The sequence below is a fragment of the Astatotilapia calliptera genome, chromosome 5 (genome assembly GCF_964374335.1).
Source record: "Astatotilapia calliptera chromosome 5, fAstCal68.1, whole genome shotgun sequence".
NCBI classification, from domain to species: domain Eukaryota; kingdom Metazoa; phylum Chordata; class Actinopteri; order Cichliformes; family Cichlidae; genus Astatotilapia; species Astatotilapia calliptera.
Window position 1 is genome coordinate 3,650,791 of NC_137426.1, and position 71,599 is coordinate 3,722,389.

At 40.0% G+C, this 71,599-nt stretch overlaps 4 protein-coding genes across 6 annotated transcripts; 2 read left to right on the forward strand and 2 right to left on the reverse strand.

Moving 5' to 3' along the window:
- Window positions 1-5,853: 5,853 nt before the first annotated feature.
- On the reverse strand, window positions 5,854-23,395 carry cand2 (cullin-associated and neddylation-dissociated 2 (putative)). The gene is made up of 24 exons (XM_026166685.2): window positions 22,955-23,395; window positions 21,867-22,010; window positions 20,032-20,186; window positions 19,456-19,579; window positions 19,198-19,255; window positions 18,655-18,853; window positions 18,113-18,218; window positions 16,687-16,829; window positions 15,678-15,988; window positions 15,088-15,229; window positions 14,403-14,521; window positions 14,105-14,251; window positions 13,452-13,673; window positions 13,155-13,361; window positions 12,434-12,621; window positions 10,865-11,030; window positions 10,501-10,641; window positions 9,861-10,000; window positions 9,398-9,573; window positions 9,108-9,203; window positions 7,240-7,409; window positions 6,998-7,162; window positions 6,740-6,847; window positions 5,854-6,467 (listed from the first exon to the last, which is right to left on the reverse strand). The coding sequence occupies exons 1-24, from the start codon at window positions 23,020-23,022 to the stop codon at window positions 6,237-6,239; spliced, it is 3,726 nt and encodes a 1,241-aa protein (XP_026022470.1). The 5' UTR covers window positions 23,023-23,395; the 3' UTR covers window positions 5,854-6,236.
- A 485-nt stretch (window positions 23,396-23,880) lies between these two features.
- sec13 (SEC13 homolog, nuclear pore and COPII coat complex component) lies at window positions 23,881-33,951 on the forward strand. The gene is made up of 9 exons (XM_026166686.2): window positions 23,881-24,027; window positions 24,227-24,271; window positions 28,347-28,462; window positions 29,575-29,726; window positions 31,028-31,161; window positions 31,252-31,385; window positions 32,156-32,276; window positions 32,624-32,770; window positions 33,073-33,951. The coding sequence occupies exons 1-9, from the start codon at window positions 24,025-24,027 to the stop codon at window positions 33,181-33,183; spliced, it is 963 nt and encodes a 320-aa protein (XP_026022471.1). The 5' UTR covers window positions 23,881-24,024; the 3' UTR covers window positions 33,184-33,951.
- A 977-nt stretch (window positions 33,952-34,928) lies between these two features.
- On the forward strand, window positions 34,929-52,260 carry LOC113021872 (deoxyribonuclease-1-like). 3 transcript variants are annotated; one of them, XM_026166691.2, is made up of 10 exons: window positions 34,929-35,067; window positions 41,141-41,233; window positions 41,323-41,417; window positions 41,516-41,602; window positions 41,719-41,831; window positions 45,656-45,768; window positions 46,711-46,865; window positions 47,391-47,487; window positions 47,579-47,663; window positions 51,548-52,260. In XM_026166691.2, exons 2-10 carry the CDS (start codon window positions 41,153-41,155, stop codon window positions 51,619-51,621), a joined length of 900 nt encoding a protein of 299 aa, XP_026022476.1. In that variant the 5' UTR covers window positions 34,929-35,067; window positions 41,141-41,152; the 3' UTR covers window positions 51,622-52,260. The 3 variants fall into 3 exon arrangements, with proteins under 3 accessions (XP_026022476.1, XP_026022478.1, XP_026022475.1); XM_026166693.2 differs by lacking the exon at window positions 34,929-35,067 and adding an exon at window positions 35,222-35,387; XM_026166690.2 differs by lacking the exon at window positions 34,929-35,067 and adding an exon at window positions 39,651-39,808.
- Window positions 52,261-66,237: 13,977 nt separating this feature from the next.
- Window positions 66,238-68,267, reverse strand: LOC113021880 (duodenase-1-like). Its single transcript, XM_026166702.2, has 5 exons — window positions 68,128-68,267; window positions 67,893-68,040; window positions 67,199-67,331; window positions 66,735-66,989; window positions 66,238-66,620 (listed from the first exon to the last, which is right to left on the reverse strand). The coding sequence occupies exons 1-5, from the start codon at window positions 68,183-68,185 to the stop codon at window positions 66,441-66,443; spliced, it is 774 nt and encodes a 257-aa protein (XP_026022487.2). The 5' UTR covers window positions 68,186-68,267; the 3' UTR covers window positions 66,238-66,440.
- Between the last annotated feature and the right edge of the window lie 3,332 nt (window positions 68,268-71,599).

A 71,599-nucleotide genomic window follows, 5' to 3' on the forward strand; every position in this document is an offset into this window, starting at 1 on the left:
ACTGGCTGCATGTGGATTTATAAAAAAGTGTGCGTGTGTGTGTGTGTGTGTGTGTGTGTGTGTGTGTGTGTGTGTGTGTGTGTGTGTGTGTGTGTGTGTGACTGCTCTAAAATGTACAGCATATGCAGCCTTTTGTTACCATCTCTCGCTGCATTCAGAATAAATGTTCTAAACAAGTAAATGCATTTGTTTAAAAATTCTGTATCTGTCCTCTTGAATTTTGATTTTTCTTTCTATCACATGCTTGTGTCTGTAATTATGGAATAATTTAAGGTATTTGCAGTTCATCTTTTAGTTCGAAATGAAGTCATCGTTGTTGCAGCTACCTCTCCAACACTGCCTTCTTCCAGAGTTAGACCACATTCTACTTTAACCCTCTGTTCATCTAACCTCAAAGCAAAGAACCAGGCACAGTTAGAGTGTTTTCAGAAGAAACTGCAACACAGTGGGATGTTGTGAAAAAAGATTGCATAACCAGTGTGTCATAGACTTCCTGTTATTTTCTTTCTCTCATACACCACATCATGTATACAATGAGAGGATGCAAAGTATGATGAGAAAAGAGTTGCGTTCAAAAGAAAATTAAGAACAATTGAGAGAAATTTACGAAACAACACTGGCGAGCGACAGACTGAAGAGACAAAGTGACCGAAGGAAACTAACTGCAGACTTCCAAAACCAACACGATGAAGTTCCTGCGACTCGTCGTCTCTCTGATGACAGGATCACTAAAGATCCTGTATATGCATATATATGTTTACTATATTTCAGTGTCTGAACTCTACAAGTCCTATCTGTATAAGAAGGACGTCTACAACCAACTGAAGTTCTCAGACACACAAATTCAATAACTGTACATCACATTTCTCTTTGCTCTGCAGGTTATGAGGCCTTCTTTGAAGTGGCTGCATATGCAGCATCATGGGTTCAATTCAGCTGCAGATAACCAAAAACAAATAAAAAAATATGATTATATTGATACATTTATTCCCAGCAGAACAACCTTAGCAAGCTCACAGAAGGATGTGTCAGAAAATACAGGCTGATTTTCTCTGTAACATGAAAAAAAAATAAAAATCTCAAGGTGGTCATTAAACATCTTGAACAGGCAGGTCGTGGGTACTACAAATGTATTTTATCAAAGATCAAACTTATGTCCTGTCATTAAGAACATGTTATTGGAACCTGGTAAGAAATGTGTGGATGTTGTTAAGACGGAGTAGTAGTAGTGATAGTAGCAGTACATGTGGTGTTTAACTATTCTTTAGTAGCTAAAAAGAACAATAAACAGTTCCAATATAATGAAAACCTTTCGCTTAGTGTAATCAGTCAGAGCTCGCTGAAAGAATTCGGATCATCCTTTCTGGAACTAAAAACTGAAACTCAGAGTTACCATCTTTTGACTTCCTCAAGTTTAAATTTACACTTACAATTTGTTGAAGCTGCTTTCTGGAACACAGCCCCGGTCTTCAGCTCTCAGAAATCTCTATTACAAACATTTCATCAGGTTTACCAGCTAAAGTGGATCTGTTATATGTTTTTGTGACTTTTTTCACATACATGTAAACATGTATGCTCTTGAATACCATTCTGGTCGTTTAGTTTTGGAGTAACCAACCAAATCAACAGTTCACTGCACAACCTCATCAGCTGGCACAGAGTCAACTGTTGGTTGTTTTTGAGGCCTAAAGACTAATATTGCATTAGATATATGACCAAAGTTTAAACAATAGTATGAATCTACTTTTAAACTGGTGCATGTTCATAATAAACACTGCCAGCGTTTTAAATAATGAGAAGGTTCAGGTCTCAGACTGTTCTACAAACTGTTTTAGGAGGGTTTATTTTCTAATATTGGAGCAGCATGTCACAGAGTTTTCATTCCTAATGTAGTAAAGTGTGAGTGGAAGTGTAGAAGGCATGCTTTTGTTTACCCAGTTAGTCCAAAAGGGAACAGAAATCTGAAAAACATGATCTGTCTCGCCTCTGATGCACAGAAGCCCCACCCACTAACAGTTCAAGACTTCCTTAAAAGGAAAGCTGTCTTAAAGGGGGAGGAGCTAAATAGTTTCTTTCAGATAGAGCATAAACTAAATCAAGTCTCCATAAGCAGCACTGTAAACAGACTGATTACATTCATCCATTCAGTTTCTAAAACTACGTATTCAGGGTCTCAGAAGGCCGGGGCCTCTACCCAAGCTGAGGGTATTTGAATTTGATCTGTAAAACATGCTCTACTAGAATATATCTGCATAATTTTTAAAATATGGAGCAAAATGCATCTCCTTCAAAGCAGAGTATTGATGATAGATTGATTAAATATGGATTGATTTCTATTTCTGGTTTTGTCCACAGACCCGGGGTCTGTGATTTCAGTTGTGGTTCACTGTCTGCATGTGCTGATGTTGCTGCTTATAGTCATCACATGGTTTGTCTTCAGATATCTCTGACATTTTTTCAATTTCGGAAAATCATTTATAATAAGATCTTTCTCATTTTATTTTACATACAATCACAAAATCAAAAACATAAAATGCAGAAATTATTGCATGGTTCATGCTAAATAGAAATGAGGATTTGTGGCCAAAATCATTAAAATACAATGATAAAACCTTTCTTTTTTTAATGTGTCTGAAGCACAAAGGAAAATAAATGAGCTAGTGTGTAGCATAAAATTGTACTACATAATATCTACACAAAAAAGCACAGCACAGTACCACACTCAGTGAAAATTCACCATCCAAGGCTGAAAAGTTAAGCCAACACAAGTACCAAAAGCTGCAGCTCCTCTAATGACTAATTCAGGTTTTCTCCAAATAGACTCCTGTGTTAAACCTCTCAACTTTATGGCAGAAGATGGAGACCATGGTCATGGTCTCCACAGCTTAATGTTACCTTTAACACATTTTTTTCTATTCCCTTTTTACTTGTACGTTGCCTTTAAGCATGTTCAGTATGTGTTTATGTATTGCTCTGGCCCTGATTATATGAAACTAGCATTTACATAAATCATTTCATTAGTTAAAAAGCAGAGAGATGCCAGTTAACACAACTTTCATCTGAGAGAAAGATGTCGCTGCTACTAGTACTGTTCAAAGAGGCAGACGAACATCTTAGATCCAACATTTAACTGCTGAAGATTAATAACATTTAAATTAGAAATATGTTTGACAAGTATTTCTGTGGATAGTTAGCGAGGCCTGCAGCACAGGTGGTCCTTCTGTTGTCTCGAAAACTTGCTAAACAGTTTTTACATTTAATTGACAAGTTTTATTTAAAACCTGTAATTTACTTCAGAGCAACACACTTTACACCTTAATAAGAAGTGAAAAGCCAACAGATCTAAAACATGTAGTAAATATAGGCTTTTGTCAGCAACACTTGCTGTTTTAAAAAAATGAATATTATAAAATGTGAACACACATTTATTTTAGTCTGTGAGTCACTGGCTTTAGTTTCTTCTTAAATATTGTTTTTCTGTGTGACATTATTTCACACATCATGGAGCAATTCATTTGTGCGTCCTTTCATAATGTACAAAATGGATTTTTATTAATAAATTAACTCCTCTTTTTTTCATTACATTGGAGCTTTTATTTGTGTGTGTGTTTGGGGTTTTTTAGGGCCTCATTTAACCATCTGAGGTGGGATTACATCAGATTGACTTCAGTTTGTGGAGAGCTCAAAGTGGCTAACACTTCACTTTTCTGAGTGAAATTCTAGCAGTCGTAGCGTACAGCCTGGACAAACTTCTACAAGTCTCAAAGTACACAAGCTTTTTTGCGCCACAGACCGGAATTTACAGAGAATTACTGGCAGCTGTGGTTGCCAGAATTTCACGGTGAAAGATGAACTGTAAATGTAGAACACAAAACGGTATCCTATTTTGGTAAAAATTAAAAGCACGGTATGTTTCGAGTAATTAACATACAGTTGTAACTTGTAAATTCAAATGAAAAAAGCAGCAAAGATTGTCATTCATACAGAGTTATTATGTAAATTGTAGGGTGATTAATTGTAGATAATGTTACAGATTTTTCCTGTTGTTTTCTAAGACAGTGTGCCATATTACTGTAAATTAATATATTTTCAACATATTAGTAGTGTAAAAATAAAAGCAAATCACCGTTTGTCAATCATCATCATTTACTCTTCTTGATTTAATGGTAATTTACCGTTGCCATTTTACAGTTTTCTAGGGTAATTTTTACATACATTTCTTACAGTGCAGTTGCAAAAAAAAAGAAATTTAGAAAACCATAAATTTCACACCCAAGGCTCAACTCTCACGGCCTGGTAGCAAATGACTCACAGACGGGTCCGTGGCCTGGTGGTTGAGGACCGCTGCCTTATAGGACAATTAATTACTAGTTCTTTTCTAATAATGTGTCACTGAAGTATAGATCATGAATGTTGCTGGTTATTTCCTGTCATGTTTAAAAGCTGAGGCTCACATTACTCTGTTGAACCATTCAGTCCTCAGCTCCATTGAAAACAAATCCTTCATGTTTTTTTCACAATTTTATTGTCCTATAACGTAAAAAATACAAAAAAAAAAAGATTCTATATATTTCTACACTTTTCCATTGATATTACATTAATCCAGACAATGTTATAACAATGCAAAATGCAAACAATGCATTAGTTGTATGACGTCCTTATACGCTCTGTTGTTTGTGCTACGTGTTACCCCAGAACTCTAAATACAAACATAATATAAATATAATAAAAACATAATACAAATTTGATTTGTCACAGTTGTTTATTTATGTGAAAAATACAAATTTTGTTTATAAACATCTAAAAGAACCAGCTCGAATAACCTGTAAAGGATGTAATCATGCTCAGTTTTACTTTAATATACCAATTTATTTACCGTAAATGTTGGGCTATAAGCCGCTACTTTTTGCACAAGCTTTGAACCCTGCGGCTTTTAGTCAGGTGCGGCTTTTCTATGGATTGTCCGTGATTTTTGTCATATCGTAAGACGATTTGTTTTGTGTGTTCCGCTGTTGTACGGCACTACGTTGCCTGGCGGAAGGATCGGGGTTCAAGAGTGGTATGTTAGTCACATGTCCGTCCGCCAGGCAACGTAGTGCCGTACGAAGTAGCGCGAAAAACAAACTTCAAAGTAGCGCTACGCGTTCAGCGGGAGGCGTGGATGATGAGCGGCGATAAACTTGCAAGTTATGCCCAAAAAGCAAGTTATGCCCAACTCCACCGGTGGATTCTGACAGCGTGGAAAAGTGTGAAAACATCCACGATCACCAACGGATTTTGAAGGGCTGGACTGCTGCATGATGGAGAGGAGGACACCGCCACGGCCCTTCTGAGGGTGTTCGACTCTGACTCTGACACTGACAATGAGGATTTCTTTGGTTTTGAAAGTGACAACGAAGGAGAGAAGAAGAGTGGATGACGAAGCCATCCTGAGCCTGTTTGTATCCGACACTGGAGAAGAGGACTTTGGTGGTTTTAGTGCGCAGGAAGAAGAGAAAGATGGTGGTGAATGACTGACTTTTCTTCTTGTTAAAGCTGTGTTACTGCACCTGAGCCTAAAAGGTAGGCCGAATCTATTGTTCTGGTGTGCTGTAGGCTACTGTTATGTACTACATGTGCAAATATGTACCCATAACTTGTTTTTCAAAATATTAATAAAAGTGATGTCTCCAAACAGCCATCTCTTTCCTGACAATTCCCTTTGTGCATATTCTCTTACATATGATAAGTCAACATTGAAACACCTGCGGCTTTTGGTCAGGTGCGGCTAATGTATGTACAAAACAGGATTTTCCCCTGATTTTAGCTTGTGCGGCTAATATTTAGGTGCGCTTTGTAGTCCGGGAAATACGGTATAAATCTTACAAAACTAGGGAAAAGTCTGCACTTCACACAGACAGCTGACTGAAAAGCACGTCACACTCAGTGAACAAATTTCCTTCGTGAGTGAAACACAGATGTCTGCTGTGGTGTTGTGATGTCCCATTTTCATATAGCATAAAACCAAATGTATGTTTTTTTAGATCCATGAGAAAATCTGAAAGACCCAGGAGGCTGCTGCTACAACTTTAATTCATGTGAACTAATTTAAACCGAACTCCTGCTGGAAGGAACAAAATATGAAGAACAAAATAACTGAAAATGAAACCTGACACTGTACAAACACAGATCAGTTTAATGTGCTGTGCCTAAAGCTCATCGATAAAAACATTCTCATGAACATCTCCAGCATGTTTCTAGCTCATATCCATGCTCTCTGTGGCTCCTATACCCCCACCCTCCCCTCCCTTGATGCTCTGGTAGATAGACGCCATGTCAGTGCTGGTTTTGATTTGATTGGCAAATTCGGCCATGCTGGGGCTTCTTTCCACCTCAGGTACAGCCAGCAGGGCGGCGACAGCACGCATGGCCGAGCGCCGCAGCTCCTCCTGCTTTTCAAACTCCTGCTTCACAGAACCGGCCTTCACCTGCAGGTGGAGGAAGGAGACGGAGACTTCATTTCAAGGCAGAGGGAAACTCAAGGTTACAACTCCAGGTTTGTAAAGATCTCTGTGTATTTTACCTTTAAACTATAAAAAAAAAGGTTCATAGAGAGTAAGGATGCGGTTTTTATAAATAATTTCTGGTAAGTTGTGTTTAAGAGACCATCAACTCCAATCCATGCAGTTTTTTTTTATTTTCTGAATCATAATGTTTTAATGAAGTGTTGATTTCTAAGACTGTGTGTCTGTTTGAGTACTTTGGTGGTGACGGTCGCTTTAAGTGGTTCCACCAGCCTGTCCAGTCTCTGGAGAACAGCAGCAGGACACAGAGAGACCAGTCTGGCCAGCATCAGGAAGGTCAACATCTGCACAGTGATATTAAAAACAAGGAGAAAATGATCAAAAATAAATCATTATTTTCTGATTGCTGGTGCTACTGAACACCCCAGAAATCATTCCACAGGACAGAAGGTAAAGAGGTGGATTATTTTTACTTTAACTATTTTTCCACCCACTCTGATATCATAGTGGTCTTTGAGTCCTTCCTCTACATGATCCAGGAACTGCAGGATGTCCAGCCCCTCCAGGCAGCTGTCCAGAAGACTGTACATACACTCAAATGCAGCTTTACGCACATCCAACCCATCATCAACAGTGTGCTTGAACGGACCCATCTCCACCTGCAGCACACAAACAGTAAAACGTCTGCACAGAGCATGAACAGAAACGCCTGCTGCTTCTAAATCAGCTAACTCACTTCTCTGATGAGGTCCTTCCTGATCTGGGTCTCTTTGTAGAGGTGAGGCAGCACTCTTCCCAGGAGACCGCGGATCAGAGACGGTTTGTTATGAGCTGCTGAGTTAAACATTACCAAGGCGATACGTCGCACATTGATGTCCTCATCCTGCAGGGTCTTCAGGAAGTCACCTGTCACACAGAGATGACATCACAGCTTTTTATTTTTCAGAGCCTCATCTGGGTTTTTATATTTGAGTCAGCATTAGACTTCAGTTTATATTTAAGATTAAATGAACATTTGTTTTGGTTTTTAAGTGGGATCATATGAGGAACTTATCTGTAGTCAGTGTATCACTTATCTGTCAACACATCCAAGCATCAATCTGTGGGGCTGAAAAATGCTACCAACAAAGAAGGGGGAAAACTGCAGTTCCTATAATGGCCACACAGGTTTGAGACAAATGAGAAGACTCCACTCAGGCAAGTCTGCTGGACCAGACAGGGTGAGTCCTCGTGTTCTCAAGGCCTGTGTATAAACTGTTCCTGATGAGTTTGAGTTTGCAGACAGTCCTGGTGCTGTGGAAGACATCTGTCCCAGTGGCCCCCAGGACTACAGACCCTTGGAAAGTCTCATCCTTGACCTGCTATGAGCTACAGTCAGGCCACATCAGGATCCCCTACATTTCGCTTACCAGCCCTGCGTCGGAGCAGAGGACCCTATTCATCTACCTGCTCAATTGTGCAGAATCCTCTGCAGCTCAACGTGACAAAAACCAAAGAATTGATTGTGGACTTTATGGGGATCAGGAAACCTGTTTCAATCCAGGAGGACAAAGTGGAGGACTATAAATACCTCAGAATAAACGTTGATAATAAGCTGGACTGGGTTAAAAACACCACTACACTCTACCAGAGTGGCCAGCGCCATCCTCTATGCCGTTGCATGCTGGGACAGCAGGCTGAGGAACAACTTATTCTATGCTGTTCTTATTGTCTTGGGGACACTGTAACCACATAATTTCCTCAGGGATTAATAAAGTATTCTGATTCTGCTTGAAAGGCGAGTCAATCTGATTATGAGACATGTTATACTATGTGTAATGATACTACCGGTACAAGCCTGTATTTCAATGCAGTGTGATTCTTCAGGAATTGAAAGGGAGAGCATACATCTACAATGAGTGATGTTACATCTGACAGCATTGACAAAATGAGGCTTGTTTCTCTGACATGAGATCACTGCTTCGTGATGTGCCTCGAGCTGTTGAAAAGATGCAGGAATTTTAATTTTCTGTGTGAACTGGATCTGGCGTGACTCTGAGGATCATCACAAGCTTGCAAGGAGATTATAAGAACATTATGGAGCCAACAAGGTGAAAAATATCCGCAGTTAGGGAGCATTTAGACATGATATCTCCTAATAATGACACACATCTTCTCAAATCAATCTCAGAGAGGATGGTTGGTTAGAGGTGTCTGTGTGTATAGCAAAAATAAAATACAGAACCTGATATCCGCTGGTATGCACCCCACATGTATTATCACAGCTGGGCTGCTGTACATCGAATGAACAGTAGATGTCATTACTTCAAAATGAGCAATTGTTCGGAAAGATTCGACACATTCATGGAGCTTCATCGCACCATCACCATCTACAAGTGTTCCAGTCTACCCGTTGGACCAGGTCAGCAATTAAAGTTTTAGGTTTAGAACTTGCTTTCACGCAGCCTTTTCCAAAGGGAAACACCAGAATTGCTCGGCTACCTCTGCAAATCTGCATATGTGAGCCATTAACGTTTCACCATGAAACTGAATCTTAGAAAAATGTTCCCACTTTACTGTAAAAAGATGAAGAGTAATGATGTAACATGGGATGCAAACATTTACCTATGCAGTCTTTCAGCAGTGAATCTATAGGTGCCGGGTGGTCAACAATAGTGAACTTGATGGCTGTTACCACGGTGCTGCGAGCTAAAGGAGAACCTGTGGAGACAATGTAACAAAAATAAAGATTTTTGTATATATTTTTTTCTCATTCATATTGAAGCCATATTAATACAAAATGTCAAGACCATGTACAGAAACAGAGATTGACCATGAAGATGTTAATTCTGCATTATTTGTTGCATCTGACATAAAAAACAAAAATATAAAACAGTTCTTAAATATCATCCTACCAGTTTTAAGTTGTTGTTTAAGTCGAGGCAGAAGTGCTGCCGGATTGACTAAAGTGAGTTTTCCCAAACATTCAGCCACCAGGTTCCTGGTGCCCTCCTCCTGACACTCGCAGTTCTGAAACAGCAAGGCCCACACAGACTCTACATGGGGCGAGAGACTGGAGGCTGGACAGACACTGAACAAAGAGAGAGAGGAGGAAGGAAACTTTAAGAAAACTTTAAACTTATTTTATTCAACATATGTCATGCAAATTTTGTTGCAAAGCTTTGCAAAGTTTTTTGGCAAAATCTATCATTTTTATCAGCTTAAATATTAAACTGTTACTGCAAAATTCACACTTAAACTGCAGTGAACTCATAAATGATGCTTTTCAATGATCACCTGCTTCAGAGAACAACAACAGATTATGGTGAATTAAATGCACACACACACATTTAGCCAAACATTCAACAGAACACACACCTGATGACTTCTTTGAGGGAGTGAAGGAGCAGGTACTGTCTCCGTGGCTGGGCTGAGATCTCCTTCAGGAGGAAGGGCAGGTAATCGCTCAGGCAGCCGACGGCCATGCTGCCTAAAGCGCAGGAGGCTGCCGTCTTCACCTGAAATCACAAACAAGATGTCCACACAGTCGGCTGTCTGAGCTTATTTAACCTTTGTCGCATTAATTCATCGACTGAACTAACCCACTCTACTCTCCACACAGTTTGCTCCACAGAGCTAAAGCAACATCTCATTCTGAAGGATCTTTTTTACTGATTGTCAGATCTCTAAATCTTCTTTAAGCTCTGTTTTCACACCTCCTGTTTCTGGCCGTTGTGAAACAACTATCAGACACTGAAGAAGCACTTACCTAATAAGTAGTAAAACAAACAACTGGCACTGATATCAAAGCAGTAAAAGGGTAAAAAACAAAACGGACTTTTTGACTAATTAGGTTTCAATATCAAGGAAATGTAACTGTGATGTGGGGGAAACAATCAGTTTTCCTTTGTGGAAAATAAACAATCGGATTTGGAGAAGCTCTTCTTTTAACTAAAAGATAAATTTATTCATTGTGAATGAAAAATTTAAATATTCAGATGTGGATAGTGTGTCCTACCTCTTCACTGGTGGAAGAGAAAGCCTCCAAGATGACTCCCTGCACCTCCTTACTTCCTCCCAGACTGCCCTTCCTCCCCACCTCCCCCAGACACAACAGGGCGAGGACACGAGCAGCCTCTGGAGAGCCGGGATTCTTCACCTGAGGAGAGGAGAGGGCAGAATTTCAATGAGGTAAGTGTTAAAGTAATAACAGCAAAGAAAACAAAGGTGGCTTCTAAGAGGACAGTTTCAGATCAAATTTTATAAAACAAACAAACACGAAATTTGTCTAACAAATTTATATCTCATGTCTGTTTGTGTCACATTCTTAGAGGAAACCTCCATTGAAGCTAAAGCAGAGTACAAATGCCAGACTCTCACACCTGCTGTATGAAGCCGGCCACAGTGCCAGGAGTCTCTTTGGGAGAAGCAGAGGACAGAGCAGCCACACAGTGAGCGACTGAGTGGTAGGACTGCCTATGGACGATGCTGCCATCTGCAGAAGACTGAGATCTGTGAAACGGCTCCATGAGAGACTTCAGCAACTGACTGAGAGGAGAGGAGAGGAGAGGATTATAATCCCGGGTGTAGTATTTGTGTTGATATGTTGCTAACACTAAATGGACTGATCTGATTAAATCTTCCAGTTATAGTTTAACAAAGGTGCTGGGAAAAATGTTCTGATTCATATCAAACAATATAATTAAAGATCTTTAAGAAAAATTACAGATAGAAATAAAAAATCTTGAGCAAACAGGAAGAGTGCAGACGGAAAACGTAGACCTGTCAGAGTAGAATCCAACCAAGCATTTGCGCTGACCATTATTATATTATTCTGTAAAAAATATATCATACACGAAAATAAGTGTACTGCAGTGATTGAGGCATTTCACCCCAACTGAATGTTCGTCTGGTCTGGATCCAAGATCAAGCTTTGCCTGAACAAAAAGCATTTTCAGGTATATGGACAGTATGTACACAAATGATAGAATATAATTAATCTGATGAAGGTCACATGGACTGAAATATACACACAGTCGGAGGAAGACACACTATACATCTTGCTCATATGTTAATCGGCAGTACAGGAACATCAACATGACTTGCTGATGCAATGTTGGGTTAGTTGAGGCTAACCAGGTCACTTGTGGTCATGATTAACATGTTTTAAACAAGACTTTAGCAGCTTGTGAGTGCAGAGTCTGACTCTTATCTGACAAACCTTCAGGGGAAAGACTTGCTTTACTGCCACTTTAAATAGAAGATGTTATCAGGTTGTGTCATTCTCCTGGTTTGGTTTAATTATCTCAAAGTCAACACAGAACAAACTGACTCATGCTTATTTTCTCAGACCAGACAAACTTCTCCAAAGCCAGAGAAGACATTACACAACAGACTGAGTATTCCTCCCTCCGAATACTGAACTGATATTTATCTGTAAAAACTTTGGAGTTCCCCTGCAGATGGTAATTACATGAATATTCATTTCTTGGAGATAACACTCACACTGACGTCTACACCCAGGGGATGTGATTTAATGTGGACTCCTGGGAATCTGATGGTGTTTCAATGCGCTGTTTCATATTCTTGCTGTCTAATAATATAAAATAATGACTTCTAATCACTTAAACACATTTGAACTGTGGCTTTTGGAAGGTTTTCATGGCATTTGATGAGATAACTACTGTTTACATGCCTGAGGGAAACACTGGAATGATGCACTGCTGCTCTTTTAAAAATGTGGGCTAAATTAGAGGCTTTCCAACAACTATTTAAAAACATTTGATTCATATCAGTGATTAAAATTCATTATAGTTTAACGAAAACATTATAAATAAGCCATTAGCAATAATCCTCAGCACTAAACAGCTTTCCCACTCCAAAACTGTTGATCTGTCCAGTGTTATTAGGATAAATGACCCAAAGAGATTCACAACCACATCCTATCTTACCTGTAGCTCAGATTACTGGTTTTGGACAGCACCAGTGCTTGCAAGTACTCGAGTATTGCTTCCAGAGTGCTACCCTGCAGGAGCGGTGAATGGATGAGTCTGAAGACTCCCGGCAGAACAGACGAGCTGATCTTAGCCAGAGTCGAGGGGTAGGCTTTGGCCATACCGGTGAGCAAGGTGATGGACACCTAAACAAAGGCAAACTACAGGTAGATTCAACCACAACATGTTTCATGTGTCCAACAATGTCTGCAGGCAACATCCTGTTTTAAGGAAAGCTGACTCAGCGGCCTGTGAACTTTTGAGTCATGCAGCTACACTAACAGAGAACAAGGAGAAAAAATCTAAATAAAAATCAAAATGAGCAGAATAAGATCCCCGCTTTCCACCAACACATGTAATCTGAGCCCTAAACTTTATGTTTGATATTCCTTAACCCACTTCCTAGATGTATATGTTTTTCTTGGTGTGAACTATATGATGGAACAAAAAGAACCACCTCCAAAAATCTGCAATTACACATTTTTTACCATAATACGACATAAAATAGGCACATTACTGCTTTCTAAAAGGCAATCTCAAAAAGTAAAACTTCCTGTCACTGTCTGTCTAAGTTCAAATGTCATGCACATGCACGTTGATTCATTTATGAAAAAAAATTATATTCTATAGATTTAATTCTTGACCTGATTCATGTGCATGTTCGGTTCAGTGCCTGTACCTGTGAAACATGCATGTCACTCTCATCCACCAGAGTAGGAAGTTCGCTCAGCACGGGCTCCAGGGCTGCAGGTTTAATGCTGGCAGCGTGATGAGTGACCAGCGCCGTCAGACACGCCAGCGTCCCGAGCTTCAACGCCCGCTGATTCTTCCTCAAGAAAGATCCCAGCACAGAGAGCGCTTCTGGCAGGATGGGTGACATGTCGATCTGTAGAAAAGGACAGGAAGTTACTAAAATCTTTCAAATTAAATAATGTGTTCATTAAATTAAAAAAACAAAACGAAAGTCATAATAAACCTTTAACGGAGAGGCAGCGATGAGGGTGATGGTCCTAACTGCTGTTAGTCTTGTGATCTCATTCTTTAATCTCTCCAGAAAGATCGCCAAGACTGCCTGAACTTCTGCCCTCAGGTGGTCACCAAGGTGACAAACAATGTGACCCATACAGGAAATCGCTCGTTCTTTTACTTCCTGGTCGATGTCTGTTGCTTTGAGCCGCTTCATCGTTACAGAAAACACCTTTGGGAAAAATAAATAAATTAAAATTATAAAGAAAAGGTAGAACCTGTTCCACACATCAGGAAAGCCTTGTGAAGGCACCAGCACAGCAGCACAAAATTCCTGGTGCCAAAGTATGAACCAGCGATGTCAGAGACCATGAAGAGGGAGCAGTCACAGAACCTTTTGATCACAGTTTGTTTCAGATGTTTTTAAAATCTATAATTCTGTAGAAATACTTTGATTCAGGCAAGCAGGAAAGCACCGGCAAAGTCATGTTTGTTCATTTTCCTTAGACAAATCACAGTATTTAACCTGCCATTCACAGTCGTTTTTCATTAATTCTTTGCTCCCACAACACATGAAAAATGATAAATAGACAGGATGCTATGGAGCACAATTAAATTAAACCGCCTCAGACCAGAAAGCAAAACAGTCCTGAGCTATTTCACCTCTTTAACGAACGGTTTAGGGTCAAATCCTCCTGCTTGTCCCTGCGGTCTCATCACTTTGACCAGGTGCTGGATGACCAGCAGAGCCTCTGAGGTGATTTTATAGAACGTGTCCTCAATGCATGCAATCACTGGGGGCAGCAGCACCTGCAGGGGTCACAGCACAAGTTAGTCTTTACATTCTCATTATTGTTGAAAAATTTAGTGATTCAACTTTTTAAAGCTGCAGATCCCCCGAGTCATTATGAGAGACAGTGTACAGGTTTCAAGACAAAGCCTTAAAAGAAGTTTTTGAAACCTGCATGTGTGGCTGAAAGGCCTGAGGAGGGTGGGAGAGGAGCAGGACGTTGAAGAAGGAGAGCGCATCGATCCTCATGGTGGACAGGGTGGATTTGTCTGTCAGGGAGAAGACGATGCCTGCAGGAAGGAGGGGACAGGAACAGAAAGAAAAAAAGAAAGAAAGAGTGGGAGTAAGGAGCCAAAATACAGCAGCTGAAGTGAAAGAGAAAAGCTACTGGGAGACTTAGGAACAGCCGGTTGTAGGAAATGTGTGAGTTTTAGATCTTAAAGATCTTAAAGATCTCCCTTAAAGTCTATGTGACTTTGCTGAAAAGAGAGTGAAAGTTTCTGACCAGTTTGACGGTTAAGAATTAATTTGTAATGCATGTGTGTGTGTGTGTTCCTGTCTAGCTATCTTTGTGAGGACCGAAATCTGCATTCTACTATACTTGTGAGAACCAACAGTCATTTGTGAGGACACGCAACCCGGTCCTCACAAATTTGAAGGCATTTAAAGGCATTTTTGGGGCTCAAAATGTGGTTTTAGTGTCTGGGTTACAATTAGGTTATGGTTAGGTTTAGGGTAAGGGTTAGGCAATCATTTTTAATGGTTAGGGTAAGGGGCTAGGGAAAGCATTATGTCACTGAAGGACCTCACTAAGATAGTTGAATGGGGTTGTGTGTGTGTGTAGGTGTGTGCCTACCAGGTATCAGGGCAGGTATATGCTCTTCCAGGGCTCCCGGTACAGTGTGAGCCAGCTCAGTGAGGAGACAGAAGCAACCCTGTCGGAATTTGATGCTCTTCTCCTTCAGCTGTCTGTGGAGGGCCTTTACAGTCGCCGGCACCTGGACACACAAATCGCCGCACAATTTATTTCTGCAATTCATATTTACGAGACGCTCAGCAGAACTGGAAGACTGCAACATCTTAGATATGGACACGTTTGTTTAAAGGCGAAGAAGCTCAAGCAGGTTTTTTCAGACAGAAAGTGAAGGGTCTGTTTAGGCTCATATATGGGATAAGCATGCAGGCATTTGGAATTGTAAATCATAGAGAGCTACTCTGATGGAGTCCAAGAATAAAAAGATGATGCTAGAAATGAGCAAAGATCAGCTGATTTGCCTGGACTGTTAGGTAGTCTCGACTCTGTAGCCTGCCTTTTAAATTTAAATACCAAACATCTTTGAATTTTAGGTAAGTCAATGACACCTTTAAAAATGTAATTTAAATTTATCTACTTTTCAGCTCTACTTGTGAAACTCAATTAAACTCCATCCAAAAACTTCTCAGCACCTGTTTTTTCAGCAAGGCGACTGCCGGCTCCTCCTCTCTTCTCACCCCGGGATCTGAACCAGACACGATGAGGCTGTGGCGACTCGATGCTACCCGTGTTTGTCTCAGCAACGTTGAAAAAGCAGTGAAGACGTCGGCCCTGACGTTCTCCTCGCGCTCCTTGAATCGTGCCAGCAGAGCGGGGCAGATGGAGGAGTAGAAGGAGAGCAGGAGGTCCAGACGCGTGCTGATCAACGCCTCCAGACACTTGATGGAAGAGCGCCGCACCTTCCAGCTCATGTCATCGTCATCACTGTACTCGTCGTCTGACTCTGAGTGAAGTCGTGAAACGAGAATAAACTCGATTTGCTTCATACAGGTGACGGATGGAAGACAGCAAAACTCAAAAGATCTCACATTTTGTTGTGTGAAGTTTGTAATAGTTTTAAGAATCGACAGACTCAATCTGAACAAAAACAGCCGCTTTTGTTGAAAAGTTCTTTCTAAATCAGATAAACTCACTTAAAGAATACAGGTACAAAAATCATCCATATGCAGCCTAAATGTCTTTGACTTCAGTGTTTTTAATGTAGTCTGTGTTCATACGAACATTTCATGCTTCAATGTCAGTTATAAAGACCTGCTTTAAAGACTGATATTTATGTTTTAAAATACATATGAAAATGTAAACACCAACAACATAGAGGCCTATTTGGGAACCAAGAAAACAGCATTAAAGAATAAAGGTTGTCCTGCTGTGGTGTCAGCTGCAGGTAAGGACTGTTGTTCTCTCTGAGCTCTCATTTGTTCACATTTTCACGCCACTGAAAATGGACAAATGATCAGTTATCATTTGGCCATTTGGAATGTAACCATGGATGTACAGATCGTAATTGCTGGATTAATTCAAAACTAGACACCTAAAACATGATGATTGATTACCATCATGTTCTGTATGTTCCTGTTATTTGCTTCCTGTTAATAGTTTTTCTGCTAAATTTCTATTCACAGACACACAGATCTCACACACCTTCCTCAAGCTCATCATCTATGTCCATTCTATCTTCATCTTCCTCCTCGTTGTCATCATAGTTGTAGTTGGGGTCAAAGGTCATATACTTAAGACAAAGCTGAGTCACTGTGGCAATGTGAGGCGACATCTCCTTTGGACACCTGCCAATCAGGAAGTAACAGAAAGAGCCACAGTAAGGACACGGAGTGTGGGTATGTACACCTGTGGGTCATGCTGAGGGGACAATGACCTGTTTACAACATGGACTGAACAGAGGTCCCAATAGTGCAGACCTTACCAAAGTGTGGGGCCCGCCCCCCTATGGGGGGGGGGGTGCAGAGCCATTACAGGGGGGGGGCGTATGAAAAGGGGGGGAAAAAAACAAAACGCTTGGACACTGCTAGCACGGGGCGCCTCCACAAACGCAAAGCAGGAGATGAAGCATCGCTGAATATGTTTCCAAACCAACTTCATTCTAAGCCAAAGACTTGAAAATATGGTGAAGCATATCTGCTCTTTGGCTTCACCTGCACAAGTGCTGAGGTAGGTCTCCCTGCAGGGTTGGTTTTCCCTGCGTCGGGAGCAGCGCTGGGCTGTTCAAATCACGGACTAACAGTATCCCACAGCTGTTTATGCTTTTAAATCCATTTTGCACAGAGAGGCATTTTTTGAAAAATGTATTGATAGCAATGTTGAATATTATTACACATGAAAAAAAAAACAACTACACGTAAAATAATCACACAGTGACGCCTCTGCCTTTCTAAATAGAGAGACAGTAACTGCGTGTGTGTGTGTATGTAAGTGTGTAAAAAGTGCAGACAGTCAGATTAACAGTATTTTGTCTCTATCTGCCATTCTGCAATTCATCTCATGTAAACAATAACGTGGCGCACAGCGTGACGTGAAAAAAGGCTCATACCTTTGACATTGCGTGACGAAGTCTGTATTCCTCGTCCACACGTAAACGCAAAAAAGGAGTTTTAAAAAATCTCCGTTTTAGGTGATTCCAAACGCCGTTTACGTGTGGACGAAACAGCTGCGTGTTCAAAAATACCCGTGTAGGTGTGGATGTAGTGTAAAAGAGTTAGTAGCTTATTTTATTACTACCTGTAATTTATTGCAGTTTACTTGTATTTGCTTAATTGTTTACTAAATGTTTGAGGTGTGAAAGGGAGCAAAATATGGGCGTGTGTGGTTGGAGGATGTGTTTGTGCGTGTGCATGAGAAGGGGGGGGCATTTTTCTTGTAAAGCAAAGGGGGGCTTAGCAAAAAAAGTTTGGGAAACACTGCTATAGTGAATGTATATAAAGACTTGCTTCAAGGTAACAATTAGAACAGGGTTAGGTCTGTAGAGCTTCTGGTTATAGTCAGTGTAACTCTGTGGGAAATCAGCGTGAAAATATTGTCCCCTAAAGTGATGGAAACATGACTTTGTTTGTACCTGCGTATAAAAGCTTCAAAGGCCTGGAAACAATACTCTCTCAGCTCATCATCTTCTACTCCGGTGAACTTTACCACCATTGGGATCAACTTCTCTAAATGTTCACCTACAAACCACAAAGAATGGGAAAAGAATCTACACTTTAGATGTTTTTCTTCACTAAATGACACAAAAAATGCATGAAGAACCAAAGTTAAAAAAGATCCACGAGTCTGCAGCCATGTGGGGGCTTCATACAGTGCAAGGGCACCAGATGAAGGGCCAAGAGCCGACTTCCCCCTACAGGGAAAGTTGGAGGAAAGTCATCATCTTAGCTATCAGTGCTAAATTGAATTCTAGATCATCTGAAAGGCATTTACATGTCTGAGTGTGGAACATTTGCTACATTAGTGAAACTAAGAAGATGTATTCTATAAAAAACAGTCAGAATACAGGAGCGCTGGACTATCAACATCTGAAACCTTTCAGAAGACCGGTCACTGTCCTACTAGTTTGTTTCCCCATTCAGCACTGAAGGCGGCATAAACACAGCATCAGCTCACCGACTCGATGGCCGCCCTGACGACTAATGGTTGCCAGGCACTGGATGTATGTTCTTGTCATTGATGTGGGCGGACCCTTGGCCAGCTCTTTCATCAGGTGTTCTGTCAGCTGGGAGAAGAGGGCAGGGCTGCAGCAGGGCACCAGGTGACCGAGAGCTAAGATGGAGCGCTTCCTGACCGCCATTCTGGGGCTGGTTAACTGCAGCATCCAAATGACGAATGAATGAAGAAACATTAACGAGCAGATAAAGGGACAAATGAGTAAAAATACAATCAAATAAACTGTACAACAAAATGAATGAAAGTCATCATAAAGCTGTTAAAGCATACAGTAAATATACTGAAAGCAACGTGAAATGAGAGAAAGTGATGTGCACGATTCTTATAAAAACGGGTTTCTTATAATAATATGAAAAATATCCTGCTATCTTAAGTATAGTAATAATTATGTCTAAAAACAGATGACAGTGATTTTTTGGGTTGTCATGGTAGCACTACACTGTAAAACCACAGTTAACATTTGAGCGGCTGAGTGTTTCTCACCTGAGGCAGCAGGCTGGAGAGCAGAGAGCTGTGGAAACTGACCAGTGCACCACTCAGCCTGTGGAAAAAAAGCAAACAGTGAAAAGCTTAAAAGTTCAGCAACGTGTACAGTGTGTGTGTGTGTGTGTGTGTGTGTGTGTGTGTGTGTGTGTGTGTGTGTGTGTGTGTGTGTGTGTGTGTGTGTGTGTGTGTGTGTTTGAGCTGGTACTTTTCTAATGTGGGACAGTCATCACGTTTGGACCGAGATCTTGTTTTTACCTTCCCAACATGTCCGACAGGATGTCCAGGGCCTCTAACTGCACAGACACATCATCGTGTTTCCCCATGGCACCAATCAGCTGGGAGGTAATCTTCTTACACACGCTGCCTGTCAGAGTCAAACCTGTGGATCCAACCCAAAACAAGGATGTTTAAAGAACTTTGAGCTTTCACTGCCTTCAAATGATCAGACATCCTGATTTCAGCTCACATTAAGGACTGTAGTTGCTGAATAATTGTGACAATTAAGCCCAGATGGCAGCGAAAGTGTGCAAAAATTAATGGTGAAAAAGTGACAATTTACAATTATTGGTTATTATTTAGTGAAAACACAAATATGGCATGTTGTAGCTGTGTAGGTAATTTCAGACACTTTTACATGCAGTCCCAGGAAAATTACAAATTTATTAAAGTAAAATATGAATGACTGTCTACAATGTAAGCTTTGCTTCTATGCCATGTATTATTGATGCTCTTCATACTCTCGAAGTTGCCCCTTTAACATGAGATGGAAATCCACCATTAAAAGCTGATCATCACGACGAGGAGACAGGTGGGAGGACAGTGAGCGCTCACCTGAGGATGTGAGTGGCAGCTCTGCGATCACGGTCTTCAGTCCCATGCTGGAAATGTCCCTCAGCTGCTCTTTGTCCGACGTCATGTTTGAACACAGCACGTCCACCATCGTCTCCACCTGGGGCTCCTTCACTTTGCTCACCAGAGGCGCCAGGCTTAAAAACAAACACACCAAGTTAAAAAATGTCATAATTTTGTTTCAAACCACTATTTGTTTAAATAATTATGTGATAGAAATATGACCTGTAGTATCTAACCAAGCACTTTGCAAAAACAAAAAGGTGGCTATCTAACACACAGCCTGCTACACAGACACCATCAATACTTTAAGTCCAGCAGAAATGAAGGTACCACTCTCATTTTAGTGCATTAACACTCTTATAGCTTGCCTTCAAGACCTTGAAAGGGACAAAATCATTGACCGCCTTACATATCACCGCCTTTACCCAGGGGATGCCATACCCTGCATTTACGGACTTCCTAAAATCCACAAGGAAGCTGTCCCACTCAGACCCATTGTCAGTAGCATAAACTCAGCCACTTACAACATCTCGAAACACCTTGCTACTGTCCTAGCACCTCTTGTGGGGAACACCCCACATCACATCAAGAACTCCACCGACTTCACCGACAAGGTCCAGAAACTTACCCTGGACCCAGATGAAACCATGGTGTCCTTTGATGTAGTCTCCCTCTTCACTTGCATACCCACCACGGAGGCAGCGGAGACTGTCAGAAAACGACTACAAGAAGACAGCTCCTTGGAGGACAGGACCAACTTCACACCCGATCAGATTTGCACACTGTTAGACCTCTGCCTCACCACTACATATTTCAAATATAACGAGGGTTTCTACAGACAAAAACATGGCTGCGCCATGGGCTCCCCCGTGTCACCTTTTGTAGCCAACCTTTACATGGAGGAAGTGGGCCATCTGACCTCAGGAAATCACATGATAGGGTGGGGCCAGGTTTCAGAATGAGCTCACCCGAAACCCTGGCTGATTGGGACCTACACCCGCTTTCACACCTTGGCTCATGTGATTAGGTAGAGGCTCGTCAGGGGGTCCTTTGTCCCTCTTTGGGGGGAAACTCCCACTGGGTTTAAATCTGGGACTCTCCACCATTTGACCTTAGAACTGAAGAAGCTTCTCGGATGAGAGGTGAAACGTCTTCAAGCAACTTAAACAAGTCCAGACGCTTTTCTTTGCAAGCTCCTTAGCCTACGATGACCTGGATGACTGAGAACCTTCACAGACATATTAACACTCTTATCCTTATTTAATTCAATTCAGGTCAATTCTGTTTTATTTATACAGCGCCAAATCACAACAACAGTCACCTCAAGGTGCTTTATAGTGTAAGGTAGACCCTACAATAATACTTACAGAGAAAAACCCAACAATCATATGACCCCCTATGAGCAAGCACTTTGGTAACAGTGGGAGGCTCCCCGCTGAACTCTGATATAATGCTGTCACTTTCCATTACCTTTATTCAAAAGACAAAAGTTTCCAGAAACAGACTTTCGAGTAAATGGGAGTAGATGATACAGTAAAACTTAAAATAGTCTATAACTCAAGGGTTGGGGATAATGCAGCCCTCTGGTGGTTAAACCTAGTTAACCCTTCCACAGAGGATAGTTACAAAGAGCACCTTTCTAGGAATCCAAAAATAAATCTGGATAAATAAAATACAGTTTACATGAACTAAAGGGCCCGTGGTTGAAGCTAACCTTTGACCCCTGACCAGACTGTGGAGTTAAGGAAAGAAAACACACCAGGACACTGACTTCTGGCACCGGTTCACACTGTGCGTACGAGTGAGATTTTTACCATTTCACAGCCAGGTTCTGCACCTCCCCATTCTTGTCTTCCAGCAGTTTGAGCAGCATGGTCACAACTCTTCTCTCGCTGTCCTCGTCCAGCTTAATGCTGTCCTTCTGCAACTCCAGCATCAGGTCATTGGTGGCCATGAACCTGCACACACACACACACACACACACACACACACACATAGAGACCAAAGTTAATAAACTGATCTGTGAATCCTTTCAGTAATCCTTCTTTTCATTACTGCCTCAAAAAAGGGTCAAATAATGAATTAAGTGTCTAGATTTGTTTAGATGTCTATTTATTCTTTAATTAGATGCTTTTTCGACACTTCTGTTACAATTGTGGTCTTTCAGTAAAGATGTGCACATTACTTGTCCAATAAATATTTAGCTCATCAATTCAATGACAACAAAGAGAGAGGTAGAGGTTGGTATTATTAAGTAATTCAAATCTATACTTGTGTTGTTGTTGGCTTATAGATGTGTTTATAACACTCAAAGAGTTATCAAAACATGTAAAACAGTTGCAGAATATACTTTTCTTGGTCATACATGGCAGTAAACCCAATATGTGTTCTCCAGTGTTAAAAACATCTCCAAAGATATTTTGCAATGTATTAAAAGATTTTTAAGACAAAATAAAATAACAAAAATCTCCAACATTCTTGAACCTACTGCTATCTACCTGGACAACAACGACTCACTTTATCAAAATATAAAACTATTTAGATCATGAATTTATCATGTTAGCAAAAAATCCCTACTTCCAATTTCTGTAATTGAGTACTTTAAAAAAAATCACAGCCGACACAGATATTTACAAACATATTTTGATAATGATTAAATTAGTCAATAATATTAATATAATATTTGGAGTTTTTTATGAAAACGTAACCTTGGTTAGGTAAAATTGTTACATCTATTTTTTGTTTTCAGGTAGAGAAAACTAATAAATGATGTGTCGATTAAATAAAAGTAATTAAGACTGTATAGAGGGCACTATTGTCTCCTCTGTGGTAAAATGGCACACACAAGTGGGGGTTTTAAAAAAGTGTCATCTCACTGTGAGAGCTGCTCACTGTTTCTTACCTGAAGTCTTTGTCAGTGGAGGTCATTTTCTCCAACAGGTTGGAGATGTGGTAGGACACACTCGACATCTTTCCACTGTTTAGGCTGTCACTCAGGCTGAGAAAAAGTTTTTTTCCAACGGTAAACTCAGAAAACTGGCCACCAGATTTAAGCCGACAACATGGCGAGGCTAGGGGGGGCAGAGAGGAGAGCTGACGGCCTGATGGAACCCGACACTCGGCGTGCCCGGCCAAAAATAGACGGCAAGGGAAAGTGGTTCAGCTTTGTGGCGCCGCCGTGTGGACACACGGAGTCCAACCGGCCATACGGAGGCGGTAATGTGCCGATAAACCGAGTTTCAAGTCTTATTTTTACGCTAATTTGCCGAAAAAAATGCCGACGGTTATCGGTTAGCATTAACCGTTTGGAGTTTTATCCCAACTTTATTGATAAACAAATTCAACAACAATTACAGTAGCCGTTTAGATTTTTTTCTCCTCAACTTTATTGATAACTCACACATGCAGCACAGTTTGGGTTAACTGTGTTCTTCATGTAACCACGTAATAATAACAATAAGAACAATAAAAATAATTATTATTATATAATATAATAATAATAATAATAATAATAATAATAATAATAATAATTAACAAATTATTATTATTATATCGAAGTTTGGGTGAGGTTTGAGTGGAAACAAAAACAGAGTCACTTGACAAAAAAAGACAAAATTATGACAAGAAACTGCCCATATTTAATGAAAGAGATATTTGTATGTTTAAAAATCAGTTCAAAAAGAGAAAATGTAGCTTTTTTAAATATTTTCACTAATCTGGGAGGGATCGGATTTTAATTTATTTAGAATGTGTTCATATTTAGCTTCTAAACAAGGTTAAGGTGATCTCGTCTAAACGCTTATGCGGAACACTTGTTTACTGGTTGTTGTTTCCGCCGGTATGAAGTGCAGTTGGACTCTGTGGGAAGCGGTTATCTTACTTGTTGCCACGTCGGAGTAGTCGGTGAAGCCGGTTTCTTTTAAAAAAGGAGGATTACTCGTGTTGTTCGGGGTTTCTGTGTCAGTCACGGTCATGGTGAGTTTGATAACTTTGCATTTAGGCCACCGGTGAAGCTGTTGGCTGACATTTGTGGCATTTTCCCGGTTACCGTTAGCTGCTGACGTGCCCAAGTCCAAGTAGCTCCTTAGCAAAATGGCTAGTAGTAGCAGGAAAATCAATGAACATTTTAATTCATGTGCAGTATTTGTGATTATATAATGTTTGCTCATTTCAGGTTTCTGTTATTAATACCGTGGACACCTCTCACGAGGACATGATTGTAAGTTTTCCATTTTTTTCCCTTTTTCATTTAACCGAAACTAGCTGCTAATCACAGCTGATGTTAGCCTTCTTGTTTTAAGTACCTGTAAGTGAGCTTTTACGCGTGATAACTAGAGATAGAAACATGTGTACAATGAAACGTCAGTAAATATTATCACTGTAACGTGTTATCCATTGTCCTTAAACCCAGTTGTAACAAACTGATATTGCTGCGATCTGACACTGCTAGCTGATCATCAGAGACTGATACTGTTCTGTTAGGATCATTGTCCTAATTCATGACCCTGTTTCAGTCAAGTTTTAGCTGTCGGACTGATGACTTCACATTTGACTCCAGAATAAAAAATATCTGGGGGTTTTCTTGGATAACAAAATTAGATTTGAGAAACAAATTAATTCAGTTGTTCAGCGGTCCTTGTTTTAAATTAAGGCTCATATCCAAGGTGAGATTATTTTTATCCTTTAAAAACTTGGAACGAGCAATCCATGCGTTTGCCTTATTTCAGCTGGATTACTGTAATTCACTTTATGTTGGTGTCAGTCAGTCCAGTTTGGCAGGACACTTGTACAAAATGCTGCAGCCGTCTTTTGACTCCTGTGAAGAGACACCAACATTTTACCCTGGTGCTTGCTTCCCTTCATTGGCTTCCAGTGCAAAATTAAAATAAAATTTAAAATCTTACTTTTGACTTAATAATCGCTAAATTGTCAGGCACCAGACTATTTGTCTGACCTTTTGCAGCTTTATATGTCCTCTAGAGGCCTTTGATCAAGTGATCATTTACTCCTTACCTTACACAAGTCTAGGATGGTTCATAGAGGGAATTGGGCATTTGCGGTTGTGGCACCGAAAACGTGGAACGATCTACCTCTCCACATTACAAAAGCCCCAACTGTCAATCCTTTTAAATCCCATTTTGAAACATATATTTTCGCTTTGGCTTTTTATACTGCACGAGAGTTACCAATTCTTTTTATCCTAATTTTCTTTTAATTTTCTTACCTGTTGTTGCTGTTAATGCCACTGTTTAATTATTACGTTGTGCAGCGCTTTGGTCAACTCTCTGTTGTTATTAAATGTGCTTTATAAATAAATAAATAATAAATAGAATACTTTGGTATACAGAGGAGTTTATGGTCGACTTGTAACTGCAGGGTTTCCATGTGCAGTGGCTGCACAGCAAGCCCAAATCAGCACCTCTTAACCATTGTGCTGACAGTTGGTCAGAGATGTTTGTGCTAGTACGCTGAGTTTGGTTTTCACTAGACTTCTACACCTGATCTTGTCTGTCCAAAGAACATTATTCCAGAAGTGCTACCATGTTCTTTAGGGAGAGACGAGGCTTTCTCCAAACAAACCAGACTTGTTCAGTTGTACTCTCTTGTGCATTTCACATACTGACCAATACATGTAGCGTTTCATAGAAACAATAGGGTGTACTAAGTTTATTTCAAAGATCTACTTAAAGTTTTTTTTAAACTGACTTTTTTCACATGTCTATATGTCACTATGTTTCATAAAGTCCAGACTACTAAACTAAATTACATATAAAAGAACATTTGAGTTGATTAAATTAACAATAACACCAGGATTGTCAGTGGGTGACGACACACAGCAGAACATCATCAGCCCACTCTGAACCTGTTTTGTGTTAATTCACACAAACAGTGATTTTCACTGTTGATTGTGATCATTAAGTCATACATGATGAAGCACATTGAGCTGAGCTCCATCTTTGGCAAAGGCTATTAAAATAATAATTTCAGAAACAAATCATTAACAACTTGCCACTGATACCCTGTGACTGTTGCCACAGATACATTTGAACTTGACTTACAGTGGGGCAAAAAAGTATTTAGTCAGCCACCGATTGTGCAAGTTCCCCCACCTAAAATGATGACAGAGGTCAGTAATTTGCACCAGAGGTACACTTCAACTGTGAGAGACAGAATGTGAAAAAAAAATCCATGAATCCACATGGTAGGATTTGTAAAGAATTTATTGGTAAATCAGGGTGGAAAATAAGTATTTGGTCAATAACAAAAATACAACTCAATACTTTGTAACATAACCTTTGTTGGCAATAACAGAGGTCAAACGTTTACTATAGGTCTTTACCAGGTTTGCACACACAGTAGCTGGTATTTTGGCCCATTCCTCCATGCAGATCTTCTCGAGAGCAGTGATGTTTTGGGGCTGTCGCTGAGCAACGCTGACTTTCAACTCCCGCCACAGATTTTCTATGGGGTTGAGGTCTGGAGACTGGCTAGGCCACTCCAGGACTTTCAAATGCTTCTTACGGAGCCACTCCTTTGTTGCCCGGGCGGTGTGTTTTGGATCGTTGTCATGTTGGAAGACCCAGCCTCGTTTCATCTTCAAAGTTCTCACTGATGGAAGGAGGTTCTGGCTCAAAATCTCACGATACATGGCCCCATTCATTCTGTCCTTAACACGGATCAGTCGTCCTGTCCCCTTGGCAGAAAAACAGCCCCATAGCATGATGTTTCCACCCCCATGCTTCACAGTAGGTATGGTGTTCTTGGGATGCAACTCAGTATTCTTCGTCCTCCAAACACGACGAGTTGAGTTTATACCAAAAAGTTCTACTTTGGTTTCATCTGACCACATGACATTCTCCCAATCCTCTGCTGTATCATCCATGTGCTCTCTGGCAAACTTCAGACGGGCCTGGACATGCACTGGCTTCAGCAGCGGAACACGTCTGGCACTGCGGGATTTGATTCCCTGCCGTTGTAGTGTGTTACTGATGGTGACCTTTGTTACTGTGGTCCCAGCTCTCTGCAGGTCATTCACCAGGTCCCCCCGTGTGGTTCTGGGATCTTTGCTCACCGTTCTCATGATCATTTTGACCCCACGGGATGAGATCTTGCGTGGAGCCCCAGATCGTGGGAGATTATCAGTGGTCTTGTATGTCTTCCATTTTCTGATGATTGCTCCCATAGTTGATTTTTTCACACCAAGCTGCTTGCCTATTGTAGATTCACTCTTCCCAGTCTGGTGCAGGTCTAAAATACTTTTCCTGGTGTCCTTCGAAAGCTCTTTGGTCTTGGCCATGGCGGAGTTTGGAGTCTGACTGTTTGAGGCTGTGGGCAGGTGTCTTTTATACAGATGATGAGTTCAAACAGGTGCCATTCATACAGGTAACGAGTGGGGGACAGAAAAGCTTCGTACAGAAGACGTTACAGGTCTGTGAGAGCCAGAGATTTTCCTTGTTTGAGGTGACCAAATACTTATTTTCCACCCTGATTTACGAATAAATTCTTTACAAATCCTACCATGTGAATTCATGGATTTTTTTTTCACATTCTGTCTCTCACAGTTGAAGTGTACCTCTGGTGCAAATTACTGACCTCTGTCATCATTTTAAGTGGGGGAACTTGCACAATCGGTGGCTGACTAAATACTTTTTTGCCCCACTGTAGCTGTACGTTTGTTATAAACTGTAACCTGTACGTCTGCTGTAGGACTTTTGTGTTTTACACGTTTATCTGAAGTAACCCCTCAAAAACATGAAAGGGACACAATAACATTAACTAACTTAAGAGGGCAGTGGTAGACCAACATGTTCAATGAGGTAACGACAATGTTTGTGTCAAAGCCGGTTTTGAATACAGTGCATTCATAGATATGGCTTCATTTCCCTGTTGGAAAGAACAGTCTGATGGCAGCTGTGAAAATACTCTTAATGTTGCAAACTGATTTATTGTGTTTACTTTTGGCTGCTGACTACAGCCACAGAAAGCACATTATTTAGATTTAAGGCTGATTCTCCAGCAAAGGAAGATGTGCAAAAGCTCCTCAGTATCCGAACTATCCCTTTTAAGAGAATAAAGTATTTTCTTTTGACTAAATCATTGTTGCAGCATTTATCCTTTTTATTTTCAGTTAGATGATGTTTAAACTATCACAGAACAATCACCATGAGCATTTTTAAGTTCATTTTACTTTTGACTTTGACTTGTTGCTGAAAATGTATAAAATATTCTTTAAATTGAAAGGTAGAGGTGGAGGTTCTCACTCGGGTTTTTACATTTTGCTCTGTCTGTTTCAGCACGATGCCCAGATGGACTACTACGGGACTCGGCTCGCCACCTGTTCTTCTGACCGCACCGTCAAGATCTTTGACGTCAGAAACGGAGGGCAGATCCTTGTGGCAGACCTCAGAGGGTAAGAAGTAGGGCTGGCCCATATCATACCATTCACGGTAATACCGGTATAATGTTGGGCAACAATAAGAAAATGAAATATTGTTATAGACTATGGATAACTGCATTTCGTTGCCCTGTACCTGTGCATGTGCAATGACAATAAAGTTGAATTCTATTCTATTCTATAAACGTGCATGCGCAGTGCCTTTGTTTTCATATTCACATGGTGGAAAAAGCATGGCGGCGGCAGAGAATGAGAAGGGCGACAGCTGATCGTTGAATGAAACAGATGAACCAGAACTAGTTTGTAAAAATGCTGCAGCTTCACTGGTGTGTAACTGGTTTGGCTTTTGTCCCTCAGATACACAACAAAGCACTATTTTTGGCAGAGCATGCTAGCGGGTCGTCGTTATTACCGTGTTTTTTGGAAAATACGGCACACTTAAAATCAATTCTTTGATTTTTCTGACAATCAACAGTGCCCCTTATAATCCCGTGTGCCTTATGTATGAACTCTGGTTGTGTTTACTGACCTCAAAACGATTTTATGTGCACGGCGCTCGAAAATCTGTTAAATGTTTCAGTACGACTTTGCTAAGCTACGAAGCCGCACCGCTTGATGGATTGTCGGAGCATTACGGCTATCGTAGGCAGGAGCCTCGCGGAGTGATACGTGCTGAGCTTCAACATAATGTTACCATACTGTGTGTGTTTAACCTCTGTTTAAGTTTTGTGGATATTATACATGGTTATGCTGAGGATATGTCGGCCAGTTTCCACTAGAAATGCCTTTTGGTTAAACTGTCAGCGAGGAATTTGCATTTGCACGGTAAAATTTTTTATATCGCTTTAATATTTTGTCTAGTGTCAATTATATCGTCAGTTATATCGTTATCGAAATTTTCGAATGTATATCGTAATAAATATTTTTGGTCATATCGCCCTGCTCTACTATGAAGCCTCAGTTTGTTGAGCAAACCAAGAGTCTAAAGCTAAAAAATGAACTTGTATCACTTGTGGTGATGAAATATAACTTGTTGGCACTTTTGTCTGCTGTAATTTAATTGCCAGGTGACAAATCCAGGTACTCAGTGAAAAACAGAACTAATTTGCATCTCTTGTGTTTTGTAGCCACGAGGGTCCCGTGTGGCAGGTAGCGTGGGCTCATCCAATGTTCGGCAACATCCTGGCTTCCTGTTCCTACGACCGAAAAGTCATTATTTGGAAAGAAGAGAACGGATCCTGGGACAAGATGTACGAGTACACCGGACACGAGTCGTCAGGTGGGTTTGATACAAGTTTAATCTCAATTCTTGTCTTATACATGCAGGTGGCTTCACACAAGAAAAGATCAGATCCTCACAGATTATTTAATTCATGTTCTTTGTATTTACAATTACAACACTATACATTTAATATCTTTTATTGAACACTTAGGACATTTACTGGATCTCCACGGATACAAGAATAAATCCAGGGTGCTCAGTCCAAGGCTTTTCAGAAATTAACCAAAAAGGCTTCTGATTCATTTTCCTTATTCAACCTGCCACATTTTTGTGTCGGCATAACAGGGCTGGGCCATATCATACCATTCATGGTAATACCGGTATAATGTTGGGCAACGATAAATAAAATGAAATCTATACATGGTTATGCTGAGGATATGTCGGCCAGTTTCCACTGGAAATGCCTTTTGGTTAAACTGTCAGCAAGGAATTTGCATTTGCACGGTAAAATTTTTATATAACTTTAATGCACATAAAAAAAAACAGCTGCCACCTGCCCTCAGAGGTTGATAACAGTCTTTCTAAATGGTAGAAGGAAAAAATCTGAATCTCAAACTTTAGGTTTTTAACCAACCTCATAGCAAAATGCCACCAAAGTTGAAGTATATGTAATAATTTTACTAACTTGTCGAATATATATGAAATATATTTAAATATTTTTAACTTTTAGTGGATTTTCCTGTATTCACATTATTGTTCTCACCACAAAGAAAATCACTTTGCTTTAGGTGTAAACACAAAATCTGGGTTGGGCAATGTGTTTTCACAGAAGATCCAGCCATCACTGTCTGTGTATTGACTGACCTTTTTTGTTATTTGTGGTGTATCAGTGTTATGGTTTTTAACCATCATTTTCTAGTTCCTCATTTCTGTAGCTCCACTTTGTAATTGCCCTTCACCACAGTGTCTTTTATCAGATGCCTCACTGTGGGTTTTGGGGGGGGTGTGGCTCTACCTGTCAGCCACTTTACCTTATAGTGGCATCTTGCATGTTATGTTTCCTTTTTAATTGCTCAATTTTATTGTAGTGATTATGAGAATTTTTCTCAGTAGGTTAGTGTGTTTTGATCTGGAGTCCCTCTGGCTGTTTTTTCCCCTCCTTGTACTCTTTTATTTGTTTCTTTTTGTCCCTTCCTCAGAAATCCGGTGTTGTAGATTGTGTCCTCGGTAGAATTAGAAGTTTAACAGATCAGTTTGGTGTGTCAGCTCACGAAATAATGAAGCACAATTTATTGCATTAAGATTTGATAGACTCCTCAGGCCTCTGTCTCATTGAGCCTCCTCCTGTGTTTCCACAGTGAACTCAGTCTGCTGGGGTCCATATGAGTTTGGTCTAATCCTGGCCTGTGGCAGTTCAGACGGAGCAATTTCCCTTCTCACGTTCACTGGAGATCAGCAGTGGGATGTCAAGAAGATCAGCAATGCTCACACTGTGAGACTTACAAACTGCTCTGAATGTTTGAAATGTCACTTTAACAGCATCCTGCATTGGTTGTAACACACTGTTGTGATTCTGCTGCAGATTGGCTGCAACGCTGTAAGCTGGGCTCCCGCTATAGTTCCAGGCAGCTTGATTGATCAGCCATCGGGACAGAAGCCAAACTACGTCAAGCGCTTCGTCTCCGGAGGCTGCGACAACCTGGTCAAACTCTGGAAGTAAGTGCTCATGTTTTCTGAAAATCTCTGAAGGAAATTACAGTTCATACCATAGGTGCATCTACTAAAACTTTTGGACACGTTCTAATCTCAGTAAAAAGGTCAAAGGTCAACTTTTCTGAAACCCACAAAGGATTTTCAAATTTATACTATAGGTGCATACCAGGAGGTTGATGGGTAGCACTGGCAGTGTTCCTGCAACACACTCAAAGTAGAAGCATTTAAGAAATTATTATTATTATAACATAGTTGTGTAAGACATGCACACTTGACCAATCAGAAGCATTGAACACTACAAAAGAAACCTGAGGAGTACAAACATATTTCAGTGGAACATAAATCAGATGTTCGCTCTTCAGAAAGTTTCGGTTCTCTGGGGAAAGTTCACTGATCTTGATATTTAATGTCACCACAGCACAAACACGGTGATCCTTGTGTGACAAGTGTGGTAGTGATGAGTGGAACCTCGCAGCAGAAAGGCTTCTGGTTTAAAAACGTGGCTAGAGCCTTCCTGTGCCTAGTTTGCATGTTCTTTCAGTACCCTTGTGGGTACTCCTCCTTCCTCCCACATACCACAAGACACACTGGGTTAGTTGGTTATCCTAATTGGCTGAATCCAAGGAAGATACATTTCTTGCTTGAAGTATAGACAATAAAGCTCTGCATGAGTGTGTGGTTCAGGGTGGCTTGTGGTCTGAAGCATTTTCTTGTTTTGTTTTTGGTTTTTTTCTTAAACCTAATTGTCACTGATTGATATTTCCTGCCTGCAGAGAGGAGGATGGGCAGTGGAAGGAGGATCAGAAGCTGGAGGCTCACAGTGATTGGGTGAGAGATGTTGGCTGGGCTCCATCTATTGGTCTTCCCACCAGCACCATTGCCAGCTGTTCTCAGGTGAGATTTGATGTGATTACACATGCAGAACATGCAATTTATTCTGCTTTCCAGCACCTAAAACATAAAGTGTTCATTCAGACATTATAAATAAAGTTTTGATAACTTAGGTACAAGTTTTTCACCACTAGATGGAGCCAGAGTGTGCCTCCGGTTCAGTCAAGTGTGAGATTAAAGATCCACCAGTTCATAAGCGGGTTACATTAATCTGTAGTGCTTCATAAAATGTGGTATCATATAAAAGCAAGTGTTATTGGCAGCTTGCAAAAAAGTATTTGAATAAAATCAAACCATTCCTGTTTTTCTTCCACTGGGGTTATGTGGGAAATTGTTTTCCATTCTTCCAGGATGGACGAGTATTTATCTGGACGTGTGACGACCCTGCAGGCAACACCTGGACGGCCAAACTGCTCCACAAGTTCAACGATGTGGTGTGGCACGTCAGCTGGTCGATCACTGGAAATATACTGGCCGTTTCAGGAGGAGACAACAAGGTAGAAAATACACATTTACACCAAATCCACATAAAATTATAGATATCATTTGATTTCCTTCTGTCTGACTTGGTTATATGCAAACTAAACATGCCACAGTCTGGAAGAATATATTTTATTGATATGGTTTTATCAACCTGCAGTGAGCTCTGCCCTTATTTTTTTTAACCTTATTGATTCAGGATATTATGGCTGTTTCTCAAAGCTAATATTTAACTCTAAAGAATAAGTTGAATTAGATTTGAGCGCTGACTCTGATTTTATTTATAGTTTATTTATTAAACTATTTATGAACTTTTCAGGTAACGCTGTGGAAGGAGTCGATGGATGGTCAGTGGGCGTGTATCAGTGATGTCAGCAAAGGCCAGGGCGCAGTCTCCACCATCACAGACACACAGCAGAATGAGCAGTGACCCTCGAATTAAAACACACACACCCATTCCGTGACCCCTGACCCTTCGATGATGACCCTCAGCCTTCAGAGATGAAAGAATAAACATGCTGGACATTTGGACTGAAAACAAGACACCCACAGTGATGAAGCCTGGTCTATAATCTGAGTTTTAGGCTTCAGCATGAGTTGGGTGCCTGCTGAAAATCAACAAGGAGAATTTATTAGAGGGAAAGAAACCATTACAACTCAAAGAATCATCGCTCTCTGTATTTTTACTTTAACGTTTAGAAATCCGGACACAACTTTGTTTGTTTAGTCTTTAGCTTCATCAAAGTTTAGTTCTTCCTGCTCTGCTCCAGAAATATTCCACCTCCACTGCTGGAGAACAAAATTACCATCACCCTTAATGCTCCCAGCATCCTCAGGGGCAGTCGTCCTGACTTTCAACACTTTATTCTAATTACTAGTTCACTCAAATTGGCTTTGGGTGAACCAAGAAAACTATAAAAACAAAGCAGGTGAGCCCACCTTCACACCTAAAACAAACTCTCATGTTCTCATAGTGAAACAAAACATGACTTGACTGCCTGGTTTGGATTTACATTTAATGATAAGTGGATAAATGTTTTATTTGGTAAAATGTTTGCAGACTCTTTTCAGCTGTTAAATGAATAATCTGCCTTAACAACCATGAATGGAGCGATCGTTTTTCTCCAGGTGTATAATCAGAATCCATTGATTTTTTTTTTCATGTTTGATGTAATTAAATAACTGTTTAATATTAAAACAATTTTAATGTCTTTTTTTCATTTATATAATAACCATGGCTGGGCAAAAGAGTCCTTTTCTACTAACATACTCTTACTACAGGTCTCATTCATTAACACACATTCATAAATAGCTTTTTTGCTAAACATTCACACCCTTTGATGTATCTGGGTCAACTTGTAGTTTAGTATCTTGATCAAGAACACTCGGTAATGCTGAGTCAGGGATCGAACTCCTGGCCTTCTTGTTAATGCAATGACCCTAAGCCACAGCTGAGGGGTCACCAATGGAGGTAGATCAGCATGTTCGATTTGGCTCAGATTTTAGTCCGGATATTTTTCCCAGATGCCGTAAAAATGCACGGCGTCAACGTTAGCGCCGTCCAGCCCCACGCACGGGGCGATCCGCGTTAATGCGTGTGTGTGCGTGCGTGCGTGCGTGTGTGTGTGTATCCAGTAAAAAGAAACAGTTTGTTTCCACCTACAGAATGGTAAATGGACTTGTTCTTATATGGCGCTTTTCTACTCTTATATGAGCACTCAAAGCGCTTCATACAACTAATTCATTCACCGTTTCCAAGTTGTTAAATGCTTGCTATCTATCATTCAAACTCCGATGGATGCATCGGAGACTAACATGAGGTTAGTATCTTGCCCAAGGATATTTGGCAAGCACACCAGAGGAGTCTGGGATCGAACCAGGAACCTTCCAGTTAGTAGCTGACCTGCGCTACCACCTGAGCTACAGCCAAGAACACTTATTCTCTTCCAGCTCTGTTTGTTTTTACCGATCCTGGGGGAAATGTGTAGATATTTATCTGCTAAATGCTCCACCGTGCGCACCGCTGTTTAGCAGAAGTTTCCTGTTGGGATGCAGAAACTCTCCCGTCAGTCACAGTTTACCTGCCGACCTGTTCTCTGCTTTTTCCGTGTGGCAGACAGTCCATGTCTTTTTTTTTTTTTTAACCTGGGCGTTTCCTTTAACTGCCTGATTGGTAGCCAATCGCATTCTCGGCTAACAAAAACATTCTCCTCCTTGCGCATAGCTGTTACAGGTATGTCTCGTTTGATACGCTGTTCCTTTTGTATAAGCCGCCTGTTGTAGAGACTGCCTCCTCTGTGAAGACGCCGGACCGGTATGTAACTTCTGAACTCATCATTTTTGGTTTGAACATCGTTTTATAACTGGCCTAACTGGTGGTCAAACAGCTGTATAGAAATAAACGCGCTCAATATTTGATATCTTTAAAATGCATTTCTTTGCTCTTGCTTGCTTTGGTAAATATTTAGGGATGGTCAGCCCTACAAATAATTCATACACTTTATATCTGCTGGACTGTTGGAGTAGACGTTAGTCTGTTGTTACTCTTTGACACGGTGACAGTCCAACCAGTTTATCCTGTGGCACACCTGCGCCTGAGACCTCTACCAGGAACCAGGATTTCGTCGGATCCGGGTAACTTCGAAATTTTCAGCTAAAGTGTTTCATTTCTTGCCGCGGTCCATCCCACAGTATCTTATGCACATTAAAGATCAACAGGCATGAAGTCACCGCCCACTGTTCTGTCAGTTCTCCGAAAAAACCCCATCACAATTCCTGGAAAAACCCTCCAGCTCTTTGTGCAGACAGAAGGAGCGTCTGAAGTTTTTCCACTAGCGTGAAAATACTTTGCGTTTTCCAGGGGGTTAATATGAAATTCTTAGAGGCAACGTTATCATCTGAGTAACAATTTTATATTTTTAAATAAGCAGCACAGCACCCATTTGTACTTTCTGGCCTACATACTAGAGAGTATTCAGGGAATTTAAAATAGAAAGTAGCTCGTCCACAGAAGGACTGGTAGCTCCCCTTACGATAAGGGTTCAGATCACGCGAACAGGTGTGAAATGTGTGTGTTTAGTTAGTTAGTTTGTTTGCTTGTTTTAATCAATTTTAAATCATGCTTTTTATTTGTTTTTGTTTCTAATGTCTCTGTAAAGCACTTTGAATCACCTTGTTGTTGAATTGTGCTATACAAATACATTTGCCTTGCCTTGCCTTACATACAGGGCTGAACTGGTAATCTGTCATTTGCCTGATATGCTGATACACTTGTTTCCCCACGATTCAACACATACTTCCACCAACAGAGCAAGAAAAAGACGGAAAGTGTAATTAGAGAGAATAAAGCATTAAGTGACTATTAGTTAATTAGGTTTAACTATTTTTTCTTTTGTTTTTCAGGGAATAAAACATTTAATTGACATCAGTCCTGTTTCTTTCTGTCTAATCGAGCCAGGTTTTCGAAGTAGAATTTGAATATTATATGACAGTTTTTTTTTATTCTATTTCAATTTTTTGCTTGTACTATTCAGCTTTACCACTGCTTTGTGGAACTGTACAAATATTTACACTGTGTGCTGCTTTGAATGAGCACAGTGGGCCGCCTGGACCAAAAATGCTGATGATTTTTGTTTTTTTGTCCCAGTGCAGATCTGCTAGTAATGATCCTAAATATTACTGGGGGTGTCTGCTACTGACTCTGTGTGTGTGTGTGTGTGTGTGTGTGTGTGTGTGTGTGTGTGTGTGTGTTTTATGCAGGTTTGAATTGCACTGCTATACAGCCAGTAATTTAAAAATTCTTCTTATGTAATTCTTAAGATTCTTGTTATGATAAATGCCTCAGGAGGGTTTTTTTTTTTTTAAATCATCTTCATATGGGTACTGAGAGGAAACACCCATAATGGTGTGGCACGTGGAAACCAAGTAAACTGGTTTCCAACACAAATGATTGCTTACTTACTCAAGAGAGAATGCTTGCCCTCAGGATTAATGATGGAGGTGAACATTGTCTTCCACTGGAAGATATTATAATGCAAGAAGAAACTAAAAGGAAAAAAGCAAGGCTCTCGATGAAGTATCAGACACCGGCTAAGGAGATGAGGAAGAGGGCATCCGCTTCCAATAATCACTCTATCAAATGTGAGCTCTCAAGAGTTAAATTAATGAGCCAATACTACACATCAAATGCGAACAGGATTATAGTTGCAACAACGTGATCTGCTTCACTGAAATGTGGCTAAACTGTAATCAGACTTTGGAACTGTGTGCATTTAATCTGAGCTGTCAGAGATGAAATATAAACAGGAAAGTCAGCAACGAGCAGACCTGTACAAAAAATCTTCAGACAGTGGATTTAGACAGCTTGCAGTCATGGTGGTGTATGCTTCAGGTCCCTACAGTAAGTTCATATATTGGACACATACAATTCTGTGCAGGCACAATCAACTGATCACCCAGGATTTTTTTTTTTTTGAGACTTCAACATACTGTTTATACTTTCTGATCTTACAACAATATGTTGACTGTCCAACTCGTTCTACAAGGATTCTTGGCTGATATTATGGCAACATTTAAAACAGTTATAATGTGGTATGCAACCCACATTTGTTAGTCTGGAGCCTCTCGAGCGTGTGTTCTTTCATCATTGTTATTTTGTTTATGTAAAGGACATGTAGCTACATGATACAGCATACTAAATAATAAGATACAATAGTTCTATTGATGTTTTTCATATGCATGTTTTTGTAAGAATGTGGGATAATAACTACCAGTATTTTATTATGACTTAATTTGTGATTTGGTGAAGTTAAGACAATGATCCACTATTTTAGAATATAAAGTAATTCAATTCTAATCAATTCCAATTCCATTCTTAGGCTGCTGGCCCAGATAAGCATAAGAAAATGGATGGAGGAATGTAAACACCTGATGCATAGTTGTGTAGTTTTTGTAAGCGAGTAGTAGGCTACATAAGAACAGCGGCAGTTCCAGAGGTCATGTCTGAACACGAAAAAGGAATTGTCAAGCTAAAACCTGTCAAATGAATCCAGGACCCTGTACACAGTTCAACAAAGCCAGGGTATTTTTTCCTTTATCTGCATCACCCTAACATGCAGGTAACATCTGACCAATCGCACTGACTGATGTACCAGCAGTTACTGGATGAGTAAGGATGGAAGAGTAAACTATAATTATAGAAATAATACAAAGATGTTACACGCATAATACAGAATGAATGCAACACAGCTGCTCCAGTTAAATTAATGAGGTTTCAACAGTTACCCACAACACTGAATTTAAACGCTTTGATCTATAAGACCGTGAAAGAGCTACTATATCATACTATATTTAAAAAAACTGTTGCTTGGAGTTCACAGAAAACAAAATAAAGTGGCCGCTAACAATTTCCTACTAATCCTCACGGAAAACTACTGGAGAACTTTAAATGCTGTCTGCACAAACAGCTCCGAGGGATCTTCCAGGAATAGTGATGTTTTGTTTTGTTTTTTCAAAGAACTGACAGGAGAGTGGGCGGGGATTTCACGCCTGTTGATCTCTAGTGTGCACACCTGCCTAACATCAGTGCTGTGCTGATTGGTCCAACAAACTGGATTCAACAGTGCGCGGGACTCCAGCAGCTGTGCTATAAAACAGGTGGATCTGGTTGGGATTAAGTTACCTAAAACACTTCTATAATGCATGTAAGAAGCCTTTTCAAAAAAAAGAACTGAGAAGGACGCAGGTGAGGTGAGAGAAGGCGGAGAAGGATCTGCCTCCTGTTGCTGCTGCAGAGAGATGCACAGAGACAGAGATGGCCACTGGCTTAGATACGAACTCTGGTCGGAGAATCGGAGCGTCTAAAGTGCGGTCAGTGATGTCAGGCAGGACGGTCGCTCTCCTTTTCTTCTCTCCTGTCATTGGGCACTCTGAAGACCGTGCAATATTAAATAAACATAGCCTTATAAAATAAACATACAAATAATCTCACACAGTCAATAGGCAAAGGCAAAAAAGTAATAAATAAAATTATATACTAAATCTAAACTAAGGCATAAAAATTGAGCTTCACTCTGCCTCTGAGGTTTACTGGTCCATGTACATGTCTATTGGTTTGTGAAAAAAGTGTTTCTTTGAAATATTAATATAATTGAATTAACACAGTATTTTATTTTATTTCTTTTAATCTGAAAAATGTTAAGATTCACCAGTTTGCTGCAGAAATCGCCTCCATGTGAAATGGGATGGCAGCATTTGATTAACTTCAGCAGGCTTAAACATGGTATCAGACTAAGTTGACAGTTTATCTGTATATTTTAATACAACGTCTGATTACTGCTGATTTTGTTTTCTGTGTAAAACAAACAGTGGTGGATGGAGCAGCTACAAATTTTGCTTTTCTTCACGTTGGAGTCTGTTGATTAGGGGCTCTGATGAAGGGCTCCCTGTAACTTGTTCCCCAGTAATGGTTTAAAGGATGATCACAAGAACAGCAGTGCTATATTCTGTCTCGTTTTGCATAGTGCATTAAATGTTAATGGACTCGTCACTGCCCCCAAATGCAGAAGAGCAGTCAGTACCGACAGGAAGTTGATTAAGAAAAAATGCAATTGCAACCAATTTAGATAAGTTCAAAAACATTTTGAAAATAGAGAGAGTAAGCCCCTCAGGAGAACATTGTAACAGAAATACAAGAAACTTCTAACACAGGTTAGGCAAAGAACAATACCAAAGAACTAGAAATCACCAAAATCTAACTGAAACAAAAAATTCACATAATTAAAAACATAAGCACTCGGTCACGAGACTCAGGACAAAGACTATAAACCCCTCAGCTGTATGCAAACACAGGAAACACAGCTGCTGATAAAAGACAGACGGGCGTGGTGTGGTTTCCATATGCTGTATGTATGTGTGTGCGTGTGTGTTTGTGTGTGTGTGTGGTTGAGAACTTCCTGCTGCTTAGACAGTTTGTCTCTGCAGAAGTCAGCGTCAGTGTGTTTGCTGGCAGATTAGCCGCTTCTTTCATTTTTCATTCTGCTGTTTTAGCCACACTCGTGAGTATTATTTTAAAATTTTTCGTTTTACTACTTTTATAAAGTGAATACGTATCTGCATTAGTTAGAATTACTCGCTTTTAAAATCAGTAACAGCGTTTTTGCTTTCATTATAAGGGGAGTCAAAATGAAACCTGAGTACTGCTGTTTGTGCCGCTGTAATGCTCGAACACCCACAGTGTCTGTGGCTGAACAAAGAGCTGAAGATGTTACATCCTGCCAGTTAATTAATGTGCATTCAGGGAATCCCTCAGTTAAAAAGTTTTTATTCAAGTGAAATAAAAGGCACTAAATAACTTTTAAGTATTTGATCTTACTCATAAGATATCCATTATTTGAAAGTAGTATGAGCTGCACTTCTGAAAGTGTTTAGAGTAGTTCAGAATACTGCATATGCATTATTGATACGAAACTATTTCTGTCATTCAAAACCATTAAAATGTTCCACGCTGCATAAGCAATATTTTTACTTTTGCTACATTGAGCTAACTCGAGCCGGGCCTTTCAGTGTGAGGTTTGAATGTTCTCCATTTGCCTTTGAGTGTGACTTGTAGTTAAAAGCACTTTGAGAGATCAGTAACACTAGTAAGGTGAAAAAAGCAATACATCAAAGTAACAACATTATAGTTGCACCCATGAGCTAATAAATAATGTACAGAAAGACCAACTAGAATCCATTTATTCTGAGCAGGACCCAACCACACACGACCTCCTCACACTGCTTTGAAGGCCCAGACTAGTTTGGAATAAGTGATTTTATGTTTTAGTTAATGTTGTAGTTTGAAAACGGTAGTTCAGATGAAGTTTTTTAGATATAGCAGTGAGAATACAGTTTAACAGTCATCACATATTATATAATAATAATAGGCTTTCATGTTTTAGCTACATTGGACACGATACTGTGTGATAGTAGAATTTCTTTTTCAAAAACAAGTGTAAAACCTAAAAATATATTATCCCTGCTCTCTGAATTTAATTACTTTTAAAAATGTTACTGTAATGAGAAACCGCATTAGAGGAACTGGAGTGCCAGGAACTTCTCCATTTTCAATTCCAAATGTTGCTCCTGTGCTGTTAAGTAGAGGCCTTCACCTGGGAAGTTGTAGCTTGAAAGTCATCAGTGACTTATTTTAGTATATTCATGATGCAAAATAACCAACCACAGTTTTTTCAGTGTTTAAGTTTTAGTTTCTCTTTCTTCCCTTTGCTTTGGTTTCTTCTTTTTTCTGCCACGCTTCTCCATTTTCTTCCTCTGTTTTGATTCAGCAGACGTTTGAACAATACGTCACACACTGTGTGTTGGTCGTCTAAAACAGAGTTGATCTCTTGCAGAATCAAGTCAGAATGAAGATAGCAGCCTTTAATGGCAAGAACCTGGGACATAAGAAAGTCCATGACAAGTCTGTCGTCAAACACCTCACCAAGGTGATAATAATTTTACCTTTACAACAGAAAGCTTTAAATCCAACATCAATGACGAAATGTGTAACACTTAAATGATGTGTTTCCTCCAGATCATATCTCGGTACAGTGTGATTGTCCTGCTGGAGGTGGTGGATAAGAGCGGCAAAGCCATGGAAACGTTACTTCAAGAACTCAACAAAACTGAGTGAGTTCCCTGCAGTGATAGTGTGTGTATTTAATTATTTTATTTACAACATTTTTATGTAGAAAACTGCATGTTTAAGTTGCTTCTGTTTTCCTCAGCACTAACAGAAAACGCCCCTACAAAAAAACTGCCAGCAAACAACTGGGACGAGACACCTACAAGGAGCAGTATGTCTGTTTCTACAGGTGTGTGAGTCTAAGTTCACTCGAATACAACATCTCAGTGGTTATTAATCAGACTTTAATTTGTGAGATTCATGGCCAGACACACTGATGTCTGACTATTTGTGTTTATCTCTCAGACCAGATGAAGTGACGCTGAAGGACTCACACCAGTATGAAGATAATCAGGCTGGAGATGAAGATGCCTTTGCCAGAGAGCCCTTCATCCTGCGGTTTGATTGTCCAACTACAGGTTTGTGCTTTTTACTGTGTTTGAGTAACGCTTTAAGTTACAAAACAAAACAAGTGGAAGTGCCAAACACCCTGAGATCTGTGTATTGGCTCAGCAAAGGGGAAAGAATCACAGCTCACAATCATTTCTAATTTTCTTAGTGTATTTGCTGTGATCAGCTGACCTGCTGCTCTTTGTGGATTTACAGAACTGAATTCAATAAGATGTACACAGTTTGACAAGCTATAATGGCTGATGTCTATCCCCTGCATTGACACTACACTGTTTATTATCTTTACACTAGACAGAATACAGCTGGTATAAAGTCAGAATTTAGTGAATGGATCTAAACATCATCAGTTTAAGTTTCACCTAAATCTGACCACGAGCACTACAGTCACTGTGCACCAGTCCAACACAGAGCTTTGCTGTGAATCCACATTAACTCAACCTAACCTTATTATCCTGGACAAAGCTGCTGTTACGACCCGGCCTCGGGGCGACGTTCCATCTAAGCTGCACGCGTGCGCAATTGTTGTGCACAAAAAAATCTAACCGGAACTAAAATGTAAATAAATAAGTTAAAATTCATGTTGTTTCGCAGTGTGAGTCAGTGAGTGACCGGTGACTGCTCCATGATGCGATTCACATTCGTATATATGCAGCTAAGCAACGTCGACAGGCTATGACAGCGTCCTTGTGTGCCGACGCCGGTGTTTTAGCTGGCAAAGCGGCGTGGCTCATGTGGAGTGAATGACAACGTGTACAACCATTGGAGATGTGAGCAGGACAGACGGAACAACTGACGGGAAAAGTGTGGACTTTATACCAGTTTTTAAATTGTGTTGATAGGTCACGTAAAACCAGAGTTCTGATAAAATTTTTTGCAATGTTTGGTTTTCTTCCTGAATACTATCGTTGTTTATATTTACTGCAGGAAGAAACAGTAAAATCAGCGTTTTATACGTTTTATTGGGGGGGGGTTAAAAGGGAGAGTGCAGTTTTACTTAGTCCAAGTACAAAACATAAAGCTGATGTAACGCACATAGGTTTATAGCTATTGTTACTTTTCACCAATCGTCCCTTAGTTTTAGGAGTGACAGCGGTGTTTTGAGATGTGAGAGATTCGCGACGTTTTGTGTTTGGAGTCTAAAGTTAGTGTGTTGTCTTGTGTAGTTAGTGTGTAGTGTAGTCAGTAGTTTTGTTGTGTGTGTCAGAACAATGAGGCGACTGCTGAATGTCACAGGTGTTACAGCAGTGATACATCTCCTCTTGTCAGGCCTGCAGGTATCAGACTGTTGTTCTCCTTCATCTCATAGTGGACAGAAATAATTTTTTGGAGCGGCACAAATAATCTGTGTGGCATCAGATTTGATGCAGAACAGCTGATTGTTCTGTAAATAGTTTGAAATGTTTATTTAAAACTGCCTTGGCTGCATTATTAGGTAAACAGCTGAAAAAAACTTTGTTGTTTGCAAAACTCAGTAACTTTTAAGTAACTATATAAATAATTGCCCAGCATTGGTCATTATTTACTGTATTTTGCAGACAGAGAGTTACAGGACTCTCTCCCAGACCACAGACTCATAATACAAGTCAGCGCTTTATAAAAAAAACTATTTTACTTTTACTTTATTTTTACTTCCAATGGTGTTAACATACTACACAGGTCGTGAACAAGATTCTTTCACATTTTCATTGTAAGTGGGCTAAAGCAGTTAATTAAAAGTAATCTAACATAAATGCAAACGCTGTAATTTGATTATTTTAATAAACATGTCATACAGAAATGAAAGAGAACATTTTGTTCATTTGTTTGTTTCTACACGAGCTTTGTGTGATTTGTAAGTATCTGAGGCTGAGACCACAGAACTGTAAAACATGATTGTTGTGTAATCATGTTTTACACAACAATCATTGTGTATTATGTAATTTAATTATCCATAAAATCGTCACATTCTCTGTAAGAACTATTGAACAGCGTATATTTTAAAGGCTTTAAAACCAAGTAAGTAGAACTTGCTCATAGGGGGTCATATGATTGTTGGGTTTTTCTCTGTATCTACAATATAAAGCGCCTTGAGGCGACTTTTGTTGTGATTTGGCGCCATATGAATAAAATTGAATTGAATTGAAACATCGCTAATGTCACAAAACTTTGCCGACATGTGGCCAACAGTAATGTTTTAATGTTCTTCATTATTAAACATTTGCACATAAATAAGTTACATAATATTCAGTACTTACATTTGAAAGTTTACTCCTTGGCTGCCCCGCTTCCGCCGTTTTTTTTGGCAAAATTATCCACACCCACCGCCGCACTAGGAAGTCTGGGATATGTTGGGCCATGAAGGATACGCCGACCCATCCTTAAAATTCAGGGAAATGAAGGACACATTTGAGGCTGCATTTTGAGCAGCCTTTGAATTGGGACAGCCTTTGTCGCGTTGATGTGACGTAATCGGCCTTAAAATGCGGCCTTTAAGGCTGCAGACCCTGAATTGGGATACAGCCAAAAACACACACACCAATGGGAGGAGCCACACATCAAAACAGGTGGCATGCGATCACAAACCACAACATTTCTTGGAATCAAAGCACTACCTAATATTTTCATGTAACATTTGAATAACACAATATTAGTATAGCTTAGTTTGTTTTGCTGGATGTTTCCCAGTATCAAAATACACTAATCCAATATTTGATTAAAATGATATTACATGGGGCGACCGTGGCTCAGGGGGTTGGGAAGCGTATCTGTAACCGGAAGGTCGCCGGTTCCATCCCCAGGCTCTCTGTCCTGGTCGTTGTGTCCTTGAGCAAGACACTTTACCCTACTTGCCTACTGGTGTTGGCCAGAGGGGCCGATGGCGCGATATGGCAGCCTCGCTTCTGTCAGTCTGCCCCAGGGCAGCTGTGGCTACAACCGTAGCTGCCTCCACCAGTGTGTGAATGTGAGAGTGAATGAATAGTGGCATTGTAAAGCGCTTTGGGTGCCTTGAAAAGCGCTATATAAATCCAATCCATTATTATTACACGCAAGCTTTAAATTTGCAGTTTATCAAGCACCACTGAACATCATTACCTTTAAATCTAAGCTCTCTTCTTCCTCTCCTGTCTTGTCTTTCTTACCTTTCTCCATCTCTGAGTGAAGTTAGCTCTCTTTCTTTTCTCTCCCTTTGAAACAGAGCTGCTGGATCTTTAACTAGCGACACAGTGCACACAAACAGTTTGTGTACGTGCTGATGTGTTGAGCAGATAGAAGCGCTGCATTTAAAATTACCTGCCACTAGGGCTGCCACAAACGATTATTTTGATAGTCGACTAGTCACCGATTATTTTTGCGATTAGTCGACTAATCAGATCATCATCCATTGGACGTAAAACGTACAGCTTATTGCACCAGCAGCATCTGCTCTTATATAACTATCATTAGCTTACAGCTTGAAGTGTTTCAGGTATGTGCTAACTAAAAATAAAGACAAGATGATAGTTTATTAAAGTTTAATGAAATCTGCAGATTGTTTCGGTGAAGTTTAATAAACTCCTTGCTATCTAAAATATAACAGGACAGTAAATTCTCGAGCATCTCACACTTCTGATAATCAGTTGTCTGCTTGATGTTTGTTCAGCTGTAAAAACTATAACTTTATTTAGTGCCCAATAAACACAGGTTATACCCTGTATTAGCCATTTCTGTCCTTTAGATTCTTACTTCATATTTTTCACACTAACAACCTTGGCAGTGTAGTCAAACAGAGGGAGCCTGTTACCTGAGCCTGACAGTGATGCCTGATAGTGTAGCACTCCACCTTCTCATCTAAATATAAAAAACTGTATTTCAGTTATGGACGATCTGGTCCTGATCCCAGTCCACACAAAGCCAGAGGACTCTCTGAAGGAGCTGGACGAGCTGCATGATGTAGTTGAAGACATCAGGAAGAAATGGAAAACTGATGTAAGTTTTATGTTTTGATTAAAAAATTCAGACCAATTCAGTTGTATTTGTATAGAGCCAATTCAACACAACAGTTGTTTCAAGGGGCGTTATAGTAAATAAAAAAAAAATGCATGATGACCCACTCCACCCTGCCTTTCCCCCAGCCTGCTTGTGTCACAGTTTGTTTCTGCAATAAAGAGAGGGTTTGGCTTATTTCAAATAAGCAACACTGCACCTGGTCAGGTGTTGCTAGTGATTATACTGACTACATACCTTATAGCAAGGTTAAGTTCTTGACTATGCAGCCTGGTGTGTGACACGTATGACCATGAAATTACCTGGGATTTGTTGCCTTTTAGAATATTTGTAGAATATAGCTGAATATTTTCTCTTACAGCAGAAATCTTCAAGCTGAAATACTACAATATCTTTCTAAAACTAAACAATTACTTTTAGTTTCTAAACCTAACCAAGCAGCGAATAAACAACAAACTGTGAACTAAGCTCCAAAACAGGACACAGATCAAACTCCCTTCATTCAGAATCTTAATAAATAATGTTATCTGACCTTTGTTTTAAAGCAGATCCTGAATATCTCACCTTGTTAATCCATATAGTGACTCAGATTATAATATATTTTTAACTACTTGATTTTGTCATCCTTTAGACAGACCGATAAGGAAGGAAGTCTTCAAGCTGCTTTGCTCATTAACAAATGAAAAGAAAACTTTAAAAACACAAGTGCATAAATCTTTGTATCCTACAGTGAAGTGATGCTCAATAAATGACAGCTCTTCACGGGATCGCATAATAACGAATATATCCTACCATATAAATCTCTGTGCTGTTATTTAAAGAATACATTAATACCATTAGACATTAGAGTGTCACATACTGGCTGTAACAAACATCTGTCATTGTACTAAGTGAGTTCTGCTCTCTTTTGGCATTTTTTGGCAGAATATAATGCTTTTGGGGGACTTTAATGCTGATGGACGATATCTCTCCAAGAAGAAGAAGGAAAAGATTCGCATCTGCTCTTCTTCCTACAACTGGCTCATTGATGACAATGTCGACACCACAGCTAGCAACAAAAATGATAACACCTACGACAGGTGACACACATATAGCACTTTCTATGCCCGAGTTTAAAAAACTTTTTATATAATCACTATATAATGGCACGACCTTTTGGGATATTTCTAATTTCTATTTCTTTGCTTCTGGTGTTTTGAAAAATTGTGCATAATGACCAAAAGGAAATAAGAGTTAGTTGTTATTTGTTTGTTAGAGTTTGTCTGTTTTGTCTGTATTGGGAACGTGCACATGAGGCTGGATGACTCACGAATTCTGATTAAATCTACCTGTGTGTACATTAAATTTGTGTGAAAAAAGTGCAGGAATTCAGGAAATAAATCAGTATAGCTGTAGTGGAGGCATGTAGTCCCAGACTCTTAATGTTTTAAAGATTTTTTTCTCAGAGTGCCTCTCACATAAGAAATAATATTGGCATCAGTGACTTTCAATTTGAGACAGAAAATGGAGAAATAAAACTATTGGCGCTTCACGCTATAAAGTAGACAGACAGAAATGAAGTTCTTAACTGTTTGAAAGAAATGCGTCTCCTCTTTGTCAAACAGAATTGTTGTGTATGGACAGACCATGCTGAACGCCATCGTACCCAACTCGGCCAAGTCCTTCAACTTCCAGCAGGAGTTTGACCTGACCGATGAGGAGGTGAGTTTTTTCTAAGCTCAAAGATAGAAATGATTTGACAGGTTTTAGTATTTTAAAGGACACCATGAGTGTTGTCATTCAACTCTTTAAGGCCCTGGGCATCAGTGACCATTACCCTGTGGAGGTGGAGCTGAAGACCAAAGATGCGTCTGGGGAAGGACAATCTAAGAAAAAAGGTTATTATTTTTCATCTCTGACTCTTACTGTATTTATATTTGACAGCAGGAATGGAGATTGATAAGAATTTAGTGATTCTGATGCCATTATCGATATCATTGAGTTCTCATTGGCTCTGCTTTAAGGGTCACCATCGTCTCTAAATGAATATATTTGTGCAAATTAATTACACGCTGTGTGGTCAAAGGTTACATGCTGACCTCAATGCTATGATCAGCATTGAGGTCATAACTCAAAAGAGTAACATATTACACATATTACACAGAACACTCTTATTAAAAGTAATGCAGTACATTACTACCATTACTTCCAGGAGAAACTAAGTACTTATACTACACATTACATTTCTTTTTCTCTATAAAATTACCTTAAAAAAAATGTCTCATAAATACCATATACAGTGGGATGCAAAAGTTTGGCAACCTTGTTAATAGTCATTATTTTCCTTTATAAATCGTTGGTTGTTACAATAAAAAATGTCAGTTAAATATATCATATAGGAGACACACAGTGATATTTGAGAAGTGGTAAGCTCAATGTAACAGGATAAACCTGAGGCTACAATCCCACGAACCAGCATAAATCCCTATCCTAATGAGGACACACATACAGTGCTGGTATTTGGTTTTTAGGTATGAACACAAAGCCTGCAACACAAAGCAAAGATGAAAACCAGACCAAAGACACTTTAAAACAATTGCAACGTGAGTCTACTGTAGAAACATGAACCAGGAGAAGTGGAAGCTACATCCTGACTACTCATCACTGCTTTTGTTACCTGTGGCAGATCAGGGACTGGCTATTGGGCTGGGATCGGCATTGAGTCAGCTTTAACATCACTCTATTGAACACTTTTTATGATTTTCAAACTACCCCAACCGCTCGCAGCAGATGGCCCCGCCCCTCCCTGAGCCTGGTTCTGTCTGAGGTTTCTTCCTGTTAAAAGGGAGTTTTTCCTTCCCACTGTCGCCAAACTGCTTGCTCATAAGGGGTCCTATGATTGTTGGGTTTTTCTCTGCATGTACCCTACAGGGTCTACCTTGCAATATAAAGCACCTTGAAGTGACTGCTGTTGTGGTTTGACCCTGTATAAATAAAACTGAATTAAGGAAATAAATTTCTAAAGGTGCTATTGACATAAAATTCTCACCAGATGTCAGTAACAGCCCATCCAATGCACACATTCAATGAAATCAAAGTATACATGTCCATAATTTATGTCTAATAATGACACAGGAAAATGTTTTCAACATGCTCACTGAATTTTATTTCATACTTTGAACAAAACCCTTTGTTGGTGATGACGGCATCAAGATGCCTACAGCACGGAGAAACTTGTCACATGCATTGGGTGCAGGTGTGATTTTGTCCCATTCTTTCATACACCCAGGCCCTATTTCAGGAAGCCGGTTTAGTGCAAACTCTGAGTAAGTATACCCTGAGTTAATGAAAACTCTGGGTTTTCGGTTTCACAAAGCGAGTTTAGATTAATTCTGAGCGAGTTACTATGACGACACACTCCGTGAAGCTAACCTGCCCCCTAGCAGGTTTACTTCAACTAACCCTGACTTTCTCCGCCTCTTTGTCGGAAACCTGACTGTAGGAAGTGTCAGACATGGCGTGCCCCTTCCTTGAAGAGCCAGTAGATGTTGAAGCCCAAATTCTCCGCAGAGCTCTCCGCCGGGAGAGAGTGATTAGAGCGCGTTCGGACATTTTATCATTTCCTGATGAGTGTCTGTGTGAACGTTACCGTTTTTCAGCACAATCTATAATTTATTTGAATAACATCCTCAGGCCATATATTGCTCATGTGACACATCGTGGACATTCTCTCAGTTCTGTACATATTATTTGTATCGCACTTCGGTTTTTTGCAAACGGGAGCTTTCTGTATAATATTGGTGACGCTGAGCACGTTTCCAAGGCTACCGTCTGTCGGGCAGTCAGGAATGTTACAGTTGCACTGAAACGTCTCCTGTACTCGTTTGTGGTGTTCCCCGGTCATAGACCCACAAGATTTATCAAAGAGGGATGCCACAAAATTGCAGGTATCAGGATGAACAAAACTTAATTCATGATGTGGTGATACTTGGACTACTACTTAAATTTTACATTTATTTTCAGGGTTCCCAGGCGTGATTGGCTGTATAGATGGCACTCACATTCCAATCATTGCTCCTTCAGTAAATGAAGGATGTGAACAGGAAGTCTTTCCACAGCATTAATGTACAGGTACATAGTTCCCTGTAGCATTTCAAACTAACAAATTATTTCATTATAGTAATGGATGCTAATTTGTGTTCTCTGCACTGTGAAGATCATATGTGATGCTGCCAACATTATCACAAATGTGGAAGCCAACTGCTCAGCCTCTGTGAGTGGTGGTGGTGGAGGACCCCCACCTGTTTTTCGGGCCTCCGCTTTTTTTCTGTTGGCTATAACGGGTCACATTTGAGCATACAGAGTAAGCAAATACGTACTTGTAATGTGCTCAGATAATTTCAATAAGTGCTTACAGAGGGGAAATTAATGTAGCCTCTAACTGCAATTGATTGACATCGGACAAACAGACCAAGCACTATGGCTCATAATACAATTACACCTTACCTCTTTGGACTATATTTTTATATTTCATTTTTACTTGCTGCCAGGAACGTTTGGGGCCTGTTGGGTTGCACCTGCGCTCACATCACATCACAAAATAAAATGTATAACATAAAAAATAAAATAAAATATAATAAAATAACGTGTTAAATGGGTGGAAATCCCTCGATCAATGTTTAAATTAACACTCACGCATTGACTCTGTCGGCTATGTTTTGCCATGCATGCTCCCTTTCTTTTGCAGCTGTGGCTGTGTTACTTTTTTCCCGCGGAATTTGCATGTTATCGGCATATGCTGCCATCAGAATTTCGGCCTCAAACGCTGTAAAATACATTGACCGCGCCTTCTTTCCCTCCGTCTCCATGGTGACTCGCTTAATCTGTGCTCCACTAATCAGGGCTTTATGCATCCTCGTGCGCGCGCTTAACTTGGGGTTAAAGCAACTCCGCGTTGACTGAACTAATTGTTATCAGCCTTTCTTTCGAATATTCCGAGTTGGACAGTTCGGGGTTACTCAACCCTGAGTATCGTTTTTCACTCTGAGTTTTCTAAACCGGCTTCCTGAAATAGGGCCCCAGTCTTCAAATCCTGAACTGGAACCTTCAGTGGTTTAGAAATTCTTCGGTAACCAGTGTTATCAGTATGTTTTGCAACAACAAGGCTGCAAAGGTGTAGAATTTGCTCATTGGCTTCATCCTTCATGAGATGTTTCCTGTGTGACACCTTAGTAATGAAACATGGTTCTATAAGCCATTAGTTGAGACTAAACCAGCTGATTTTAATTTGCACTAAATGGCTTTTTTTTTTCATTCCTGTCCCGTTTGGCGCTGCAGTAATCAGAAGTATTGTCTGAAGGCCAATTAAAATGCAAAACAAGTGGATCATTGTGGCTTTGCCATACTGGTCCACTTGATTGAGCTTTATTATTTAGTTATTTTTTTACTTTTCAGTTATTACAATTGGAACAGACAGGGCTAGGGGATAGAAAAGGGAAAGACGTAGACAAGTTCAAGAAAAGGGGAGGGAAAGAAAAACAGCAGGGAAGAAGGACAGTAAGAAAACTAAAAGCGTCTTTTTGCCTGTTCCTTTGTTCATGTGTTCAATACCTTTTCGTTTGTCATTTCTCTTTATTACACATAACTTTAATGGGTTGTTACTGACATCTGGTGAGAATTTCATGACAACAGCACGTTTAGAAATATATTAACTTAGAAAATTGTTGACATGTGCAATACTTATTTTACCCAATGTATTTCCTCTTTCTAATATTAACAACAGGACAACAGGAGCAAAAAAGAAAGCAAGGACAAGCATCCAACATGCCAACCAAGAGAGGACGTCGGGCTGTTTAGTGTTAAACTTTAACAATCTTGCTATTAATTTTTAAAATTTGGGTTACTCCAGTTAATTTTTAAACTCAGTTTTTCTTCGGATTTAACAGAAAACCACATCAGGTGGTTCAACGTGATAAAAAAATAACTCTGTTTGTCTGCTTTACTGAATTTACTGTGGAAAAGACAAATGAGTGTAAAGATATTAGTACTACATGGAAATTAGGTTAGACTATGTAAGAAATGTTGTTTTATATGTTTTCCAGACACCTTCCATGGTAAACATGAACTTATTTTGGTTTCTCTTGGTCACTGTATAGATAGCATACCCCACAGGGTCTACCTTGGGCTATTTTGCTATTTAGAGTGGGAACGTATGTATAAATATTTTACTTCTGAGCTAAGGGCATTAGTAGGAAATAAAATGTATTAACATTTTTAATAATGGAAATGACCATAAATTGTTGAAGAGCATGCTGATAAGTGAATAAATGTTTTGTTTGGGAAAATATTTGCAGATTCATTTCAGCTGTTAAATTGAGAATTTGCCTAAATAACCAGGAATGGACAGATTGAAGCATATTTTGTTCCACCAGTTGAATAATAATGGACGGTTTTTTCATATTTGATGCAATTAAATGACTGTTTATATTAAACCAATTCTTGCTGTTTTTATTTATTTATTTTTTACAATAACCATGGGCAGGCTGGGGTACTCGAGAAAACAGATGTATGTGTCACGGAGTTGGAGGAAGAAGGATCCAAGATGCAAGCAGTGGATGAAATGCTAGTGAAGTTTATTTACAAACAGGGTAAGTGGCAAAACTGGGGCCCCTTCTTCGTACCTCGCTAAGTAGGTTAGCCGGATTTGACTGTTGACTGATTTCGCGTGATCCTGGATCGTTCGGTTCTTCGAAGCCCATCCGGGACTTGCTGTCATAGCAACAGAGCCGTAAGCGTAAACCTGCTCGGGAGCAGGTTTACTTTATGTAAACAGGATTAGATCGCGGCCACTCAGGTATGTCCGCTTCATGTATACGAAAGCAACAGCGATATTTTACCACTGTCTTACCATAAATAAATATTATCAATGTAACTAAAGATAATGCAGCACTTTATCCTTTTATTGATGTCACATAGATACATACAGGTCATTTCCTAAAAAAGGGAAATGTACTATTAACATTCTATTACATGTATGTGATTATTACAGATGTAATTCATATTTCAGAGTAGTAATTGCAAATTACTTTGTGTAATCAAGATGAGAGACCACGGCTATAAAAGCGAAGGTGGCTTTGGGAAGCCTGTCGCAGCCATGTCCTGTCCGTATACGCGAGCCACCCATTGCGGAAGGTGCAAGATTGATAAGGAGAGTCCTCAGAATTCAGCGTATATTGCGGGACAGACAGGATCCTTTAGCTCAGCGCGACAGTGTGCTCATAGAGAGATATCGATTTTCCCGTGAGGGTATTATTTACTTAACCAACTTGTTGACGAGGGGGTGCAGGACCACCACCTGTCTTTTTTTGCTCTGCCCTTTTCTTGGTTGCTGTTATGAACAAACAGATTATTTCAGGGTCTCTTTCCAAGAGACGAAAAGCAATATAAGTGATAAATATTACCATTCTGTAGAATATTCTTATATTTCACTTTTACTTGTTCCCATGTTCTAGTGGGTCCTGTTGTGGCTCTAATGTGAAAGGGGATATAATATAACATAATGTAATATAATATTGGATAATATGGTGTGATATGATAAATCTACCCTACCACCTACTGGTGTTGGCCAGAGGGGCCGATGGCGCAATATGGCAGCCTGGCTTCTGTCAGTCTGCCCCAGGGCAGCTGTGGCTACAACCGTAGCTTGCCTCCACCAGTGTGTGAATGTGAGAGTGACTGAATAGTGGCATTGTAAAACGCTTTGGGTGCCTTGAAAAGCGCTATATAAATCCAATCCATTATTATTGTTATTATTAAATTACTTAAGAGTTTAATTTGTCAGCAACTTTCTGCCAGCCCTCTCTCCTTGCTTTTGCAGCCTTTGCAGTGTTCCCTTGCGTTTTAATTAAACTCTGAAACTCCTAAAATCCCTCACTCAAGAGTTCTTGCTCTGCTGCCGAAAAATTACCGAGCGCGCTCCTTCGACATTTTCGCCGACCAATCAAAGGGTTGCCGATCAATGTTTCTACTATCGATGCGTAGCCCCTGTTGGGCCACCCAGTGATCTCACATTACTTCATCCAGCTATACTAATCGTCAACAACAGGTGTGTTCGGGGAACCGGAATAGCGAGCTCAGAGTTAGCGCGATGATTTGATCTTGGATGTGTCATTTGATCTTGGATGTAGTAAGCGAGGTACGAAGAACGGGCCCTATTTCAGGAAGCCGGTTTAGAAAACTCAGAGTGAAAAACGATACTCAGGGTTGAGTAACCCCGAACTGTCCAACTCGGAATATTCGGTTTCAGAAAGGCTGATAACAATTAGTTCAGTCAACGTGGAGTTGCTTTAACCCCAAGTTAAGCGCGCGCACGAGGATGCATAAAGCCCTGATTAGTGGAGCACAGATTAAGCGAGTCACCATGGAGACGGAGGGAAAGAAGGCGCGGTCAATGTATTTCACAGCGCTTGAGGCCGAAATTCTGATGGCAGCATATGCCGATAACATGCAAATTCCGCGGGAAAAAAGTAACACAGCCACAGCTGCAAAAGAAAGGGAGCATGCATGGCAAAACATAGCCGACAGAGTCAATGCGTGAGTGTTAATTTAAACATTGATCTAGGGATTTACACCCATTTAACACGTTATTTTATCATATGTTATTTTATTATATTTGATTTTATTTTTTATGTTATACATTTTATTTTGTGATGTGATGTGATGTGAGCGCAGGTGCAACCCAACAGGCCCCAAACGTTCCTGGCAGCAAGTAAAAATGAAATATAAAAATATAGTCCAAAGAGGTGAGGTGTAATTGTATTATGAGCCATAGTGCTTGGTCTGTTTGTCCGATGTCAATCAATTGCAGTTAGAGGCTACATTAATTTCCCCTCTGTAAGCACTTATTGAAATTATCTGAGCACATTACAAGTAGTTGCTTACTCTGTATGCTCAAATGTGACCCGTTATAGCCAACAGAAAAAAAGCGGAGGCCCGAAAAACAGGTGGGGGTCCTCCACCACCACCACTCACAGAGGCTGAGCAGTTGGCTTCCACATTTGTGATAATGTTGGCAGCATCACATATGATCTTCACAGTGCAGAGAACACAAATTAGCATCCATTACTATAATGAAATAATTTGTTAGTTTGAAATGCTACAGGGAACTATGTACCTGTACATTAATGCTGTGGAAAGACTTCCTGTTCACATAGTCTCCTTCATTTACTGAAGGAGCAATGATTGGAATGTGAGTGCCATCTATACAGCCAATCACGCCTGGGAACCATGAGAATAAATGTAAAATTTAAGTAGTAGTTCAAGTATCACCACATCATGAATCAAGTTTCGTTCATCCTGATACCTGCAATTTTGTGGCATCCCTCTTTGATAAATCTTGTGGGTCTATGACCGGGGAACACCACAGACGGGTACAGGAGACGTTTCAGTGCAACTGTAACATTCCTGACTGCCCGACAGACGGTAGCCTTGGAAACGTGCTCAGCGTCACCAATATTATACAGAAAGCTCCCGTTTGCAAAAAACCGAAGTGCAATACAAATAATATGTACAGAACTGAGGATGTCCACGATGTGTCACATGAGCAATATTAGGCCTGAGGATGTTATTCAAATAAATTATAGATTGTGCTGAAAAACGGTAACGTTCACACAGAAAATCATCAGGAAATGATAAAATGTCCAAACGAGCTCTGATCACTCTCTCCCGGCGGAGAGCTCTGCGGAGAATTTGGGCTTCAACATCTACTGGCTCTTCAAGGAAGGGGCACGCCATGTCTGACACTTCCTACAGTCAGGTTTCCGACAAAGAGGCGGAGAAAGTCAGGGTTAGTTGAAGTAAACCTGCTAGGGGGCAGGTTAGCTTCACGGAGTGTGTCGTCATAGTAACTCACTCAGGATTAATCTAAACTCGCTTTGTGAAACCGAAAACCCAGAGTTTTCGTTAACTCAGGGTATACTTACTCAGAGTTTGCACTAAACCGGCTTCCTGAAATAGGGCCCAGGCAACAGGGAACAATAAACTAAAGAAACCTGAACTGGGAAAACTAAACAACAAACCTGGGATGATACAAAAAGGGATGAGCCGCAGCCGCCGACCAGGACACCGTGAACCTCGGCGTAACACAGACAATCTGACAACAGGCAGGAGAACACACAGGGCTTAAATACACACACCGGTAATCAGGGGATGAGAGACAGGAGGGGAACACACCTGGGAGAAATCACAGCTGACGAGACAGGGGAAACGTAATCTGATCACACTCACATAAGACACAGACCTTCACAATAAAACAAAGGGAACCAGACAAGAAGCTGAACTGAACAGACAGATTCACAAACAGACGGGGTGACACCATATACAGACAGTGACGAAGAGAACTCAAACAATAATAATCATCATAATAATAAACTAGAAAATGATAATAATAAACTTAAAGCACTGGGTCACCGACCCAGGACCATGACAGTATGAGTGCCACTTATGACTAGTCCTTTATTTGTAAATCGACTGTACTTGAATAATTGAGTTTCTACTGAAGTTTAAGAATACCCACATATTTTGTGAGGGATTATTCTGACGGGTCACCACAGCAGGTAGATCAGCATGTTTGATTTGGTTCTATTTTAGTGTTTGCTTTTGTTTGTTTTTTGTTTTTTAAATTTAAGCGTTAACTGTATTGACAGAAATATGCTTCCATATGATTATATGTTTTGTGAAATTACAATACTCACACTACCTATCCATATCACAACATTTTATATGAGTACCACATATTGCTGTGGCCAAACAGAAGCCAGGAAGAAATCAAGTGTCATGAGTCACTTTGTTGCCATTGTTGCTGCACAGTCTTCCCTTGAAAATATGACAGGAAGGAAACAGTGTAACGTCACAGTGTTTGCCAAAATGATTCTTGACGACGATGTTGAGGAAGGTAGTGTGTGTGAAGCTTTGATTTTTATACATGAAAAAAATTTGGTCTCACACGCAAACATTGTTTTCCAGTCTCTTTACTCTCTTTGTAGCTTAGTGTTTGTATGTTGGTTGTATTTTGTTTTCATGTCTCAAGGAACCTTTTAACTTAACGATCGTGGCTCAAGAGTTGGGAGTTCGCCTTGTAATCGGAAGGTTGCCGGTTCGAGCCCTGGCTTAGACAGTCTCGGTTGTTGTGTCCTTGGGCGAGACACTTCACCTGTTGCCTACTGGTGGTGGTCAGAGGGCCCGGTGGCACCAGTGTTTGGCAGCCTTGCCTCTGTCAGTGCGCCCCAGGGTGGCTGTGGCTACAATGTAGCTGCCATCACCTGTGTGTGGATGACTGGATATGTAAAGCGCTTTGGGGTCCTTCGGGACTAGTAAAACGCTATACAAATACAGGCCATTTAACTTCTGATTTTGCATTTTAAGTCAGTAGTTTAATTTTATTAACTCTATTTTAATGATTTGGCTTGGTCTTCAATAAGAAAGCTTTATGCTTTTAATATTCACGGTTTGTTGAGTAGTATTACTTAGTTTCAGAACCTTTCTGGCCATTAGCTCAAGGTAATTTTTTTGGATATCATTCACTCACAGAAAATATGTTCAATAAAAAGAACCTAATTCACAAGTTGCTTCATGTTATGAGTAGCACTTGGCCAGGGTGGGACAAAAGAACTCACTTTTAACAGGAGTGTGCTGCACAATATGTACACCCTACTGAACACCCACTTTAAATAAAACAGCAGTGAAAATACAACTTTCTTGTGTTCTTGTGTTCAAAGAGAATTATACCACGGAGTCAGGTACTTCTGATTAGAGACCTTAGTTTTCATTGGAGCTACAGTATCCAGAGTTGTACGTAGTGAGGAGGTAAAATTATTAACAAGATGGTCGACCTCTGTTGGAGTAGCGTTCAGGTAGCTGCTCTGCTCTATGTTGGTACAGGGCATTGAAGATGATAACAGTGGGTGGATTATATTCTTAAACTTAGTTACAGCGCTTTCAGAAAGACATCTACTCTCCACCGCTGTGTAATCAGTTATTGTAAATGTAAATGTTATCAGGAAATGATCAGACAGGAGAGGGTTTTCAGGAAACACTGTTAAATGTTCAGTTTCTATGCCATATGTTAAAAACAAGATCTAGAGTGTGATTAAAGTGGTGGGTGGGTTCTTTTACATTTTGAGAGAAACCAATTGAGTCTAATAACAGATTAAAGGCCATGTTGAGGCTGTCATTTTTAGCATCTACATGGATGTTAAAATCACCCACAATAATTATTTTATCTGAGCTCAGAACTAAATCAGATAAAAAGTCTGAGAAATCAGACAGAAACTCTGTGTAAGGCCCAGGTGGACGATAGATGATAACAAGTAAGACTGGTTTCTGAGGCTAAGCTTTCAGGCTTTCAAGTGAATTAAAAGTCTGTCTTGGTCTTTCATTAATTAATAGGCTGGTGTGAAAAATTGCTGCCACACCGCCCCCTCGGCCTGTGCTTCGAGGTTTCTGGTAGTTAGAATGACTCGGGGGTGTTGATTCATTCAAACTAACATAATCATCCTGCTGCAACCAGGTTTCTGTAAGGCAGAGTAAATCGATTTGTTGATCAATTATTAAGTCATGTACTAACAGAGACTTGGAGGAGAGAGACCTAATATTTAATAATCCACATTTCACTGTTTTACTCTTTGGTTCAGATGTGGATACTGTATTGTTCTTTCTTTGTAATTGTTTATGTTTAAGTTGTTTGTTTCTGGTTTTTGGTTGTTTTTTGTCTGTTTGGGAGCTGACACAGTCTCTATGGAGATGGGTTTTTGAGGGGGGGTAGCAGGAGGAGAGAAGATGCAGAGAGGCGTGTAAGACTGCAACTCTGCTTCCTGGTCCCAACTCTGGATAGTCATATTTTGGGGGGTTTAATAAATTTGTCCATATTTCTAGAAATGAGAGCTGCTCCATCTAAAGTGGGATGGATGCCGTCTCTCCTAACAAGACCAGGTTTCCTCCAGAAGGTTTGCCAATTATCTATGAAGCCCACATCGTTTCTGGGACACCACTCAGACAGCCAGCAATTTAAGGAGAACATCTGGCTGAACATGTCACTCCTGGTCTGATTGGGGAGGGGACCAGAGAAATGGTTTTTAACACGACACATAGTCTGCTGTGCGGTCGGTAGTCACACTTCTCCACTAACACGAAAACAATAAATTAAACGGTTCGCTAAATGTTATTGTTCTGCACACACTTTTGTATCCTCCTGAGAACTGAGGTAAATAGTATCTGTCAGAGTAACTTTATGTGATTTGCAGAGGACATAATGAACAGGCGGGGTCTCTGGAGGATATGATTTGAGGATGTTCAGCCCTACAACTAATGCATGCACGTTATAACTTCTTCACTCAGATACAGTGTTAATCCATTAGTGCACTGTGCACTAATGGATTAACACTGTTAATGCCACAAGCACTGTGATTTACTTGTGGCACACCTGCATCTGAGGCCTTTACTAGAAAGTAGGATTTTGTTTCATTCTGGTAATTTCGAGGTTTTGTTTTCTACGAAGATGATTCACTTCTTATCTGGGTGAGTATGGCGCTTAGAGATCAGCAGGTATGAAATCACCACCCACTCTCCTGTCAGTTCTCCGAAAAATAGTGTCGCTATTCCTGGAAGATCTGTCAGAGGTTTTTGTGCAAACATGAGCGTCCGTCGGTTTTCCAGTAGAGTCTAATATTTCTGCGTTTTCCCGATTATTAGCAAGAAATGATTACACTAAACTTTATTTTATTTGATTTTTTTCTGTTAGCTGGGAAAATGTTACAGCAGTTTTATTGCTTTTTAAACATTAGCGTAATATACAATATTAAAACAAAGTGCATATTTACATCAGGTTTACACGTAGACTTGAGTTTTTATATTTATCCTTTACTCTTAGAGCATCACTGGCACTGCAGCTGAAAAAAACGAAACCTTTAAAGATTTATTCAATAAAATAACTCTGGTGGAGTTACTTTGTGTGTGTGTGTGTGTGTGTGTGTGTGTGTGTGTGTGTGTGTGTGGGTGTGTGTGTGTGTGGGTGTGTGTGTGTTTATAAATATTTTCAAACCTTGTGATCCACAAAACAGCATAAGAGTAAAAGAAGAACTGACTGTCGTCATAAATAAGTCTCCAATAACACCAGAAAAAGTCGCCAGATTTGTCGCTAGTCGCTTTTTAGAAAAAAAATCCCTAAGTAGGTCTGAAAACTCGCTAAATATAGCGACAAAGTTGCTATGTTGGCAACACTGGTCGTGTCCAAATTCATGGGCTGCATCCTCCTGAGGACCCGGCCTTCGCGGTCTACGTGGGCCGGGTCCTCAGAAGGTCCGGTAGGCCAGAAGTAAACGGCTGTGAAATTGGACAGTCTAGCCTTCAGATTTGCGTCATCGCTGTCTCAATGGAGTTTAATAAACTCAGCCGTCTGCTTCTTGCTATCTAAAGTATAACAGGACACTGGTGTATTATCTCGACCATCTCACATTTCTGTTTAATCAGTTTTTTGTTTGACGTTTATTCAGCTGTGTGAAAACAAAGGAGGAACCCTCCCGAGGGATTAATAAAGTTTTATTTTATCTATATCTAATCTAATAACTTTATATAATATATAATATATAATATGTAAGTGACTTATCTAAGTGACTTAGATTATCTAAGTGACTTATATTTTACGTTTAACCTGAGTAGCGAAAGACCGCGGTGATCTGAAAATGATATGCCTGGAGTTGTGCCGTTCTCGGCGGCTCTAGTGACCCTCGAGCTCCCAGCTAGCTATCGAGCTAGTGGATAACAGACGTCTCAGAAAACGTCAAAGCAGTTTTGCAAGTATGTAATATCTTGATAAAACGAGCAAATATTTGAAGTTTACACAGATACTTTCTCACCTGAAAATATGTTAAAATTTTATTTTGTGACCCAGAAAGAGTATTAAGTGTAATATTAAAAAAAGTAAAAGTAGCTGCCACCATTGTTGGAAACAGGAATTGGCTGGGATAGGTTGGGCCACAAAGGTTTTACACCAGACCTATCCTTCAAATCTGGGGAAAAGGAGGACGCATTTGGAGGAGTCCTTGAATTTGGACAGCCTTCGTCGCATCGCTGTAAAGTAATCGGACTACAAATGCAGCCTCCGAAGGATGCGGCCCCTGAATTTGAACATAGCAACGATACCGGAGGTTGCTTCTTCTACTTCGGGGTTTAACGGAAGCTGGCATCCTCGTAGATGTATTGCTGCCATCTTCTGTTTCAGTCCGTTATTACACTCTTAAAACCTACTTATGCGTGCGTCTTTCAGGATCTTACAAAGCTTCAAACGATGCGTCGACTATTAAATTAGCCGTCGACGATTTTGATAGTCGACTAATCGTGGCAGCCCTAATATATATATTGGAATAAGAAATATATTAACAAAGGATTTTTACTGTTGTTTAGTTGACTTACGTTTCAGTAACAAAATAAAAACTGCACTGAGGAAATTAGTCAACGTAGATCAACTCTTGAGTGAGTAAAGACTATTCAGTATTATTATTTTAAACAGGTAATGGGAAAGTTCTCGCAACATATTATTTGCTAGCTGTGTTTAACTGAACCCTGTAGTGATGGATCTTATTGAACACATTTCTGGGTGTAAAACAAGGGAATAATGATGTGGAGCTTCATTCTCCTCAAGTATTTTTTGGCATTTCCGTCGCTCCGTATTCGCCATTTTATGCAGCACTGGGTCAGAGTACCCATTGAACTGTCTCATAAGCCAGGATGTATTTCTGAGTAAGACCAATGTGTCTAACTGCACTCCTCATTGTTAGCATCCACAGAATTTGTACAATTGGGAGGTCAGTGATGTGAGACTGAATATTTTGTTGTTAAAATCAAAAAGAAGATTGCAGACTTTAATGTTTCAAATCTTGGAGTTTGAAAAATCAACAATGAAATTTATGGAGATTTTAGAAGGATGAGTTATGACATATTTACAATATCCGTGAATGATTTATATGATTTTTGGTTAAGTGTGTTTGTGTCATCAAAGAATTATTAAAACAATTAATTATAGGATAGTTCATCGGGACTAGAGTGCGACATCAGGTAGATTTGAATTGAATATTCTTTATTTATTTATGGCGCTTTTGCACCCTGGTGATGGCAAGCTACATTGTAGCCACAGCCACCCTTCCGGGGGTTAAAATATGTGTGTTAAAACACTCCCCCAGAGAGATTCATGTTTCAGTCATGCAGAAAAAGTCCAAACTCTGTGACCTAAAAAATTACTTTTTGTTCAGGGTGGACCTTGCGTTCACCAGACCCATTCTTGTGGGAACTGGGTCTGTGAAATCTGTGCAAGATGCTGCAGATTCCCAAGGTTGCCACCTTTCAAGTGCAGATCAAGGGGAGTGGAACAATGGGGATAGGACACCTGATCCAAGTCGGCAACAAGTACCAGCCAGGAATGAACAGGGTTCAGGAAACTCCAGGATGTAGAAAGTCTAGGAACCGATCCATATTTGATCAGGAAAGTCCCCGGAGACCTCAGCCCCTCTAGCCGCTTGCCACGACTTCTGTGAAGGCCTCTCCAGGGAGGTGGGTGTGGCGCCCAGCAAAGGTAAGCTGGTACTCCAGCCGAGAGTGGGGCTAAGAATTCAGGTCTGATTGCTACAGTGTTTGCTTAAAAAAAGTCTTGAGAGCATTGTTAAGGAAGCAAATGTTGTTTTAAAAATACTAAATAACAATAAAGAAGCAGAAGCAAACAGAGGTGCAACCCAAAGCAGAGTAAAGAACAATAACACGTACAAGTCATCTGTCCGTGTCAGTAGTGTTGTACAGTCTGTGAACATAAAGAAAGGTCATAACATCACTACTTCCATACGGCTTAAAACCCTGCCCAACTCAAGGTACCACATCTTGGTAACTTACCTTATATATTTCATTTTTAACTATAACTGAAACTGCAAACACATATTTAAAGTTTGGAACATAAGTTTTTGTACTTCTAATGATGCAAAGTTAAAGATGTTAATGATGCTGATACCCTAAATTAGAGATGGACCGATCCGATATTACGTATCGGTATCGGTCCGATACTGACCTAAATTACTGGATCGGATATCGGAGAAAAATAAAAAATGTAATCCGATCCATTAAATATCACGAAAGCACCTCATAAAACTTGCAACACGCCGTAACTCACCTCAGAACGTTAGCACGTCGGAGCAGTATGCATCACGTGATAGAGCGGCTGTGGCATGCGGGATCTGTCGGTGGTCTGGATAGCATTTGGAGCTTCGCTAGCAACCCGGCATTTCATCTCCGACAAAGTTATCCCCGAGAGAAGTAAAGCAAGTGTGTAAGTCCATCTCTGAATGTTTGTAAAGCATTCCTGCGTTAAGCTTAACAAGCGACTGCCTCTCCTGCTGCTACTTCAATCATGAAACTGCTAATGCTGGGCAGACACTGTGTGATTTTTTTTCAGTCGCGCGATTCAGCTCCTGCTCAAACTGTACGATTGACTCGCAGGGGTTAGAAGTTCATAGGTCACGATGCAGGGTCTCACACTATACGACCCGATGCTCTGATACGACCTGAGTGCTCACACTGTGCATACATAAAATGGAGGTTATAATAGAAATTCTGTCGCTCGCTCTCCCTCTCTGTCTTTCACTCACACAGACACACCACCACCATCAACTTTGCTAAATTGCTAATGAAAAACATTGATCAGGCAGCTGTGATTGAGCAGCAATGTAGATCCAACTATTTTCAAGGTTGTTGTGTCGTGATAATTTTGTGAGGCCACATCGAAAAGGCTTGGATGAGCTTTCCATAGTTCTACAAGTTGTTCCTCCATCGCTTGTGTCCAGATCACACGCTGCACTGCCGTGCTGCTCCGTCTTTTTTTTCGCTGACATTTGTGTTTGTGCGTGCGCAGTGTGACAAACTGCGGTGACACCCTCGCGACCAAGCGATTGATGATCGGGAGCTGGTCGTGAGGTGTTAATCGCGTCTCGTTACCCCACGTATACTACACGACGCACGATGAAGGCCAAAATCGGGCCGATTGCCAAAACGGCCCATTTTGAGCCAAAAATCGGCTCAAAATGGGCCAAAAATTGCACAGTGTGAGCCCAGCATTAATGATTAGCTGATCGGCTTTTCTGTCGGGAGTCCGTCTCTCTTGTTTGTTTTTGGCCCACTTTGCACCAGAAAGAGGGAACCAGCGGATAAACAACAGCAACACGTTTAAGCTTGATCAGCTGTTGTTAGAATTTATTTAATATTACTTTCTACACCAGGATCTTTTTTTACGAAGCTGACGCTGGTAACTGTGCAGGGGCGGATCTAGCAAAGTTTAGCCAGGGGGGCCGATAGGGCATTAACAGGGAAAAGGGGGCACAAAGACATACTTTTCTTTCTTATTCTCATTTAAAATGTCTAGCTTTTAATAAATAATTATCTGACACCCAAAGTTTTAATTTGATGTAAAAGGAATAGAAGTCAATTACTGTATATAGTGACTATTAAGTCTAATATATATACCCTAGTAAGATATAGTACTTTTTCCTTTGGGAAAGTACCATCTGTGCAGTCTGCAATTTTGTTGAAGAAAGATGTTGAATCTATTTAATATTTCTTGAAAAATAATTGATTTCTGTGCATTTTTTTTCACACTGCATCAAATTAAGGTTGATTACGTCGATTAAGCATCATGAGGTGGAGCGTGAGGGGTGGTTCCCTATTTTTTATTTATTTATTTTGTTGTTGCTGGGAGTTGGAACCCTATTAGTTAGGTTGCTTAATATTTACGCTAAGTACTCTTTAAAATACCAGAATAGGGAGGATGGTGTAGGTTTAAGTTTATTAGATTGATCAGTATTGCTGAACTATGAAATATTTTTTTTGCATACAGGTATAACAGAATAGCTTTAGTGTAGTTGTTGTTTTAAACTTGAGTATGAACTTATACAAAATGCAGCAAGATATTTAAAAAACAGTTTTGTTGATTAAAAAACACTATATCGGATTCATATCGGTATCGGCAGATATCCAAATTTATGATATCGGTATCGGACATAAAAAAGTGGTATCGTGCCATCTCTACCCTAAATATTACTGATCCAGTTATTTCTTGGTCTTTCATTCAACCAACCACTTTGATCAAGTTGCATCACTGGTGGGATGCTTTAAGTTTCTGTCAAAGATTTATGCAGTTGACAAACACGTTCATCAAAAACATTTAACATCTGATTAATAATTCTTATTATTTTGACATGATTTGAATGATTTGCAAGCTTTTTCAAAATCCCTTTACCCTTATAGTGTAATTCTTCATATTACATACAGATATGTAATTGTCATGGTGCTGGGTCGTTGACCCAGCGTTTTGTGTTTGGCATTATATTTATTATTATTACTGATTTGATGTTTAATTTCTTCATGGTTATCTTATTAGTATGTAGGTTTCATTCTCAGGGTTTCCAGTTCGTGGTTTATTTCCTGTGTCATTCTCCTGGTGCTTCGGTGGTGTCCCTGAGTTTGTGTTTGTGAATTTCCTGTTTTACTCCACAGTGTTAGCTTGTCTCTTCCTGTCATCTTGTGAATTGGGATCAGCTGTGCTCCCCTCCTGTGTGTCATTACCTGATTTCCTTGTGTGTGTATATATAGTGGGTGCGGTCTGCTCGTCTGCGTTTCATTGGGGTGTTTGTTCCTTAGGCTGCATCTCTCTGCCCTTCATGCTGTTACGTTATTATTTCAGGTTTGCTCTTTAGATTCCCACTTTAGGTTTTTTCAGTAACTTCTCATGCCTCATTACCTGTTTTTGTCATTCTGCCACTTTGTAAATAAACGTTCATTCATATCATCAGTCTTTTGCCTGCATTTTAGGTAGTGATGGGCAGATGAAGCTTCATGAAGCACTGAAGCTTTTCATCCAATTGGTTCATCCCAGCGCAAAGCTTCTGGAAGCTTCATTTGCTCTAGTAGGACACCTACTGGACATAAAAATATTAGTTGGCATGAATTTGAAGAGTGTGGCCTTTTGCACACAGCCTGTAAATGTCAACAACAAAAGGAGTGTGTAAAACATGTATATTGTAGTGATGGCAGTATACTGTGTATATTTATACTGGCATTTATCTTACTATTAAATTAGAAAAGTAGTGTTACTGTAGTTAGAGCTGTTTCTAGTATTAAATTGTCATGGCTTCAGTTTTTTGACTTATTAGAGATTTAACTGAAAACCACATCAGGTAATTCTCTGTGGTAAATGAAACACCCTCTGTTAGTCTTTAGTATTTATAGTACTCAAAAAAGCAGGATGAATGTACTGTAGAAATGAAAAATTAGTTTACAGATATTAGTATTGCATGGAATTAATTTTCCATGGAAAACCTGAATTTCAATATATAGATGGATAGATAGGTTTTAAAGTCATAATAAATATTGTTCGTGCACAGAAACAATATTTGAAACATTTTCTTTATTCTGCATTGAGAGCAAACATTGACAGAGGCATAGCTTGCACACTTACAGTGTGCTGATGCAAAGGTTTGTGTAAGAAAACAATATTTGAAACATTTTCTTTATTCTGCATTGAGAGCAAACACTGACAGAGGCATAGCTTGCACACTTACAGTGTGCTGACGCAAAGCTTTGTGTAAGATTTAACTTTTTCCCCCCTGGAGAATCCTCCTGAACCAGTTAACGTATTTTGAGATATCTGTATAGACATTGGGGACATCCGGATAGTTACAATTTCCCAGCTCGGTTCCAGGAAGCAGATTGTTGAAAGAAACAATACCGACAGCCATTCCCTTGCAGACCAGAGGGCCACCAGAATCACCCTGTAAGGAGGAAGTATTTACTTTTTTCATGTGATACTTAATGCCGGTTGCTCATATATTTCTCAACCACAGAGCAGTTAGCAAGAATTGTCAAGGAAAGGACAGAAAACATACCTGACAGAATCCTTTATTTGTGTTGTATCCACCTGCACAGATAACATTGGGAGGAAGACCACCCCATCTTTCCCTGCAGACTTGTGGGCCGATGACAGACACATCCACCACTCTCAGGTTGTCAACAACATTACCGTAAGTGTTTATCTTACCCCATCCAGCCACTTGGCACTTCTCATTTTCATTTAATGTCATTTCACGGAAGGGAAGTCGAATGAATTGAATTGTATTGCATGTTTGGACAGGTCTAGACAGCTAGAGGCACAGAATTAAAGAGTAAAGATTAAAAATAAGTGAAAACATGTAACAGCAACACAGAACATCTATCATTTATCTTTTTTTTAAGTAAGCACTTTTTCCCTCAATTAGAAATTTGTTTTTCAATAAGTGCATTGTAAATTCAAACACTCAAAAATATAAAACTTCCAGTGTGGTGTGAGAAAACAAAAAGATGAAAACCTTACTTTTAAAAGCATGATGTCGTATCCAGAGCCAACATCCTGATAATATGGGTGTTTGTATTTGTCGGCAATCTGTATCACGAGCTTATTAGCACTCCTCAGATGGTGGTTACCAAGGACTACATACCTAAGATTCCTGAATAAAATATAATAATGAAGATCATCAGTAGATTTTCTGCAGTTACATAAACAACATGATGAAAATATTAATACATTTTTATAGTTAAATTAAATTTTATGTATTCACTGAATTTATTCAAAATTTTTTATGGTTTTAGTTTGTAAGGGAAGAACTTAAATAATTATTATTACATTATACAGTACTAAATATACATGTCATGTGTATATCCCTATACACATGACTTCATAGAAGTCTATATATATATATATATATATATATAGACTTCATAGAAGTCTATATATATATATATATATATATATATATAGACTTCATAGAAGTCTATATATATATATATATATATATAGACTTCATAGAAGTCTATATATATATATATATATATATATATAGACTTCATAGAAGTCTATATATATATATATATATATATATATATATATATATAGACTTCATAGAAGTCTATATATATATATATATATATGTCATATATCTATATGTAGAGAGAGAATTTATTTAAATAAGAAATAAATAAGAAATTTCCTTGGTGGAATGATTACTTACAGGTCACAGTGTGCAGCAGTCATTACAAGGTTCTCAGACACAAGAAATCCTCCACAAATATGGTAGCCGTTGCAATCCAGCACTGATGCCATATACAGCATTTCGTTGTCTGGGGCCATTTGCCCATTTATAATTTCACTTCCGAGGACTAGTAGCATTAGGAGGAAACAAAATTAATAAAAAATTATTTAAAAAACTATTAATATTCCACACAAGTATTCATGGTGCAACTTACCATTTTGCCCGAGGAATGTCAGCGCATAAATGACCACAAATGACTGCAGAGCAAACATCTTGGTGGTGAAATGCTCGATCTCTTATGTTGAGGCCGACGGGTCAGTCCTTTTAAGCAGTTTGTACCAACTAACATCTGACTTTTAACCACTTCCTGTGTGTAACATGTTTTTGAAATTTTCCACAGCAAATGCTTCACTATCACCATCTGTTATATGTGCACCCATTTCTCATTAACAGTATTGAATTTCAAACAAACTACAGCTAAATCTTCTGCTTACTGAGAAATGCTCCCTTTGTTTTTCTTTGGGTGGACAAGATGCTTTAGCTTGGAACTAGAAAAATTAAAATCAAAGTGAAGGGCTCAAATAGATGCTTGAGGATTTTCACTTTTGTTTTATTTTATTTTGCAGTTATTCGAACTAAACCCAAACAACCACCATCTTCACTCATGGCACTCCCACTGGCATCAGCTGGAGACCTGCCAAGGTAGAAGCTGACTGGAACAACAAAAATTGTTCTCTGATAACAAGACTGTTGTTGGAGCTCTTTGTCCCTCCTTCACAACCAACTGGGCTCACTGGAGACTTGTTGACCTCTTCTTTCAGCTGAACATGGGACACACACACATATGCATGTAATTGACACAGACCCCCCCCCCTCCAAGAAAAAAGCTTCTCCCAGCTGACGTATGTGACAGGTCCGGACCAGCGCTGTAGGATGGCAGCAGGACGGGATGGCTGTTTGTCTACACTGGCTCACTCCATACTCCCACCCTGTTGCTTGTCATGTCTTTTGATGGTGTAAGATGTTTAGATTAATGTGCTTTATGTGCTGAGGTGTTTTTTTACTGACCTCAAGCTGCTCTCCTAGTGGAGCCCAGTCTGAGTAGAGTCCTTTTTTTCCCCTCCTCCTGTCCCAGATGTTGTGTATGTTCATTGTTTTGCTACCTATTCTGACCTGTCTTACCAATGTGATGTTTGTGTAATACAGCGGCTTGCAAAAGTATTCGGCCCCCTTGAACTTTCCCACATTTTGTCACATTACAGCCACAAACATGAATCAATTTTATTGGAATTCCACGTGAAAGACCAACACAAAGTGGTGCACACGTGAGAAGTGGAACGAAAATCATACATGATTCCAAACATTTTTTACAAATAAATAACTGCAAAGTGGGGTGTGCGTAATTATTCAGCCCCCTGAGTCAGCACTTTGTAGAACCACCTTTTGCTGCAATTACAGCTGCCAGTCTTTTAGGGTCTGTCTCTACCAGCTTTGCACATCTAGAGACTGAAATCCTTGCCCATTCTTCTTTGCAAAACAGCACCACAACTGCTCTGTGACGCCTCAGAGGTTGTCTAAGAGAATACTGGGAGCAACAAATTGATTTACTCTGCCTTACAGAAACCTGGTTGCAGCAGGATTATTATGCTGTACAGTGCAGCGAGGAATGCCCAGACCTCTACATTGGAGAGACCAAACAGCCACTTCACAAGCGCATGGCACAACACAGAAGAGCCACCTCCACAGGACAAGACTCAGCAGTCCATCTGCATCTTAAGGACAAAGGTCACTCTTTCGAGGATGCCAATGTTCACATTTTGGACAGAGAGGACAGATGGTTTGAAAGAGGAGTGAAAGAAGCCATCTATGTCCACTGTGAGCGACCATCTTTGAACAGAGGCGGGGGTTTACGACACCAACTCTCTGCCATCTATAATCCAGTTTTGAGATCCCTTCCCAGACGCCTTAACGCCCACTCACATCCTGGGCCATCTGACCTCAGGAATTCGCATGATAAGGTGGGGCCAGGTTTCACAATGAACACACCCGAAACTCTGGCTGATTGGGACCCACACCCAGTTTCACACCTTGGCTCAGGCGATTAGAGGATCATCAGGGGGTCCTTTTGTCCCTCTGTGGGGGGTCACTCCCACTAGGTTTATATCTGGGACTCTCCACCATTTGACCTTAGAACTGAAGAAGCTTCTCGGATGAGAGGTGAAACGTCTTCAAGCAACTTAAACAAGTCCAGACGCTTTTCTTTGCAAGCTCCTTTGACTACGATGACCTGGATGACTGAGAACCTTCACAGACATTATTATGTTAGTTTAAATGAATCAACACCCCCGAGTCATTCTAACTACCAGAAATCTCGAAGCACAGGCCGAGGGGGAGGTGTGGCAGCAATTTTTCACACCAGCCTATTAATTAATGAAAGACCAAGACAGACTTTTAATTCATTTGAAAGCCTGATGCTTAGCCTCGTCCACCCCAGCTGTGAAACTCAGAAACCAGTCTTACTTGTTATCATCTATCGTCCACCTGGGCCTTACACAGAGTTTCTGTCTGATTTCTCAGACTTTATATCTGATTTAGTCCTGAGCTCAGATAAAATAATTATTGTGGGTGATTTTAACATCCATGTAGATGCTAAAAATGACAGCCTCAACATGGCATTTAATCTTTTATTAGACTCAATTGGTTTCTCTCAAAATGTAAAAGAACCCACCCACCACTTTAATCACACTCTAGATCTTGTTTTTAACATATGGCATAGAAACTGAACATTTAACAGTGTTTCCTGAAAACCCTCTCCTGTCTGATCATTTCCTGATAACATTTACATTTACAATATTTGATTACACAGCAGTGGAGAGTAGACTTTATCACAGTAGATGTCTTTCTGAAAGCGCTGTAACTAAGTTTAAGAATATAATCCACCGACTGATATCATCTTCAATGCCCTGTACCAACACAGAGCAGAGCAGCTATCTGAACGCTACTCCAACAGAGGTCAATCATCTTGTTAATAATTTTACCTCCTCACTACGTACGACTCTGGATACTGTAGCTCCTGTGAAAACTAAGGTCTCTAATCAGAAGTACCTGACTCCGTGGTATAATTCTCAAACACGTAGCCTAAAGCAAATGACTCGTAATCTGGAGAGGAAATGGCGTGTCACAAATTTAGAGGATCATCGTTTTGCCTGGAGAAATAGCTTGCTGCTTTATAAGAAAGCCCTCCGCAAAGCCAGAACATCTTACTATTCATCACTGATTGAAGTAAATAAGAACAACCCCAGGTTTCTCTTCAGCACTGTAGCCAGGCTGACAAAAAGTCAGAGCTCTTGTGAGCCAACAATCCCTTTAACGTTAACTAGTAATGACTTCATGAACTTCTTCACAAATAAAATTTTTATCATTAGAGAAAAAATTACCAGTAATCATCCCACAGATGTAATATTATCTACAGCTACTCTTAGTACCATTGATGTTAAGTTAGACTCTTTTTCTCCAATTGATCTTTCTGAGTTAACTTCAATAATTACTTCCTCCAAACCATCAACGTGTCTTTTAGACCCCATTCCTACAAAACTGCTCAAAGAAGTCCTGCCATTAATTAATTCATCGATCTTAAATATGATCAACCAGGTCGCTGGTTCGATCCCCGGGCACTCTGTCCTGGT

Coding starts and splice junctions, on each gene's coding strand:
- cand2 (XM_026166685.2), bottom strand. CDS start 23,022: ATGTCGAGTGTGTCCTACCACATCTCCAACCTGTTGGAGAAAATGACC. Junction 19,256..19,455: donor CTGTCGGACATGTTGGGAAG/GTAAAAACAAGA, acceptor TTTTTTCCACAG/GCTGAGTGGTGCACTGGTCA. Junction 12,622..13,154: donor GTGACATGCATGTTTCACAG/GTACAGGCACTG, acceptor GCCTTTGTTTAG/GTGTCCATCACCTTGCTCAC.
- sec13 (XM_026166686.2), top strand. Junction 29,727..31,027: donor CACCGGACACGAGTCGTCAG/GTGGGTTTGATA, acceptor GTGTTTCCACAG/TGAACTCAGTCTGCTGGGGT. Junction 31,162..31,251: donor AGATCAGCAATGCTCACACT/GTGAGACTTACA, acceptor ATTCTGCTGCAG/ATTGGCTGCAACGCTGTAAG.
- LOC113021872 (XM_026166690.2), top strand. CDS start 39,662: ATGTGTGTGCGTGTGTGTTTGTGTGTGTGTGTGGTTGAGAACTTCCTG. Junction 41,832..45,655: donor GTTTGATTGTCCAACTACAG/GTTTGTGCTTTT, acceptor ACTGTATTTCAG/TTATGGACGATCTGGTCCTG. Junction 47,664..51,547: donor AGGACAATCTAAGAAAAAAG/GTTATTATTTTT, acceptor TATTAACAACAG/GACAACAGGAGCAAAAAAGA.
- LOC113021880 (XM_026166702.2), bottom strand. CDS start 68,185: ATGTTTGCTCTGCAGTCATTTGTGGTCATTTATGCGCTGACATTCCTC. Junction 67,332..67,892: donor ACTGCTGCACACTGTGACCT/GTAAGTAATCAT, acceptor TATTTTATTCAG/GAATCTTAGGTATGTAGTCC. Junction 66,990..67,198: donor ACGACATCATGCTTTTAAAA/GTAAGGTTTTCA, acceptor CTGTGCCTCTAG/CTGTCTAGACCTGTCCAAAC.